The sequence below is a fragment of the Serinus canaria genome, chromosome W, assembly GCF_022539315.1.
Source record: "Serinus canaria isolate serCan28SL12 chromosome W, serCan2020, whole genome shotgun sequence".
Classification (NCBI taxonomy): domain Eukaryota; kingdom Metazoa; phylum Chordata; class Aves; order Passeriformes; family Fringillidae; genus Serinus; species Serinus canaria.
The window spans coordinates 8176407-8245927 of NC_066342.1; the positions used below are offsets into that span (position 1 = coordinate 8176407).

A 69521-nucleotide genomic window follows, 5' to 3' on the forward strand; every position below is an offset into this window, starting at 1 on the left:
TTTGAGTCTCACCCGTGCGGCTCTCTCAGGCGCTGCTGGACGGTTTGGTGGTCCGTCCTCTGGAACGGGGATGTACGCGTCACGAGGATGCCCCACGAGCATGTCCTGTAAACAGAAACTCACAACTCTCATCAGTCTCATTCTGCTCATGGTGAAGGTTGGGCTTGATTGACTTAAGCAGACACCATTTAATGTGCCCGTCCTTTTTAACAGCCGCATATCCCCACCCCGTGGGCACCAATTTCCAACCCTGTTCCCACTGCCCCAGTTCATTTTTGATCACCACCCGCGGGCCCTCCTCTAATGCTCGAGTGGCCCAGTGTTTCTGAGCTGGACTGTTTGTCTCATCCCCCCTAGGGAATTGATTTAATGCTAGCAGCGCAGTTGCCAGGATGAGCGCTTGGTCGCCCGAGGGAATGGCATTGGAGAAGCCTTCTGCCTTTGCTAGCACTTCCAGCTTAGTTTTCAGAGTCTGGTTTGCTCTTTCGACGATGGCTTGTCCGGTGCTGTTGTATGGGATGCCGTGCACCAAGGCGATGTTCCATTTCGAGGCGAATATCTGGACTACCTTTGAGATGAAGTTTGGGCCGTTGTCTGTTTTGATTTGCTTTGGAACTCCAAGCCATGCCATGGCTGTCAGCCAATGTTGGATGGTCGCTTTGGAGTCCGTCTTGAGATGCTGTGTGGCCACAATCATGCCGCTGTACGTATCTACAGTAACTGCGAGCCACACTCGGGGTTTCAAAAGCTGGCATTATGTAAAGTCTGTTTGCCACACTTCTGAGGCTTTGAGACCTCTGGGGTTGACGCCACTCGACCATAGTGGTGACTTCTGGCAATGTGGGCGCGTTGCGACGACGTGCTTTGCGTCTGCAGTAGAAATCCTGCACTTTCTCGCAAACGCTTTAGCTCCAATGTGAAGGGTTTTGTGCAACTGATGAGCTTCTTTCAGTGTCCATACGCCCTTCGCTGCGGCGTCAGCCTTGTCGTTGCCTATCTGGTAGAACCCTTTGATCGGCTGTTGACGTAGATGACTGATATGGTACCTTTCCGTGAATAGAGCGCTTCCTCCAGCATTGTTGCCACTGGGGACACTGACACACCTGGTCTGGACATGGCTAAGAAGAGTTTTGCCACAAATATGGAGTCAGTCACAATGTTAAGGTGTTCCTCTGGGAACAGTCCGCACGCTAGCGCCACAGCTGCTGCTTCAAGCTGTTGGACCAAAAGCGTGGGGTCGGTTGCCTTGACACATTGCCACTGTTCTCCTAGCTGCCACACTGCTGCTGCGGTGGAGGTCTGCGATGATGCATCCGTGAAGATGGTTGGCCCTGCCTGTGGTTGATCGACCACCTTTGGTGGGAGGTCGATATCGATGACCGTGAGCAGCCGAGTCCAAGGGGGTTTTTCTGCGTAGCGAATTTCTCCTCCAAAGCCTGTGAGGGCTATCGCTAGATATTCCGATATTGCTGTTGACTGTGCAGAGAGCTGTTTGCGGAGAGGCAAGCTTATCTTGGACGGCTCAATGCCTAGATGTCTTAGGGTGAGTTTCCTGCCTTTCATAATGAGATTGCTGAGGCACTCGACTCCCGGGGAAAAGGCTCGCGACGGTTTCCCCAAGACCACCCATAGTATCGGTTGGGCCTTGTCAGGGGGTCCTTGGGGTAAGGCTCCCACTCCCCCCTTTTTTGTAAAGTGGATATACAGGTCGACCGGAGCACTTGAATCCCATCTGGTGAGCATGCTCTCTGACATCTGGCTTTTGATGAAGTCGAGCGAGCTTACCGCTTCTGGTGTCAGGGTTTTCTGCTCCCATGGGTTCTTCCCTTTCAAGAGGTCATTTAGAGGATCCATGACCTCGGGAGGAATCAAGACGATTTTGCGGAACCACTGCAAGGACCCTACCAGCTGTTGCATGTCGTGGAGCGTCTTGATGTCCCGGCGGATTTTCATTTGGGGAGGAGTTACGTAGGAATTTGTGATTCCCACTCCTAGGAAGGTCACGCATGGTCCCTTTTTTATTTTTGCACTCGCTACCTCAAAGCCATTCGTCCTCAGGGTCTTGGAGACTGTTGACACCAGCTGGTCCACTTGTTTTGTGGATGGTGCTGCGATCAGGATGTCTTCCATGTACTGCACGATGGTTACAGTCAGATTGCTCTGCCGGACAGGCGCTAGCGCTCGATCCACAGTGATTTGGCAGATGGTAGGGGATTTGAGCATTCCCTGTGGAAGCATCCTCCATTGGAAGCGTAGGTTAGGCCGCTGGCTGTTCGGGAAGACAATGCAAAAGGCGAAACGCTCTTTGTCGTCTTCGTGCAGGGGGATAGAAAAGAAGCAGTCTTTGATGTCGAGCACTGCACAGGGTTATCCTCTCGGTATCATCGAGTTCATGGGCAGCGACGTTTGGACAGGGCCCATAGGCTGGATTCGCTTGTTCACTTCCCGCAGATCGTGCAGGAGACAGAAGCCTTCGCCAGACCACTTAGGTATCACGAAAATTGGAGTGTTCCATGGACTTGTGGATGGTTCTATATGATTCTTGTGTAATTCACGGCTAACTAACTCAATGAGGGCAGTCATTCGCGGCGTTGATAAGGGCCACTGTTCGACCCACACTGGGTCGGCTGATTTCCAAGTCAGCTTGATGGGCAATGGTGGGTATGCTACAGTGGCCCCTAGAATAAATTTGTCACCCTAACATCCAGCAGGGCAAGGGCATCTCTTCCCAGTAAGGGTGGACAGTCCGACATCACGTATGTAGGGAGGGTGACAGTTCTTCCTGGTCCTCTCTCGGTGCAGAGGGTTATTGCCACTGGTTGGGCGCTCTTGTGGGCTTGGGACAGCGCTCCAACTCCACCCACCATGGGGGCTGCTTCTAGCTTCCATGGTCGAGGCCAATGTATGCCTGGGATGACGGTGATGTCTGACCCTGTGTCCACCCCAGAAGGGAAGGCAGATGGCCGAGTCGTCGGAGCTGTTGTGGAGACGACACACTGCCCACACGATCAGTGGGTGCTTGCCCACCTTCGCGGCAAAGGCCACCCATGGGTCCCGTTCCCATGCTTTCATGGCCAAAGCCACCCAGGGACCTCTTCCCCAAGGGGCTGTTTGTGGTATTCCTGAGGTGCAGGGGGGTTTGGTTGCACCATTGGCTGGGTGGCAAAGTTGGACATTCCCTGAGGGGGTGGTGGTGGGCATGGGAACCCTGTGCCCCATTGAGGGTTGCTGTAGCTGGGCCGCTGCATGTTCCCAGTGGGAGGAGGCTGGATACAGCCCGGCTGCCCCCTCCCTCTCTCGTTTCCCTGATGCTTGGATCTGCATTCCTTAGCCAAATGCCCCTTCCTACCACATGCCCAGCATGGTCCCCTCGGTTTCCCCTGGCGTGGTGGAGCAGCTGCTGATAGGTGTCCTAACTGGGGGCAGTTTATTGCCACGTGCCCAGCCTGGCCACACTTAAAGCATGCCATGACACTCGTTATTGCAGTGTGAACTGCTGCTTGGATGGGAGCAAGGTGTTCTTCCTTTGCAACGTGCCTGATCATGCCAGTTATGTTAGACCCCTGTGGCAGTGATCTTAAAATGTCCTTGGTAGCTGAGTTACATTGTTGGCGTAGGCACTCTGCCAGCACTGGACCTTTGGCCTCTGAGGGTAATGTCGAGGAGTCCAAGGCTGCCTGCAGACAGTCCACGAATTGACTGAAACTTTCACTCTCACTCTGCTTTATTGTGGACCTAGGCGACCGTTTGGCTATTACTTTGGAGGTGACACGGATGGCTTCTCGGGCGGCACGAGTTGTTGTCATAACCTCATGTGCCCGTAAGCCCTCAGCCTGTGCCTAGGGGGTGATCATTGTAGGGTCTGTGCCCATTAGCCTCTGTATGCTGGAGCCGTGCAGTGGATGGTCTGCCCCTGTTACCAGGGCTAGCTGTTTAATACAGTTATCTTCCCATTCCTGCTTAAATATAATCATCCCTGCCCCGTCAAAAATCATTTGGCAAGTCTGTTTAATATCAAAAGGTAACATGTCGTCTCCCCTAAAAACACCATTGATAAGTGTTGAAACCATTGCAAATTAATCCCCCTATCTGCAATTGCTTTAATAATCGCCTGCACGTCTTTCGGGTTTACCAGGGAATAGGTCCTTTGGTTTCCGCCGGGTCCCCCCACCCGGACCGGAAAAACAGTTTCACGGACAGAGTCCATTCAGCGCATGCTATTTTTATCTTACGCCAGTCTGTAGGCGGAGTTCGATCTTTCTCCGGTATCCCCTTTACCCATGCAGGAGCGCTGTGTTTAGTTTCCTTATGTGCCGCTGCCCTTCTTCTGTTAAAACTCAAGTCTGAATCGGAACTCCCCGACTCCCTCTCCGATTCGGAGCTAGAGTCCGTGTCCCAGTCGGAAGGGGACTGCTCAGACACTTCCGGGCTGCTCTGCCTTTTTCTTGGGCTCCGGCCCCGCCCCTTCTTGCGGGGGTCGGACCATTCCCTCCCCCTGGGGTCCCCCCCGCCTCCTGCTGGGGGAGGTCCTTGCCCTATAAGGACCTAATGTGAGCTGAGCGCTCTGATTGGACATACGCTCCTGCGCGGGGGCCGCCCCGTCCCCCCGCTCGTCCGCGCATGCGTTGTTAAGCAGGCTGACTCCCCTTCCGCCCGTGGCGCCTTCATTTCCGCCCTGAACACACGTTTCACCGCCATTTTCGAATGCATATGGAGGTGGTGCATTTTTATCCTCCCCTTCGGGGTTCGGCGGTTTTGCCGCCACCCTCGCCTCCTCTGTGAGCCCCTGCCAAAACGACCATGCGTCCTCTCCTCCCTCTGATGGTAAGCCGATCTGCTCGGGGGGGTCCGGCGTTCGCGGCTTTTCGCCGCCGGTTTGTTCTAAGTCCTCCGCGGTCTGCGTCGCCACGCCCACTCCCAGCTGCGGCGCGGCCAGCAGCCGGGCTTTCGCAGCACGCCGGGTGTCCTGCTCATTCCTGGCTTTTTGCAGGGCTTGCACAACCCTGCCCCATGACTTAAGAGCTTTTCCCGAGCCACAGGACATGGTTTCCTCAGCGAGAACCTTAGTACAATGGTCCCATTTCTCCGAATGGAGTATATCCATGGGGCTATCTATTGCCCCCAATTTAATGAGTCTCGGAATAGCGAGACATAGATCCTTTAGCTTACAATCTATTCCCCACTGAACATGTATTTGAGTTACGACCTTCGCGATTGCTTCCATGTCCCTCGCTGGTCTGGGGGCGTCCCCCCCGCTGCACTAGTCCAGCTGTGCAGCAGCCGGTCCCTGTCCAAGCGATCCCCGACCCCGGGTGTTGGCTCCCGGGTTTCGGCACCAGAATGTTGCAGCTTTGGCGTGGTGGCCTGGTTCCGGGCAGCGGCACGGTGACCCAAATCTGACAGGGTCACTCGGTCCAAATGCTACAGACACCAACGGGGTGGATAGCAAAATGGCGTTTATTGTAGGGTCTCGGGGATACTTATGGCTTGGACAGCCTGTGTCACTTCCCTTACTCAGGTCCGGCTGGGAGCGGCCGGGTGGGGTGAGGGTCTGACTGCAGGATGAGGAGGGGGCTTCCTAATTACGCGTACAGCCTGAGATCTTCCGCACGATATATCCCTAATTCTCCCACACCACTGGATACCCAGAGGAAAACCAGGCCCATCTACACCACCACTGGACCTCCAGAGGAAAACTACACCCTTCCACAGGATCACTGCTTCAACAGAGCCATATCTGTCACTCCAGGAGGACTGCAGCCACCATCTAATAGGACCATGACCAACACCCTGACCAACAGGGTGTCAGGTCGTATTCTGACTCTTTCAGTGGTTTTTTTTTTTTTTTTGTTTGTACTATTTGCATATTTGCATTTTGCAGAAGGTGCCTGGGGAGACTCGAGGCTGATCACTGGGATTCTGGAGCCAAAGTTACAGAGAGTCTGAAGCCAACTATGCTCTCACAGAGAAGGAAATCTTGGCTGCCTCTGAAGGAGTCCAAGACGCCTCAGAGGTGATTGGCACCGAAGCACAACTCCTCCTGGCACCCGGACTACTGGTGCTGGGGTGGATGTTTAAAGAAAAGGTTCCTACTACTCACCATGCCACCAACGCTACATGGAGCAAATGGATTACCCTCATCACACAGCGCGCCCAGATTGGAAACCCAAATTGCCCTGGGATTTTGGAGATAATTACAAACTGGACAGAAGGTGAAAACTTTGGTCTTACTGATGAAGAGGAACAAAAGCAAGTGACACGTTCTGAGGAAGCTCCGCCATACAACCAACTATCAGGAGAGGAAACAAGCTACACTCTTTTCACTGACGGTTCCTGTCACATTGTAGGGATGAACCAGAAGTGGAAAGCAGCCGTATGGAGCCCCACACAACAAGTTGTGCAAGCTACCAAAGGAGAAGGTGGATCAAGTCAACTTGCTGAGCTCAAGGCCCTAGGCATTGCTGAAAGAGAGAAGTTGTCAAAGCTATACCTTTATACCGATTCTTGGATGGTAACCAATTCTCTGTCGGGCTGGCTGGAAAGGTGGAAAAAGCCCAACTGACAGTGCAGAGGAAAACCAGTCTGGGCTGCTAATGAGTGGGAAGACGTTGCCTTTCGGGTAGAGAAGTAACCTGTGAAAGTCCGTCACATAGATGTTCATGGCCCCAAGAGTCGAGATAAGGAGGAGCACAAAAACAATGAGCAGGTAGACCACGCTGCAAAGATAGAGGTGTCAAAGATAGACTTAGATTAGCAACATAAAGGGGAGTTGTTCCTAGCTCAATGGGCTCATGAAGCCTCAGGTCATCAGGGCAGATACGCCACCTATAAGTGGGCATGAGACGAAGGGTTGGATTTAACTATGGACAGTATTTTGCAGGTTATCCATGACTGTGAGACGTGTGCTGTGAACAATCAGGCCAAGCGAGTAAAGCCCCTATGGTATGGTGGGTGGTGGTCCAAATATAAGCATGGGGAGGCCTGGCAGATTGACTACATCACACTGCCCCAGACACACCAAGGCAAGCGCTATGTGCTGACCATGGTAGAAGCCACCACTGGATGGCTAGAGACCTACCCTGTGCCCCATGCTAATGCTCAGAACACCATCTTAGGCCTAGAAAAGCAAGTCCTGTGGAGACATGGCACCCCTGAGAGAATAGAGTCGGACAACGAGACCCATTTCAAGAATGGCCTTATCCACACCTGGGCCAGAGAACATGGTATTGAATGGATATATCATATTCCCTATCATGCACCAGCTGCTGGGAAAGTTGAATGGTGCAGTGGACTGAAGGCACTTGGCAGGGGAACCTTTAGAAATTGGGAAATTAACTTAACAAAAGCCACCTGGATGGTCAAAATCTGAGGGTCCATCAATTGAGCTGGTCCTGCCCAGTCTGAACCCTTGCACACAGTGGATGAAGTCCCTGTAGTACACATGAAAGGTATTTTAGGAAAGACTGTGTGGATTAGTCCTACCTCAGGCAAAGACAAACCCATCCGTGGGATTATTTTTGTTTACGGACCTGGTTACACTTTGTGGGTAATGCAGAAAGATGAAGAAGCCTGTTGTGTACCAGAGGGAAACCTAGTCTTAAGTAAGAACTGTAAGATTTCATTGTGTAGAGTTTATTGATTTGGGTATGATGCGGATGGTAATAGAATAAGGGGTGGGAAATGTCCTGGGCTGTAAGATATGTGTGTATTCTATTTGCCATCAGTTTGAGGCGGGGCAGTTGTCTTTTGTTAATTGGGCAAATTTCTTTATCTCTTCCGCAACCAATCCTCCCTCCGGAGAGATATCTTCTGCTAATGGGCCATTGAGTCTCACTGCATGACTGATAAAATTACATCATCTCCCATTGTAAGAAGCTCTGCCCAGAAGGAGGAGACAAGCATTCCTACCTGGATATAATCTGAGATTTGGAACACCACAGGCAGCCTTCTCCACTGGATTCCCAGAGGAGCATCTGTCTTCTTCACTGGATTCTCAGAGGAAGACCAGGCCCATCTACACCACCACTGGACCTCCAGAGGAAAACTACACCCTTCCACAGGATCACTGCTTCTACAGAACCACACTTGTCACTCCAGGAGGACTGCAGCCACCATCTCATAGGACTTCTACCAACACTCTGACCAACAGGGTGTCAGGTAGTATTCTGACTCTGTCAGTGGGTTTGGTTTTTTTTTTTGTTTGTACTATTGCATTTAGATTTTTAGTTTTCCTAGTAAAGAACTGTTATTCCTATTCCCATATCTTTGCCTGAGAGCCTTTTAATTTCAAAATTATAATAATTTGGAGGGATGGGGTTTACATTTTCCATTTCAGGGCAGCTCCTATCTTCCTTAAGCAGACACCTGTCTTTTCAAACCAAGACATACAGAAACAAGGATTTATTTGTTAAAGAGACACCATTAAGGCCCAAGATATTTGTCTTGACACTGAACGAAATGTTTGTTATTTTGAAATACATCCTTATGAAGCCTATAAACTGTATGGGTATATGTTGGAAGTTGATGTGTTTGTATGAGAGAATGTGCTGGTTTTGACTGAGACAGAATTAATTTTCTTCACAGCATCTAGTATGGGGCTATATTTTGGATTTGTACTGGAAACAGTGTTGATAATAGATGTTTTCCTTATTGCTGATCAGGGCTTACACAGAGCCAAAGCCTTTTCTGCTTCTTACACCACCCTCACTGTTGCCAGAATGATTTTTGCTTTCATATTCTCTATATTCTTCACACATATATTTGTAGCTCTGTAGCCTGTTATTGTATTCGTAATTGCCTGCTTGCCAACCCTGTGTGCAAGTACATTTCCCTGTATGTTTCCCTACCTTTTCGCTACCCTGATAGGCAGAAAGACAAAACACATTCTAGAGATCAAAGCCTCGGGTGGGGTACAGAGCTCCTATCCTATCTTGGTTCTTCCTGGGAATCAAGGATGAAAACAGCTTTTTGAGACACATTTTTCTAAACAACATTTAGTCCCTATCTAAAGGGGGGGTGGGATTCAGAGTGGGTTGAACCAGGGGGAATTACCTCATCACTTGTGCTCCTAATTGGTGATTTTTGTCAATTATGCTGATTTGTTAAACTTATAAAACTGTATTCACCCCATATGGGGGTGGGCATTTTGGGTATTTTTCATATCTGCCCCTCAGAGGCCTCTGATAAAGACCAGCCTTTATATTACCTCCTATATTAATATTATCTCAAAACTTTGTTGTTTTATTTGTAGGTTCTTTAAAGCATCACTACCAGTAGAGTAGGCTGGGGATGCACAGGAAGTTGGAAGGGGGCACAGCCATGACAGTTGATTCTGGTGGAACAAAGGAAAATTCCATATGGTATGATGTCATGATTATCATATAAAGCTGGGGGAAGAAGAAGGAAAGGGACACATCTGGAGTTACAGTATTTGACTTCCCAAGTCACCATTAGGCATGATGGAGTCCTGCTTTCTTGAAGTTGGCTGAACACCTGCCTGCCCATGGGAAGCAGTGAATGAATTCCTTGCTTTGCTTTGATGTGTGTGTGTCTTTTGCTTTGCCTGTTAAACCATCTCGACCCATGAGTTTTCTCCCTTTTATTTTTCTGATTCTCTCCTGTATCCCCCCAGGGGAGAGTGAGTAGCTGTGTGGTGCTTAGTTGCCAGCTGGGATTAAAGCAGGATAGAACCCTTTGTTATTTTCTATTTATAGACAATACCACTGTAGATATGCAAATATCTGTATTTTCAATTTTAGTGAAATTATGGGATGTCATTAGGCATTCAGCTCCTGTTACAACCTAACTATACATTGTATCAAGATTTATTACCTACCCCTATAGGAATCAATCTCACATTGGTAAGAAAACTGTGGCAGTAGGAAGACCTGTGTCAATTGCTAAAATGAGTTAAAAAAAAGAGGAGAAAGTACCATAATCATGGCACAGATGAGATACACCATGTCCTAGAAAGAGTGAAGATAGTGGAGGACATCACTGGTGGGAAACTCTACTTGGACGGTCACCAACAGCAACTGGAGCTTTGAATTTGATGTTACACCCAATTGTAGCCTTGTTAATCTTTGTAGTTTTGTGTTTACTGTTAACCCTTTGTTTATATATCAAATTACAGTGCTTATCTCAATGTGTAAAAGCTATGAGTACGCATGTTAATATTAAAGAATCAAAGAATCTAATATTCTAATCAATTTACCAGCCTATCAAAAAGGTGATGTCTTTGGCACCTTTTATTTATGGCACAGAGGCAAGAAACGACCATACCACCACTCTGGGAAGTAAAATGGATTGACTGTAGTCACAGGGTGGAGAATATGTTGGGCACACTCTTCCTGCTTAAACTAACTGAACTTTGGTGCGGGCAGGTGCTTAACAAGTAAGCCTATTCAAAGTTAATCCTGTTGTGTGAGGCTATCAGTAAACACTGCACCAAAACCACAAAACTCATTTAGCTGGGAACAGGGCTCATAAGTGCCTGAAACTGCATGAACACAGCACAAAATCTGACTATGAGTCAGCCTCTTGACGCTACCAATATGTGCAGCCATCCAGGTCTGTTGAGCTCTCTCTCCATAGCAGCTGGCTGCATAACAGCGATTTCCCCTCAAGTGGAGATGCCTCTCAAGGTTACCCCTCAAAGCTGAGAGATCCCCTACCTGACACCAGGCATCGGTGGGTTGCAAAGTGACATTTTTTGCATGCATGTAACATTTAGATCCATAGAGTAAGATTACACTCTGGTCTTTGTTTTCCACACTAACTTTAAGTGTAGTAGATCATAGAGCATTGACTGCTAATCCATCTGTACACATTAAATATCTTACATACCTACATTTACTGATTAGAACTCAACAAACTACTAGATCAGATTTGAGAGCTCTAAACTAGTCTTGTAACACCTTTCCACAGCAAAGGTATGTGAACAATGCAAGTTGTATGCCAGTGCTGGGTGTCAGAGATCTGCTATCTCATACCAAGACACAGCTAGTTATGCTAATGCACTATAATTCATTAGAAGGCTGTTATACAAGAGGGCAGACTTTGGCCTCTTCAGGAATCTGCTTGGTAGAGTACCATGGGATAAAGACCTGGAAGGAAGAGAAGCCCAAAAAAGCTGGTGTCCTGGTTCAGGGCAAATTTGGGAGAGAACTCCCCAAAGGGCTCCTCTAGGAAAGCAGATTCAATCGGCCCCTCCCCCCAACCGGTCCAGGAGAAAATACCTCCTTAGAGAAAAGTGGAAAAAACCTGTTTATTAAACAATAAAACTTGAACAATATTAAAAAATAAAACCCCTTGCTGCTCCAAAAGAGATGACAAACTTAGAAAGTCCCCTCTCCAGGTTGCAGCTCAGCTCACTCAGTCTCTTATCAGTCCCTCCGGCACTGGAAATACTGCGGCCCAGGCCCGGCCCGGTGGGCCACAGATGCGAGCTGCCAGTACTCTGCTGGGTGTTCAGTCTAGAGCAGGTTTAAACAGGTCTAAAGAAAAGGGAAAAAGGGGAAAAAAACCGCAGTCCAGGAAACTTCTTTGCCTCAGCTAGCTAAACTAACTAAAAGCAAAGAAGAGCTCTGTCCCTCTGTCTGTCCATCTGCAGACAACACAGTCCAGGAGCAGGAATGTGGAGGAGTGAGTGCAGTGTCTGAAAACAAACTGCGCACTTCTTCTCTCCCCCTTCACTCTCTGGAACAAGTATTAAAGGTGCAAAACCTATTATTCAGCATAAAGAGAACAAGACGATTGGGGATAAAAGCATCATATAGTCAACAGGTGGTATTGTCCACAAGGGTCCCAGGATGAGGGAAGAGATGAGAAAGTTGACTCCATGTATCAGAAAGCTTGATTTATTATTTTATGATAGATAATATATTAAAACTATACTAAAAGAATAGAGGAAAGGATTTCATCAGAAGGCTAAGCTAAGAATAGAATAGGAATCAATAACAAAGGTTTGTCTCTGACTGAGACAGTCTGGACAGGTGAACTGTGATTTGCCCTTAATTGGAAACAACCAGATGAGACCAATCACAGATTCCCCCTGTTGCATTCCACAGCAGCAGATAAGAATTGTTTACAGTTTGTTCCTGAGGCCTCTCAGCTTCTCAGGAGGGAAAAATCCTAAGGAAAGGATATTTCATAAAACATGTCGGTGACATCTCATCCTTTTTATTTTAAATAAATTAAAAAGATGTTTGCAATTTCATCTGCTGGGCCATGCAGAGGAAAGAACAAGCACCTGACAGGCTTATTTTTGCCAATCAAAACATCAATCGAGTTCTGGTGTGGAGCCATCAGGGAAATTCTTCACCTGCGAAACACCAAATTCCATCACATCACCAAAACAATCTTAAGATAGAAGAAAATGCAAAAACAGTGCAAAGAAAGTTCATTGCTTAAAGTCCAAACAGCTGAGTTTCAGGAAAAAGTTCAAACTGAAGATGTTCCTCTTTGACATCGCTGAAAGTCCCTTTTGGTCCTGAAACAGGCTTGCAAAATTTTGGCTTTTCAATGCTTTTTGAGCTGCTATCTCTTTCAACTCTTTTTATTTAAGTGGATTTTTTTTTTGTTTTGTGGTTGCTGTTGTTGTTTTGTTTTTTGTCTGAAAGAGCAGCAGCAGAGAGGAGCCACTGAGGCCCTGCGGGGGCCCTGGCCCATGTGGAAGGAACAGGGATCCCAGACCTGGCTCACAGAATGGCGGCCCAGGTCCTGACGGGGGAAGCAAAGCCCCCAAACCAAACAGGTGCTGGCGGGGCGGAGGCCCTGGCCCAGGAAACTGAGCCAAACGGCCCAGACCCGGCCCACGGAGTGAGCTCTGTGTTCTCACAACACGGCACCCTGCTGCCAATGCCTGGGCAGCACGAGTGACTGAACGCTTCATCCCCTCTGAACCGGTGCAGACCAGCAGCTGTGGAAGAGAAGCTTTCCCAGGGATCATCACCCCAGATCTGGGGGTGCTTTGTCCCCAGAGCAAGTGAGCGATTCTCACTTTCCACTGTTTCTCCTGCCTCTTCAACGCAAATGCAAAAGGTGTTCTCTCTTTCTGCCCCTCAGTACCACCCCCACCAGGCTGGGGACCAGATGCAGAAGGCTCAGGAGCCACCTCCCGAACGTCGCGGGGGGAGTCAGGCATTCCAACCCCCAGCGGGAACCTCCGAACCAAACCCCAATCGGCCCGCGAAAAACGCTGAGTTTGAAAGCAGGCAGACGGGCTGAGCCCGCAATCAGCTGTCGAACCACAACCCCCCCGCGGAGGAGCAGGCCTGCGTCCCCTTCCCCTGTCCCAGCTCCCCCCGCAGGGGCAGCCTCAGGACGGCCTGAAAAGCTCGGGAGGGAATCTGGGCTGGTCGCAGGCGCCGCGGCAGCCACCACGAGGGACGGCGGGGCCACGGGCAGTTCCGATGATGGTTCCGCTTGGTGGTTTTCAACCTCAGCCTCCTCCACCGGCGTGGCAGCCGAAGGCGAGGTCGCCGCGGTCGGAGCCCTCACGGGCTCTGCTGGAGGGCCGGACGCGGGAGGGACTGGCGCGGGCGGCGTGGGATCGACCGCTGCCGGCACCGCTGTGAACGCAATTGCCAGCTGCGATTCAGAAGGAGAAGGGACAGGGGCTGCAGGTCCCGACTCCGGGACGGGCTGCCGTCGATCATCGCTGCTGTCGAGTGTGTCACCTAGCAACTCGGGCGAAGCCGCGGGAGGCGGTGCTTCTGCCACGGGAAAGCCGACAAACTCTGCTGGAGGTGACGGGTCCGGTCCGGGCTGCTGCGGGGCCGCGGGAGGGGCTGCAGGGATTGGCGCCTCCCGTGGGGCGGGCTGGGGTGGGGCCCGCGGCTCTGGCTTGGGTGACAGAGCCAACTCTCCTCCCCCCTGAGAGCAACAACGGGAGGGAAGCGGTTCTGTCAGAGCATGCTCCAAAGGCGCAGAAAAAAACTTTTCTTCTGCCGCAGGCAAAGCTTCGCCCCCCCCCGCCACGCTTCAGGGGGGCTGGGAACCTGCCGGCCGTGGTTTTGCTCAAAGTCCACTCTTGCCAGCTCCAGCGAAAAACCTCTTAATATCGCAATCTTCTCGAATGAATATTCTTTCAATTTCAAAATTGGGAAGAGAGTTTTGAATGCTGGATAACTGTGAGGAGTTCTAAATCCCTTATGGTGCAAAGCATCCTTGAAAACCAATGCCATGCAATCCCATACGTAGGAATCAAGGGAATACAACAGATCAGGGAAAAAGCCATCGTATTTTGTCCATCTGAAAAACTCATAGAAATGTCTCTTCACCATAGGAACTCTATATTCATGACCCCATTTTTGCCAGCCGTCAATAATTATTTCATCTTCAAAAGAGACTGGAACCTCCGCCTCCGTAGGCACACTCTTCCACATCCTAGCCCACCTTGCACGAAGGGCAGCATCTTTAGGAAGGGAAGTGTAAACAGTACCTTGTGACAGTGTCCTCTGGGCTTCAGTAGGCTGCTTTGTGCTGCGAAGACTTCCGGACATCTTGTCTCTGAGACTTTTCAAAAGGTTCTCTCTGTGGCCAGCCTTGGCTGTGAACTCTGTCCAATTTCAGGATCTGCAGTTCTTCAGCTCCTGGCTAGAAGCCACTTCTGTGGTCACTTGTGTAGGTGACCATCAATGCCACACACTCGGGGTTTACCCAAATGTAGCAATGCTCCTCTGGGCTTACCAAATGAAAAATTCTTCTCCATTCAGGGTCCAATTGTGGTGATTTCTTCACTCGAGGCACCATCTGTCAGTTCTGACCTCGGTGTTCACCTTTTGTGGTGATGCTCCTTTTTTCACTTGGGGATCACCATTTGTGGTATTGTCCACAAGGGTCCCAGGATGAGGGAAGAGATGAGAAAGTTGACTCCATGTATCAGAAAGCTTGATTTATTATTTTATGATAGATAATATATTAAAACTATACTAAAAGAATAGAGGAAAGGATTTCATCAGATGGCTAAGCTAAGAATAGAATAGGAATCAATAAGAAAGGTTTGTCTCTGACCGAGACAGTCTGGACAGGTGAACTGTGATTTGCCCTTAATTGGAAACAACCAGATGAGACCAATCACAGATTCCCCCTGTTGCATTCCACAGCAGCAGAGAAGAATTGTTTACATTTTGTTCCTGAGGCCTCTCAGCTTCTCAGGAGGGAAAAATCCTAAGGAAAGGATATTTCATAAAACATGTCGGTGACAGTCTGGGAAGCTAGAAAAGGCTGGTGGGCTACTTTTCCACTGTGATGCTGATACAAGAAGCCAGGAAGCTTACTATGGGAAGATACATAGATGTTTATGTGCCACACATGGTAACCACTGTCTTAGAACAGAAGGGGGGCCATTGGCTATCTCCAAGCAGGATGATAAAATTCCAGGTAGTCCTGACTGAGCAGGATGATGTCACAATAAAAACAACTAACCTTTTGAATCCAGCTTTGTTCCTAGGTACCACAACTGAAGAAGGCCTATTAGAGCACGACTGTGTAGAGGTAATAGAGTAACCCTATTCAGCAAGAGAAGATTTGAAAGATGTCCCGGTAGAGCAGCCAGAGTGAGAGCTATTTACAGATGGGAGCAGCTTTGTGGAAAATGGAACCAGATACGCTGGATATGCGGTAACAACAGTCAGCACAGTAGTGGAGGCAAAAACATTACCACTAAATACATCTGCCCAGAAGGCAGAACTGGGCAGCCCGACAAGTTGCTTGGGAGGTGCAAACAACAATGGCATTGATACCTTTAAAGCTCAATGTATCCCAATTCAATTTGCCTCCAAAACCAAAATATTCAGTAGAAGATGAGAGACTGGCACGTTTACTAAATGCACAAAAGAATTCGGAAAGATGGCATGTGACTGCATAAGGACAAATAGTGGTACACCCCTTGATAATGAAAGAAATTCTACAAATTAAACATAATGAATGTCATTGGGGTGCAGAGGCATTGGTAAAATTGCTAAAGCAGAGTTTATTTTGGAACGGATGTTAGCAATGGTAAAATCAGTCATGTCAAAATGTGATATCTGCTTGAAAAACAACCCAGTGGCTAGGCGACAGGCACAGCTAGGAAGAATTCGGATAGGAATAGAGCCAGGAGACTATTGGCAGGTAGATTTTGTAGAACTGCCAAGAACTCGAGGACACAAATACCTGTTAGTAGAGGCTGACACCTTTTCTAGATGGCCAGAAGCCCTTCCTTGTCGCACAAACCAAGCAAAGGAAACAGTTAAGTGGTTACTACAGGAAATTATTCCCAGGTTTGGGGTACCCCTAGGGGTATCATCAGACAGGGGGCCCCATTTCATAGCTACAGTAGTAAAAGAGGTAAGTAGATTGCTGGGGAAAACTTGGGACCTCCACACACCGTGGAGACCCCAGTCAAGTGGACAGGTAGAGAGGATTAGGATAAAACCTAGGAGAGGGATGTCAGTCAGTCCTTATGAGATATTGTATGGGAAACCATATGAATCTCCTGAGCCTAACCCTCATGTACACATTACAAGAAAACAGGAAGTGTATAATTATGTTCTGTCTCTTGGGAAAACTTTAGCATGGCTCCAGAGCATCCTCGTGTGGAATAGACCAATAACTCTTGAGAATCCAGTTCATAACATACTTCCAGGAGATGAGGTGTACATTAAAAACTGGAACGAAGAACCGCTAATAGAGAAGTGGAGTGGACCCTATCAGGTACTGCTGACCACTTTTACAGCAGTGAAAGTAACCGGCGTGGACCCCTTGATTCACTATACCTGAGTGAACAAAGTCCATCCTGGAACACAGACTGTGTAAACTGTGGAACCAAGACTGCAGATAAGATGTCATTAATTACTTTGAGAATGCTATTAGTAATTGTGCTAATGTTATGGTCATTAATGTCTTTGGGATGTGGGATGCAAAAAGATCAACTAACCACTCTTCATTCTAGAATGAAGAGAGAGGCAGAAACCCAGGTGATAAAAATTTCTAATGCAGTTCGAGCTGAGAATATAATGATTGGATTACTGAAAGATTTTGCCAAAATACAAAACACCAGTAGAATAACTGCCTGTCTGCCAATACCTAAGGCAGCAGGAGATTCAGTAAATTGGGGAATCATAACATCAAAACTACCTGAAATACAAAAGAGCAAAACAATTGCATGCAAACAGGTACCCAAGTTGAGACAGGTGGTCAAGGAAACTTTGGACAAAGTAGGAACATGGATGAGACCTATTAGCCAGAAAGACTGTATTCTAAGTGATGGCATACTAGGAACCCCTATGGAGCAGTCGGGAGGCATCACACAAGGGCAATGCTATTTGCCTCACTGTAAAAAGATCATAGAAAATGTTACAGAAACTACTCTGGTATGGAAGTGTGAGGCCGAGGATCAGAAAGATCAGATAGAGCCTTGGGACAGTGCGTCGTCTGTGAGTATACTTCAAAAATTCCAATATATGGCAATCACCCCTTAGTGTATTAAGTGGAAAGGCTCCGAGAATGAAACAGGTCCAGCAGTAACATACACTGCCACTAGTAGCAGAACGTGGGCAGACAAAGTAAGTTGGTGGGCATGCAATAAAACTTATGACTGCACTTCTGATAATGCAGAGATAAAACAGATGCCACCCCTGGCAATAGCCCTACAGATTGGTTGTGCTTGTAGAGGGATCAAACATAAACAAGGCAAAATGCATTATAAAGTGATTATAGGATGTACCAGGAGTACAATTAAAAGTCCAGGACAATTTGTATGGGCAACAAGCGATGGTACCTGGACAACACATCTGCCTGTAGACGGGAAAGTAAAGGAAATTACTTTGGGCCTCCCAACCTTATGTCCAATTTGGAAAAAGTCCCCATTTAATGGAAAACATGAACTTCTGCAGATAAGAGCAAGACGAGAAGTTCTAGACAATGAAAATCCAGATGACACTTGGCAAGAACTCTCTAGTGGAGTGATATTTGGGTGGGCCCTAGAGTCTTTGCTTAGTCCTATAGTAAACTATCAGAATAGAGAGATGCTGTACAAACTTACAGGTCAGGTAGATAGACTAGCAAGAGGCACCCAGGAAGGATTTAGAGAATTAAATGTTCAATTACAAGCCACCACAAAAATGACTTTGCAAAATCGATTAGCCTTAGATTTGTTACTCCTGAAGGAGCATGGAGTATGTGGATTTTTAAAGGGACGAGTTGATCATTGCTGCGTTCACATCCCAAATGTAACTGCCGATGTAGGATATGACATCAATCAGTTGAAACAAATAGAGCATGAAGCACAAGAAAAGCAAAAGGATTTGACTACAAGCTGGTTAGGAAAAATCTTTTAAGGGTTAGGGTGGAGTGTGAGTTCATGGCTTAAATCTATCATTGAGAGTGTGATAATCTTTCTAATTGTATTCTTAGCAATTTGGTTAGTTTACAGCATCTTAACGAGACAAATACAGAAGAAAACATCCTGGAATCAGAAAATAATGAAATAAAGGCACTGACACGAGATCCACACCCACTATCTTCTGGTTCTCCAGTTTGTGATAGCATCCACGACAATGTTTACATCAACCCTGGATTTGAAGAACATCAAGCATAAATTTAGAAGTAAAGGACTGTATCAAGTGAAAACATTTACAACTATAGTGAAGTGAAAATGCTTTCAAAGGGGGGATAATGATAGTGGTGCCCTGGAAAAATTTTAAGATAAGACTCTGAAATGTTAAGCTTTGCGTTTCACCTGCGTAAGTAGTATGAAAAATGATATAATTTTTAGATGTGATGATTGTTTAGTAATTAAAAATAATTATTGTATAATCATAAAAAGAACCATGAGAAACTGTATGTTCCTAATCTAAGGAGGCTGTGCTTGGCCGAAATCTATGTATAAAATTGAACAGTACAAGTTTAATAATTAACATGAAAGTTATATAACGGTAGAATATAAAAACATGTTCATCCTGAACTTACGTCAGCGTCAGATTTGGGTTTGTACCCCTGACACCCAGACCTCTTCAATAAAAGCACCTGCATATAATAATTTCTGGTGATTATGTGTTCCTGAACACTAACAACCAGTGTTATCAATCTGGCCCCTTTCACAAAATGAAATATATTGTGGTTGTCTGTTATGTCTCCAAAAACACGTCTATAAGTGTACACAGTTGATTTGCTGTAATAGTGGATAATCTTTTGGCCAATGTCAGTATCTTAGCTGTGCTAATAAGTCAAACAGGCCTCATTACTGACAGAAGCATAATTGATAGATAACTTAAAAGTGTTAATGCTGCTGACACAAAGTATCAGATATGAAGGGTAAATGGACTGATATATTCAGACTAATGTTAACAAAGAATAATATCAATTTCAAGTTTGTTAACTTATTAATGGGGATTTCTAAGTACCTCAAAATGCACAGTTCTCTCAATACTCATGAGGTAGGTTTTGAAACCTGGTCTATATTTAAAAGCAAAAAGAAATCAACGTTCTATGAACTGTACACAGTGTGAATTGTGCATTATAATGAAGTGGTTTACAGAACTGCTGTATGTAATTATAAATCTAAGCTTTTCTGTTTCTGTAGTGGCTGTTTGTTCTTTCTAGTATATAGTTGACTAGTTACAGCCTTTGGCAAGTTCATAACTTCTGAAAAGTAGGTTGTTTGTTCCATTTTAATATAAAGGTGTAGAAGTAAAGTAAATAGTCTGTAGTCCGTATTGTTAAGTTTTCCTCTGAGAATGTAAAATTAGTAAAACTGAGAAATTGGTTTTCACTAAATTGTAACACATAGGAGTAAAGAAAATAGTTTATCCTTTTCTCCCTCTTGCCCCCAGTTAAACCTTCAGCCTTTTAACCACTCTGTTTGCCCTTATTTGTCATTAATTTCCAGCTACCTAGAGCGGTTAACACCCAGGCTGAGTGGAGCAGGAATATTGAGGATGGTAAGCAAGGCTGCTGATGCTGTCAACAAAATGACAATTAAGATGAATGAATCAGATGCAGTAAGACTTCATTTTTTTTTTTACTTAAATAATGAAAAAATCAAATTAATGAAGCTCAACAATTGCATTTTAAAGCTGTAGACATAGAAAATAAGATAGTAATCTGCTTTATTGGCTTGGATTCTTAGCTGTATCAATTGACCATCCTAGCAATAAATGAATAATTTGCTTCTTTAAAACAAGGAATGCTGTTGATAATCTAAATTATAATGCTAGACTTTTTCCTCTTTTGTCAATGGTTTGAAGAAAAACAGGAGCAATTTGAGAATCTGGATCAGCAACTTAGGAAACTTCATGCCAGTGTTGAAGCATTAGTCTGCCACAAAAAAGGTAGCTTGACTTTTACATGACTGCATGAGGCTAAGTGCTTAGAGCTTTAGAAAATGTTAACGACACAGGAACTTAGTATGTCAAAAGTCTTAACTAGCAAATAGTTTTGCAGTACATTTCAATGCAAAAGTCTTCTAACATTACCTTTTTGTTTAAACTACTCTAGCATTTCTGGTATATCCATATATCTGTTTTTAATCCTAATTTTATAAAAAATATATATCATAACTTCCACTGAACTTGAAAGTTTCTGTATTGATTATCATGGCTTTTTTTTCTTGCAGAGATTTAATAGCTTAACTAATAAGTGATATGCTACAGTAGACATTGATAAATGTATCTAGATTACATGGTGTCACCTGAAACCAAGGGGACAGACAGGTTTTTTCAGGGATCTTTGGCAGAATGATGACAGCACTAAGTCGTAGTTACAGTTGAAGATTTATTTTACTTAACAGGATTTTATGATTAGTATAGAATATAATTTATAAATCAGAATAGTACAAGATTTCTATAAGCAGAATCAGTGTAGTACAATTTTATAAAGTAGCATAGTGTTACCAAAAAAATCAGTAAAAATAAAAATGCCTTAACACCAATGAAGCATTAAGAATCAGACATTCTTTATTCGTCTGGATGCATGAAGGGATAGCTCCTCCTAAAGTCACGCATGCTGAGTACGGGAACGTTCCTGTTTAGATATTATATTTTACATACATATTCATTGATTTTCCCAAAATAAACATACATATGATAACTATTTCCCTGAAATCATTAACATATGTTCCCTCTCATTTACACATGAGTTCTTCTGTCTTTGAGGTCTCTTTGGTGGTCCTTGGTGGTCAGTGACCCCAAAGCCATACTTGACTACCCAGTGAACTGGTAAAAGCTGGCACAGGTGGTCTGGTTGCTTTCCAGTTCTTCTTACACAATGGACATTATGCAGTTCCACAGACCAGTGGGTTTTGAAGAATAAGCATTGCGTTATCTCACCAGGTATAGACAATTTTTCATCTGGCAACAGTAGTACAGAATTTTATAGTACCACTTAGCTTATGGTTTCTAATCACCTGGACCCTTTGAAGATCAGGTCACATCTTAATACTTGGCTTACTGTATCAACATAACAATCATAATCTAGATTTGAAAAACATATAAAAGAACCCTTGTCACTCAATCCTCAGAGGAAGCAGGTGCCAGTGGAGGCACCCCTGGCCACTGGGAGGTCACAGGTCTCACTGATGAGCAGCAATTCTGGTCCAAGTTCCCACTTAGAACTTGTAATTGCTCTGTTATGCTTCCCTGTTCTGTGAGGGAGTCACCAACAACACCTGGTTATCTGGGTGCCCAGGGCTTTCAAGGCCAGTAAGGAGGGCAGTAGTTAGCCTGGCACCCAGGAATCTTGAGGCCAGTAGGGTGGGAAAGAAGAAATCTGATTCATCTGCTTGGTTCACAGGACCTTCAGGGCCTGATAATGAGGAGAAAGGGGGCTAATATGTAACCAGGTTGGTCACAGAGAATGTCTGTTTGCCTTATAAAATGACATTAGTTATGCTAACCATATTACCAGGGGTCGGGGGCAGGGGCCACCAGTCACACCCCACCCCCAACACCATCACAAACAGGGAAGGACACCAGTGGTGGTGGCACCATCACCTCTTGCCCATGACCTGCAATTTAGTAATTGGGTCATAAAGAGGACTCCATGGCACTTGTTGTCTGAAGGCTGTTCATTTGAGGAGGGAGAAGACTATAAGACATTAATTTTTAGAAACCAAAATGCAGAAAGATTTAAAGCAAGATATAATACAAAATAGCATAATTCCAACAGCCATAGTAAGAGCTAATATTAACCGAACATGACAGGCCTATGGTCTGAGGTAAGGTAACCAAGACCACAGCCAAAACCAAGTAGTTCATAGACAAGAGTTGCTCGAGTTATTTGGTGAAAGGTATGAACTTGTCTTGATGCCATAAGTTTTAGCTCTCATATTTTTCAGATTCTGTACAGCATTAGTATACAACTCTGAACTTCATATAGAGTGTTAGCAAGTTCTCTTCACAGTTTAGTTAGACAAAACAATCCTTTTCCAGCCTGTGAACATAGGTCACCATTGCAGCCTCAGGCCCCAAAAGTATAAACAAAAGTGAATTGGGGGGGAGCAAACTAGGAGGATGTGACTTCATTACCTGAAGCTGTAATTGGACAATTAACCCCAATATGCAAATGGACCAAACTTATAAAAGTGTGAAAATTCGTGACCCATCATCCATCTAGGGTGTAGCCTCGGCTAGGCTCTTGTACTGCCCAAGGTTTCTTTTGAAGGCCTTTTTAATAAATACCTACTTTATCCTTTAATTCTGTCTAGCCTTTGCTCTCAGTAGCCTCTCAAGGCATCAGTCTTTGATTTATGTTTATATGATATTTGATTTGTTTAGATTAATCAGTATAAAAACAAATGGTGTTTGGCAATTCGCATACACCTCCTTGTGATGCTAGAAGATAGTCTATGGCTTAATGGTTTTGAATAGCTAATTGTGATATAGGTGTAAATAGGTGTTTTTACCAGGGGTTTAATCACAAAATGCTTATGGCATACAGGCTAATGGTTGTGTGAAGAGAGAATAGTTAAATTTTTGGTTTGAAATGTGCAGGAAGCAAGATGTGCAATGGTTCAAGTACTTTCTTCCCATTGTGGTGGAAGACTTTTATATGTGTTTCTGCTACAGAGCCAGAACTGTCCACATGCTAGAATGGTAGGCCACCAATTTGATTTCATAAGAATATTGAGGGAAATATTCCTCACACCATTGATAAGTCTCCTTTTCATTGTCAGGATGATGAAATTTGAGTAGGCAAGTGTGGTTTGTTCAAATAGTATGAAAAGGAATTTGCATATGTAGAGCCCGTAATGTTATGCCAGTTACAGGTGGTCCAATTGTTGTTAGTACTTAGTCACAAAGGCTTGTTTCTCCCACACTGTATTTATGTGTTTGGGCATTGTAATGCACCATGGGGTTTTATCATATGAATGTGCTTTAAAAGTTTGGGCTTTATAAGTTGTAGGGTGGGAAGTAAGTATACAAGTTTAGATTGATACCAAGATGTTTCAGGAACAGATTCAGCTAACCATGTGGAATTAGAATGTAAAGACTGAGAATGGTATCAACAATACCAAAAGTTTGATTCATTACCCATTTGAGAGATAATGTTCATTAACTGAATGACATGATTATTGTTCCAGTCAAGAACAGCATCACCCTGAGAAAAGCAACAGGCTGACAGCAGGGGTTTTAAAAGTTTTGTTGTTTGGAGACCTGAAAAATGAGCTCATTCCACTGGGCAGCTGGTGGGTGTCTGTCCATTATTTAGGAATCAGACAGCTTCATGTAGGGCTTTGCTTTGTTTTTCTGTATATAAATTTAGCTCTAGAGTTCATTTTAGTAGATCATTCCATCTCTCAACCACACCATTACTTTGGAGTCTGGAGGGCAGGTAGAATACTCAGGCGACTCCATTATGTTCACACCACTCTTGTGCAATTTTAAATGAGAGCCATTGTCAGACTGCACAGCAGAAAGCATGGGAGTGTCAGAAAACTGTCCATTAAGTCCTGCCACAGGAGTTAGACCATCAACTTTCCTGCATGGAAAAACATTCCCTGAGCCCAATATTATTTCAAGTTCAGTAAGGATGTAACATCACTTCTCAGGTATTTGAGGGAAAGGTTTGACATAATCAATTTGCCAAGTGGACATGGGGACTTATTTCCTGTCCCCTAACTATTTGATGCTGAAAAAGGTAACAAGCATTTTTTTCTTTATCAGTTGTTTGAAAAGCCTGTTTAGTTTTGCCCTGTATCCAGCTTTTGCCTCACGAAATATCCATACACATTATATTTAAGTTTCTTAGCAGCATTCACTACTGGGGGTGAGGGGGCGCAGGGATGACTATGGGTGAAAAAAGGAAGTTCCAATCATAACTTAACTATTGAGTAAGGAACCACTACTCTATTTAATCGATTCACCAATATTTTCTTATGTGTCAGAGGGATGACTTCAGGACATGATTCTGCTTTAACCATGAATGATTGTGCTCTAGTATCTCTGAGGAAAATAGTTTTTAATTTATCACTTACTATGGCCTCTTCCAGTTCAAATCCCTGGTCTAGTTTCCTCAACACTACTTTCTGATAGGAGACAAATAGAGATATTTTTGCGGTTTTAAGGAGTTTCCCTGTATGGAAGGAGCACTAGGCAAAGGTATGAATATCTTTTCCTCCTTTTCTATTTCTTTTGTTAGAAACTTTAGTTTTTGAGAGAAGTGTCCATAAGCTTAATATTTTAATCATCCCTGTAACAGTTTTGTCAATACTGCTTTCAATCAGATGTTTTTTTATTGTAAATTAAATAAATCAAAGTTTGATTTTTAGTACATGACAGACCATAAATGTACCCTTGTCACCGACATAGTTTATGAAAAATCCTTTACTTAGGAATTTTCCTCTCCTGAGAGCTGAGAAGCCTCAGGAACGGACTGTAAACAATTCTTATCTGCTGCTGTGGAATGCCACGGGAAAATCTGTGATTGGCCCCATCAGACTGTTTGCAATTAAGAGCCTATCACAATTCACCTGTTCGGCCCGTCTCGGGCTGAGAAGACTTCAGTTTACACATTCTTTTCTATTCTTAGCTTAGCTTTGTAGTGAAATCCTTCTCTTTATTCTTTTAGTATAGTTTTTATATCTTATATATCATATAATAATAAATCAAGCCTTCTGATGCATGGAGCCAACTGTCTCGTCTCTTCCCTCATCCTGGGACCCCAGAAAATCACTGTAACAAATGGTGACCTCCGAGTGACAAAAGGAGCACCACCACGAAAGGTGAACACCGAGGACAGAACTGACAGATGGTGCCTCGAGTGAAGAAATCACCACAATTGGACCCTGAGTGAAGAAGAATTCTTCATTTGGTAAGCCCAGAGGAGCATTGCTGCATTTGGGTAAACCCCGAGTGTTTAGCATTGATGGTCACCTACACCAGGGACCACAGGAGTGGCTTCTAGCCAGGAGCTGAAGAACTGAAGATCCTGAAATTGGGCAGAGTTCACAGCCAAGGCTGGCCACAGAGAGAACCTTTTGGAAAGTCTCCGAGACAAGATGTCCGGGTGTCTTCGTGGCACAGAGCAGCCTGCTGAAGCCCAGAGCACACTGTCGCAAGATACTGTTTACACTGCCCTTCCTGAAAATGCTGCCTTTCGTGTGACGCAGATTCGGTTATGGCAGAGGGTGCCTACGGAGACGGAGGTTCCATTCTCTCCCTCAGAGGAGAAAATTATTGACCTCTGGCGAAAATTGGGTGATGAGGACAGCATTCCTATGCTAACGACACATTTCTATGAGTTTTTCCGGTGGGCAAAACACCATGGTTTTTTCTCTGATGTGCTGTATGCCTTTGACTCATATGTTAGGAATGCATGGAATTCATTATCAGAGATCTTTTCTACCGGGGACTCGGTTTTCCTTCGATCTACCCGCATCTCAGAACTCTCTTCCCAGTTTTGAAACGGAAAGCTTTAGCATATCAGTGGATTGCAAATGCACGGGGTTTGTCTCCCTTCTCACTGGAGCTGGAAAAAGGCAAGCCTGTCCGAATCCGCTGCCTGGAAATCTCCAGCCCCCCTGAATCGGGGTGGGGGGGCGACGCTTTGCCTGCGGCAGAAGACAAGTTTTTTTCTGCGACCTTGGATCCCGCGCCGAGGGAACTGCTTGCGCCCCCTCGCTCCTCTCGGGGGGGAGGTGGGTTGGCTCTGTCACCTGAACCGGGGCCAAGGGCCCCGCCCCTGCCTGCCCCAGAGGAGGGGCCGGGACCCGCAGCCCCTCCCGCGGGCCCGCCTCCAGCGGGGGTCGGTCCCTCGCCTGCCGCTCCGGTGGAGGGGGCTGGGCTTGAGAGTCTTCCAGCGGAACCGTCATCGGACCCGACCGCGGCTGCCACCGCGGCGCCGGCGATCAGCCGGGACCCTCCCCCGAGCCTTTCGGGCTGTCCCGAGGCTGCCCCTGCAAGGGGGGCTGGGACGGGGGAAGGGGACTCAGGCTTGCCCCTCCGTGGGGGGGGGGTGTGGCTAGGCAGCTGATCGCAGGCTCAGCCCGTCTGCTTGCTTTTAATCTCGGTGTTTCTCGCGGGCTGACCCGGGTCTGGTTCGGGAGTTCCTGCTGGGGGTTGGAATGCCTGACTCCCCCTGCGCGCCCTTGCGGCGTGGGGGAGGGGGCTCCTGAGCCTTCTGCCTCCGGTCCCCAGCCCGCAAGGAGTGGTACCGAGGGGCAGACAGAGGGAGCGTCTTCTGCATTTGCGATGCAGAGGCAGGAGACACAGTGCAAAGTGAGCATCGCTCATCTGCTGTGGGGACAAAGCACCCCCAGACATGGGGTTTTGTTCCCTGGGAAAGCTTTTCTTCCCCAGCTGCTGGTCTGCACCGGTTTGGCGGGGATAAGGCGTTCGGTCACTCATGCTGCCCAGAGATCGGCAGCTGTGTGCCGGATTGAGAGAACACAGAGCCCGCTCCGTGGGCCGGGTTTGGGCCGTTTGGCTCGGTTCCCTGGGCCTGGGCCTCCCGGCCAGCGCGTGTTGGGTTTGGGGGCCTTCTTCCCTCCGCCTGGACCTGGCCCACCATTCTGTGAGCCAGGTCTGGGGTCCCTGTTCCCTCCACGGGGGCCAGGGCCCCCGCAAACGGTGGCTGGTGGACCAGCCTGTTTGGGGTCTCAGTGGACCACTCTCTGCTACTGCTCTTTAACAAAAAAAAAAAAAAAAAAAAAAAAAAAAACAAAAAAAAAAAAAACAACAACAACAAAAACCCAAAACAATTAAATAAAAAGAGTTGAAAGAGCTTGCAAGCCTGTTTCAGGACCAAAAGGGACTTTTCAGCACTGTCAAAGAAGAACATCTTCAGTTTGGACTTTTTCCTGAAACTCAGCTGTTTGGACTTGAAGCAATGAACTTCCCTTGTACTGTTTTTGCATTTTCTTCTATTTTAAGATTGTTTTGGTGATGTGATGGGAATTTGGTGTTTTGCAGGTGAAGGGTTTCCCTGATGGTTCCACACCAGCATTTGATTGATCTTTTGATTGCATTTTCTTTTTAATTTACTAAAATAAAAAGGGTGAGATGTCACTGACATAGTTTATGAAAAATCCTTTACTTAGGAATTTTCCTCTCCTGAGAGCTGAGAAGCCTCAGGAACGGACTGTAAACAATTCTTATCTGCTGCTGTGGAATGCCACGGGAAAATCTGTGATTGGCCCCGTCAGACTGTTTGCAATTAAGAGCCTATCACAATTCACCTGTTCGGCCCGTCTCGGGCTGAGAAGACTTCAGTTTACACACTCTTTTGTATTCTTAGCTTAGCTTTGTAGTGAAATCCTTCTCTTTATTCTTTTAGTATAGTTTTTATATCTTATATATCATATAATAATAAATCAAGCCTTCTGATGCATGGAGCCAACTGTCTCGTCTCTTCCCTCATCCTGGGACCCCAGAAAACCGCTGTAATATACCCTCTGACACAGATGCATTATAGTTAAGTATGTGGTCACTTTTTAACTCTGCCCTTTTAAAAGTACATGAAAATGTGTGGCCAATGTCAGTGAAGACTCCGAGGCAATCTGCATGGACAGATGTGCTCTGGAGCTCAGGATCGTGCCGAGGGAGGAATGTCACCCTGATTTTTTAAGATTTTCTAAGCCCTCTGATGTTGACATTTTTGAAGCGAACTTTCTCACACACTTTCTGTAAATAACTCATTTTTTTGCATTCTTTTATGGAGGAGGAGAAATTTGATGGCCTGTTGGTTTGTCCAGTGTCATTGGAGAGGTGGCACTGTCACCCTCCAATCCCACTGACACTTTTGGAAATCTATAAATGTTGGAGTCAGAAAATAAATTTCCCTTTTTTCTTCACCTTCAGAATAGCAGTGTGCGCTTGTGTTCTTTTGTATCCTACAGTGACAGCAGTAAGATGAGCTTTCCTACCCAGCAAGACCTTGATACCACAGCAGAGAGAGGTGCCCCAGCCCCTCATAGATAAGCCACTCCCAGGGAGCAAGAGTGACCAGGAGTGTGGAAGTTCATGAAGCAGGCAGGACGAGCAGGAAGGGTGCTGAGGCATTGCCAGCTCAGTTAGCTCAGTTAGCGGTCATCACCCTCACAAAGAGAGCTCAGGTATGGTGTACACTCAGACAAAAGTTGTTTCCTTTGTGCACACCAGAAAGGATGTGGCAACTCAGACAGAATGCCCATGAAAGCGTGCAGGGGTCCATATCTCAGGTTGCAGTGGGTGCCAGAGCCTGGTGCTGCTCTCAGAGGGCAGCAGAAAGAACAGCTGTGTGAGGTGCAATCAGGTCAACAATATACTTAGCCCAGTGGCCGAACTGAGAGGTGAAGTAAAAAGACTAAGAAGTATTAGGGACTCTGAAGAAGGGATTGACTGGGGAAGCCTCACTCTAGTAAGCCTCAGACAAACAGACCTGACATCCACTTCAAAAGAATCAATGAATCCCCTACCCTCTTACCACTAGGCAGATGGAGGGGACCTTAGAGACAGAGGGGAATAGAAATGGGTTTCTGCTCCAGGTGGTAGACAAATCCCCTCCCAACCTACCTCACTTCCCCAAGTGCCCTTACACAATAAATATGAGGCCCTGGAATTTGAGGACCAGGGAAATGAGGAAGTAGATGAAGGTCCATTCAGCTTGAAGACGTCACTTAGGGCAGGGGAGCAAAACCTCTGGCATCATGACCTCCACAGTCAAGAAAAAAACTAAGGTAGTAGTCATCAATGACTCCTTTTTAAAAGGAATTTAGGGCCTGATATGTCAACTGGACCCAACCCATAGGGAGATGTGCTGCCCCCCTAGGGTCTGGATAAGAGATATCACCTAGAAACTTCAGAGTCTGGTACAGCCCACTGACTATTACTCACTACTGGTTTTCCAGGTGGGTACTGACCAAGTCACAACAAGAAGGCTGTGGACAATCAAGAGGGACCTCAGGGCCTTGGGAAAACCGGTCAAGGGATCTGGAGCACAAGTTGTGTTCTCTTCTGTCCTGCCATTTGCAGGGAATGGTGGGGCAAGAAATGGGAAAATCATGCAGATGAATACCTGGCTTCGAGACTGGTGTTACCAGCAGAATTTTGGGGGTTTTGATAATGGGTCAGTTTATATGACACTGAGCCTGCTGGCAACAAATGATGTCCACCTGTCTCAAATAGATAAAAGGATCCTGACTCAGGAGTTAGCAGGGATTGTTGAGAGAGCTTTAAACTAGATTTGAAGGGCAACAGGGACATAGCCAGGCTCGACAGGGATAAGGTGTGGGAAGGGGAGAACTATGGTGCTCACCCAAGTAGCAAAAGAACGCTTAAGAGGGGATGCATCCAGCAAGTGCAAGCAGCCAAAGATGTAATCACAAGACAGGACTATGGGGAATTCCTTGCACCCTACTGGGATATTGACACAAAATCCCACTTCTATAAAGTGCCTGTACACCTATGCACACAGTATGTGGAACAAACAGGGGGAACTAGAGATCTGTGTGCAGTCACAGGGCTTTGATCTCATTGCAATTAGAGACGTGGTAGGATAGCTCACATGACTGGACTGTTGTCATGAAGGGTGTATTAGGTTTGCATGGCCTGGTTTTGGTAGCAGGGGGGGCTACAGGAGTGGCTTCTATGAGAACCTGCTAAAAGCTTCCTCCATGTCCAGCAGAGTCAATTCCTGGTGGGTCCAAAGATGGACGTGCGGCTGGTAAAGGCTGGGCCAATTAGAAATGGTGGTAAACCCCTCTGTGATAATACATTTAAGAAGAAAGGAATAAAAGTTATTGCACAGTTGTAATTGCAGCCAGAGAAGAGCAGGGTGAGAACATGTGCAAAGAACAACTATGCAAACACCAAGGTCAGTGAAGAAGGAGGGGACAGAAGTGCTCCAGGCACTGGAGCTGAGATTCCTCTGCAGGCTGTGGTGATGACCATGGTGAAGCAGGCTGTCCCCCTGCGGCCCATGGAGGTCCACAGGGAAGCAGATGTCCACCCGCAGCCCGTGGAGGACCCCCAAGCCAGAGTGGGTGGATGCTTGGGAGGAGACTGTGATCCTGTGGGAGACTTGTAGAGAGAGGGGGCCTGTTGTATTGCACTAAATAGTTTATTTAGTTGTTGTTGCACTGGTGGCGGGTTCCCCCTCCCTCATCACATGGTTTCCCCCTCACACATCCCCCCCCTGTTACACACACCTGGTCTGTCCCTCAGGTGCTTCGCCCCTCCCCAGTGGTATCCCATTGGCTCCGGTTCTCTCTCCCCCGCCCCTCACCCCCTAGGGTATAAAACCTCCTGTGTGAGAGCTCCAACCCCTCTTTTGTACCTGGGTGACCCATCACCTGTGTCCTGCCCCAAGCCAATAAACAGGATACTTGCACCCACGTGGAGAAGAGCGCCTCTCGTCTTTAGCCTTTGTCTATGCAGATCCGTGTGGGCTAGAGTCTTAAGCTAGCCGGATTGGACTCATATAAGGCCCAGGAAAAACACGGATTACCGCAGGGCCCAGCTCCCATGCTGGAGCAGCCTGCCCTTGAAGGACTGCACCCCATGGAAGTGATTTGCAGAAGGAAAAAACTCCACAACTTTTACAAAGTTGTAAAGCCAGTATGTTTATTACAGCGCTGGACACATGTGGGGATCGTTCCCCATAAAGGACACGCGCACCCTTGAGAACTCTTGATCCTTTTTTATCTCCCTTACTGGTACATATACATAGAATTTCACAATAGGTCCATTCATAATCATTTTACTGGTTTGCCCTTTAACTTACAGCTAGTTTTTTTATCAGAAAGTACAGAAAGAACTCCTGGGTCATCTTGCCCTGTCTCCCGCAGCCTCAGTTTTGGTTTTCATCTGTTTCAAAGTTCAAGAGGTCCCTCTTATCTCTCTCGCATTTTTCCTTCAGCTGAGGCAGGTTTTTTAAACAGCACATTTCACCTAAATCTGAAATGGATTTCCACCCTGGTAAATTTCCACTCTGTTTCATAAGAGTGACCCACGCTGGAGCAGTTTGAGGGGGACTGCTGCCCATGGGATGGACTCATGTCAGAGAAGTTCACAGAGAACTGTCTCCCATGGGAGGGACCCCACGGTGGAGCAGGAGAATGACTCCTTTCCTTGAGAAGTGGGAGAAGCTTTGGGTGATGGACTGACCATAACCCCCATTCCCTGTCTCCTTGCACCACTGGGATAGGAGGTAGAGCTGTGAAGGAGGGAGGGGTGGGGGAAGGTGTTTTTAAGGGTCTTATTTTACTTCTCATTATCCTGCTCTGATTTTGTTAGTAATAAATTCAAGTTGTATCTCCAAGTTGAGCCTGTTTTGCCTGTGACAGTATTTGGTGAGTGATCTCTCCCAGTCCTTATCTCAAGTCATGAACTCTTCATTATATTTTCTCTCCTCTGTCCAGATGCAGAGGGGAGTGACAGAACAGCTTTGGTAGGTGCCTGGCATCTTGTCAGCATCAACCCACTAGAAAGAGTGACACTGTTTAGGAATGACAGACCAGGAAGGTGCAGTGGTATAGTTGTCCTTTATGTGAGGCAACATATTGTGTATTGAGCTCTGTCTTGGGGTGGATGACAAGCGAGTTGAGAACTTATAGATTAGGATAAAAGGGCAGACTAGTAAGGGTGACATTGTCATGGGTGTTTGCTATAGGCCACCTGATCAGGAAGAAGAAGGAGATGAGGCCTTCTACAGGCAGGGGAAAGCAGCCTCACAGTCAAAGGCCCTGGTTCTTGTGGGGGACTTTACCTGCCCTGACATCTCCTGGAGAAGTAACACAGTGAAGCACAAAGAGTCCGGGAGGTTCCTGAAAACCACTGATGACAACTTCCTGTCAGAGGTAGTGGAGGATTCCACAATGAATGGTGTATTGCTTGACTTCATACCAACAAAAAGGGAAAGCCTTGTTGGAGAGTGTGGAGGACAACTTCTTGTTGCAGCTGGTGAGTGAGCCCACCAGGGGAGGGACTGCGCTAGACATAGTGTTCGCAAGTAAAGATGGGCTAGTCGGAGATGTGGTTGAAGGCCATCTGGGGCACAGTGATCTTGAAATTATAGAGTTTTCAATATTTGGTGAAATAAGGAGGGGCATCAATAAAACTTCCACACTGGACCTCCAGAGGGCAGATTTCGGCCTATTTAGGAGACTTATTCAGAGAGTTCCTTAGGAAGCAGCCCTTAAAAACAAAGGAGTCCAGGAAGGGTGGACTTGCTTCAAAACAGAGATCTTGAGGGCCCAGGAACAGACTGTCCCTGTGTGCTGAAAGATGAGTCAATGAGGCAAATGTCCAGCCTGGACGGGCAAGGAACTTTTGAAGGAACTAAGGAATAAAAAGAGAATGTGTCATCTTATAAGGAGGGTCAGGTATCTCAGGAAATATTTAAAGGGGTTGCTAGGGCATGTAGAAAAAAAAATTAGGGAGGCCAAAGCTCAGTTTGAACTTAATTTGACAACTTTTGTAAAGGATAATAAAACCTGTTTTTACAAATATATTAATAGCAAAAGGGAGGGTATGAACAACCTCGGTTCTCTAGTGGATCCAGGAGTGTGGTATTGTTCACAAGGGTCCCAGGATAAGGGAAGAGACGAGAAAGTTGACTCCATGTATCAGAAGGCTTGATTTATTATTTTATGATAGATAATATATTAAAACTATACTAAAAGAATAGAAGAAAGGATTTCATTAGAAGGCTAAGCTAAGAATAGAAAAGGAATGAATAACAAAGGCTTGTCTCTGACCGAGACAGTCTGGACAGGTGAACTGTGATTGGCCCTTAATTGGAAACAACCAGATGAGACCAATCACAGATTCCCTCTGTTGCATTCCACAGCAGCAGATAAGAATTGTTTACCGTTTGTTCCTGAGGCCTCTCAGTTTCTCAGGAGGGAAAAATCCTAAGGAAAGGATTTTTCATAAAACATGTCGGTGACACAGGAGGGAATTTAGTGACTACAGATGAGGAGAAGGCAGAAGTGCTTAACACCTTCTTTGCCTCACTCTTTAGTGGGAAGATGACTTGTCCTCAGGACAACTGTCTTGGGCTGGTTCATGGTGTCAGGGAGCAGAATGGTCCCCCTGTTATCCAGGAGGAAGCAGTCAGAGAACTCCTGAGCTGCTTGGATGTTCATAAATCCATGGGACCTGATGAGATCCATCCCGGGGTGATGAGGGAGCTGGCAGATGAGCTTGTGAAGCTGCTCTCTGTCATTTACCAAAAGTCCTGGCTCACTGGTGAGGTTCCAGATGACTGGAAGCTGGCCAGTGTGACACCCATTTGCAAGAAGGGTAGGAAGGAGGATCCTGGAAATTATAGGCCCATCAGTCTGACCTCAGTACCTGGTAAGATAATGGAACAGTTTATATTGAGTGTCATCACGTGGCACCTACAGGATGGTCAGGGTATCAGACCTGGCCAGCATGGGTTTAGGAGGAGTGGGTCATGTTTGACCAACCTGATCTCCTTTTCTGACCAGGTGACCCACCTAGTGGATGCAGGAAAGGCTGTGGATGTTGTCTGTTTGGACTTCAGCAAAGACTTTGACACTTTCTTCCACAGTAAACTCCTGGAAAAGCTGGCAGCCCACGGCTTGGAAAGGAGCATTCTTTGCTGGGTGAAGAGCTGGCTGGATGGCCGGGCCCAGAGAGTGGTGGTGAATGGTGCTGCATCCAGTTGGCAGCCAGTCACTAGCGGTATCCCTCAGGGATCTGTGCTGGGGCCAGTTCTGTTTAAAATTTTTATTGATGGCATGGATGAGGGTATTGATTCTACCATTAGTAAATTTGCAGATGACACTAAGCTGGGAGTGTGTGTCGATCTGTTGAAAGGTAGAGGGCTCTGCAGAGAGACCTGGAATGGTTGGATAGATAGGCAGAGTCCTATAAGATGAAGTTTAACAAGTCCAAGTGCCGAGTCCTGCATTTTGGCCACAATAACCCCCTGCAATGTGATAGGCTGGGGACAGTGTGGCTGGACAGTGCCCTGGCAGAAAGGGACCTGGGGGTACTGGTCGACAGCCGACTGAACATGAGCCAGCAGTGTGCCCTGGTGGCCAAGAAGGCCAACGGCATCCTGGCCTATATCAGGAATATTGGCAATGGAGAGAGACACGGACAACTGACTGTTGATCATAATTTGATTTTATTGTGGACTATACATGCTTATATACCATTCTAGGAAGGCTAGTAATTTTTTACTACAATAAATGGGTTAATCATCACACACACTTATACATTTTTGCAACATCTCTACTTGCAGAAATTGATTCAATCTTCTTCCCTGTCTCCAGTCTGATCTAATCCTCTTGCAATCTTCAAAGCTCAGTTTGTTTTGCCAAGGCAACCTGATTATCAAATCTCTTACGCTAATCAGGTCCAAAGTACAACGAGGAATAGTGTGGCCAGCAGGATGAGGGAAGTCATTCTTCCCCTGTACTTGGCACTGGTGAGGCTGCACCTTGAGTACTGTGTCCAGTTCTGGGCACTTCAGTTTAGGAAGGATGTTGAGACACTTGAATGCATCCAAAAGAGGGCAACAAGGCTGGTGAGGGGCTTGGAACACAAGCCATTTGAGGAATGGCTTAGGAACCTGGGGTTGTTTAGCCTGGAGAAAAGGAGACACTGAGGTGACCTAATCACTCCCTACAACTACCTGAAAGGTGGTTGTAGTCAGGTGGGAGTCAGTCTCTTTCTCCAGGCAACAACTGACAACAAGAGGACACAGTCTTAAGCTGCACCAAGGGAAATATAGGTTGGATGTTAGGGAAAAGTTTTTTACAGAAGGAGTGATAAAGTACTCGAATTGTCTGCCCGAGGAGGTGGTGGAGTCACCATCCCTGGATGTGTTTAAAAAAAGACTGGATGTGGCACTCAGTGCCATGGTTTAGTTGAGGTGTTAGGGGATGGGTTGGATTCAATGATTTTGAAGGTCTCTTCCAACCTAGTGATTCTGTGATTTTGAGATGTGAAGGTTGGGTGCAGCCTTGGCTGCAGTGACTGTGACATTGTGGAGTTCAGTATCTGGTGAGGAAGAAGCAAGACAGCAAGTAAGATTGCAACTATGGACTTCAGGAGAGCTAACTTTAGGCACTTCAGGGATCTTCTTGAAAGAATCCCATGAGAACAGATGTGGCAGCAGCTCCCTGGTCACAGAGAGCAACAGACAACTTTCCCAGGCATCGTTCTGGGAAAGGCTGTGAGAAGCTCAGGGAGAAGAATTATAAACAATTCTTATCTTGATGCACCTGGTGTTGTGATCAATCGGAATGTGTTATGGAGATATGTTTACCAAAAGGATGGCTTCTTAATTAGCCAATGGTGATAGTGTTTTAATTAAAGGACCAATCAGGTCCACCTGTAGCGAACTAGGGTATAAAAAAGCAACGGGTTTCTTAATAAAGTGGATTAGCCTTTTGTGAATGTCTTGAGAGTCTATGTCACCTATTACCTGGTCCTGACCTGTTGCACTGACAAACAGACCCTGCAGGAAAGAGAGAGCTGCTTTAAACACCATTTCATCCAGGCTCAAGAATAGTGTATCCCAATGAGCAAGAAATCAGGTATAAAGGGACAAGAGATGTGTCATGATCCAGTTATTAAAGTTCTTAGAAATGGCTCTGCCCAAATTAGGGTGCAAACAAGACCATATGCCAATGTCAGTAGTATAGGTTTTATTTATTTGATAGTAAATATGTGAGAGACAGAGAAAAGAGAGGGGAAATAAGAGAAAGAAATAGAGAATAGGTGGGAGAGAAAGAAAGGAACAGCTACAGACCTAAGGAAAATATCACCACTCCGTGGATCCCAACAATGTTCCATTGAGCCTCTTCAGCTGGTCTTCTTGGTGGTGAAGGTCCCTCCAAAAAGCATAGAATCTGATGGGTTAATATACTCTCAGACTAGGTACCTCTCGGCGGGGGGGGGGGGAGGAGGGCCAGGTTGCCATTGTCTCTTACAACAGACTGGGTTTGTTGTATCACATGCAGTCCTGTAGTGCAAGGCTTCAGGAATGACTCTGGGGGGCACTTTGGGGGGCGGGGTCTTTGATGGATTATGACAACCCTTCAGCTGCCTCTCACGTGAATGTCCCATGGATGTGGCCTGTGGGGTTGGGGGTTCCACAGCTGGACCAGTTTGTGTAAGAGAGGATGGGTGTTCATTGCCTCTAACCAGAGGTTATACCCAAAACCTCCTCCCCCACCTCGTTTCGGGGGGAGTAAACATGGCTTCTGTGGTCTTCCCCGTCCCAAATTTAGCCAGGGAAGAATCTCTGCAGCATTTGGCTTTCTTGTGGATGCATTCTTCTCCCTCAGCCATGTTTGTTTTTCCCTAGGCTGGGATGATTGAACAAGTGTTATTTAGTTGGCTTAATGTACAGTCCAAAGTTCCAGTCAGGTATCTTCAGGGAGGCTTCTTTGGTTGCAGCTTCTTTATACAGTATTTGTTATAATGGGCAAAACTCTTATATCAAAGTTTGAGGCATTAACTATTTCTGTCTCTGACAACATGCATGGATTAACAAGGAGCTCCTGTCAATACTCAAGCACAAGTGGGAAATACACAGGAGATGGAAGCAGGGACAGGTCACTTGGAGTGATTATAGAGAGGTTGTTAGAGTAAGTTAAAATGAGACAAGGAAGGCCAACACCCGTCTGGAATGAAATCTGCCTAATGATGTCAAGGACTTCAAGACTGGTTTCTTCAAATACATCAATAACAAAAGGAAAACAAAGGATAATATGGAGGCGGGACCCTGGTAACAGAGGACACAGAGAAGGCAGAGTTTCTGAATGCCTTCTTTGCATTGACCTTCACTGACAAAGCCAGCCCTCAGGAATATCTGACTCAGGAGAACATGGTTAAGGAATCTTGGAAGGAAGACTTTCCCTTGGTCAAGGAGGATTGGGTCCGAGAACACCTAGGCAAATTTGACATCCACAAGTGCATGGGCTCTGACAGGATGCATCCAAGAGTGCTGAGTGAGCTGGTAGACATCATAGCTAGGCCTCTCACAATCATCTTTGGAAGTTTGTGGTGATCAGGAGAGGTGCTTGAGGACTGGAAGAAAGAAAATGTCACTCCAGTCTTTAAAAAGGGCAAGAAGGAGAACCCGGGGAACTATCATCCAGTCAGCCTCACATCAATTCCTTGAAAAGGGATGGAGTGCCTTGTTGTCGTTATAGAGCATGACAGCACAAAGTACAACAACTCCATCAGAAGGGTGCAAGAGAGATTTATTATAGCAACATGTTGCTTTTATACTTTTTCAAGATATTTACATTCACTCAACATACACATTCACTGCCTATTGGTTACAAGAAAGAAACAGAGTTCTCAGTGGGTGACCAAGGAGCCACCTCATTCTGTGAGTCAGCTAGAGTCTGTATCTCTTAGCTTTCTCTCCTTCATCACGTCTCCATGGTGACAACCTTTGTGTCTTCCTCAGGGGAGATATGGGGCTTCCCTTTATCTTTAGGAGGCCCTTGCTAGCTCACAAGAACAGCACAGAATGTCTTTCCTACACCTTGTTGCAATTAGAGGAGACAGAGGGATGACACAACTTCGGGGTTTGTGCAGCAGAGAGAGCTTTCATGGCTTACACAGCTCTTATATACCCTATTTGAAAGACTCTGCATTCGACTGATTGGCTATGATTGGTTACCACCCAGCTCACTGACCAATAGCTGCCTGCTTACATCTATTGTCAGGGATTAGCTAGTCTGCTCTCTGTGGCCAAACCAGTCCAGCTGTATCACCATCATAGTGCCTCATTCAGGAGGCAATCTCTCTCCACACTCATGACAAGAATGTGAATCCATGCTGATTACTTCTGATCACCAAATGTAAATCATGCTTGGCCAGCCTGATTGCCTTCTATGATGCTATGACTACCTGGATGGATAAGGGCAGGGCAGAGGACATTGTCTATCTTGAGTTCAGCAAGGCTTTCAACACTGTCTTTCGTGACTTCCTCAAAGACAAACTCAGGAAGCCTTAACTGGATTGAAAACTGGCTGAATGGCAAACCCTAGAGGATTGTAATCAGTGGCACAGGGTCTAATTGGAGGCCTGTCACTAGTGGTGTCCCCCAGGGTTCAGTACTGGACCCAGTACTGTTTAACTTATGCATCAGTGACTTGGATGAAGGGGTAGATGCCTCCTCAGCAAGTTCACGGACAACACAAAACTGGGAGGAGTGACCGATACCCCAGAGAGCTGTGCAGCCCTTCAGAAGGACCTCAATAGGTTGGAGAGATGAGCAGAGAGGAACTGTCTGAAATCCAACAAAGACAAGTGCAGGCTAAGAATAACCCCATGCACTAGTACAGACTGGGGATTGACTTGCTGGAAAGCAGTTCTGCCAAGAAGGACCAGGGGATGAGACAGAAACTTTAAGGAATTTAGGTATTTTAGAGGAGCTGAGGTTTTAGTTAGAGATAAGCTTTATTAGAGTTAATCAAAATAAATGGGTAGGCCTTGATGAAGTTAAGAGTTAGTAGTTAACTAATAATTGATTGCTTGTCAATATAATGTTTGGTTAGCTGGGTTTCTAATGAAGACTATAAAACTGATAAATAGCTTTTAGGAACATAAGACAGTTGTAGGCCTCCTCTGTTCTGAAACCAATTGAAGATGGGGAATGGGAGTTCTACCAAGGGTTTATTTGTCATATTTGCATTGAAAAGGTAGAAAGGTTAGAACGAAGAAGACTTCATTTACTTCCTCATTTTGGGACCCCTTCCCATGAAAGAGACCACCGACCCATTTCGAGGAACAAGCTACGCATGCTTAATAGCTTTTGAACTAATTACCATACGAAGCAAGGAATGGGATGTACCAAAGTTATGAATATGCATTTGAATTTTAGGTATTCAATACTTGTATAGATAAAAGGACTCTGTAATCACCTGTAAATTGCGGTGTGTATTTGGGAGCTATCCCGCACACTGCCCAGCGTTGCAATAAACATACACTTTCTAACTTTAAACTGTTAGAGAGTTTTTGTCCGTCACAGTTGGATATTGGTACTAGATCAATATCCATAATTTTAATAAATCAGGGGTTCCTGGTCAACAACTGTCCATGAGCCAGCAGTGTGCCCTTGTGGCCAAGGAGACCAATGGCATTCTGGGATGCCTTAGGAAAAGCATTTTCAGCAAGTCTAGGGAGGTGACTTTGCCCCTCTACTCAGCCCTGATGAGGTCACACCTAGAGTGCTCTGTCCAGTTCTGGGCTCCTCAGTACAAGAGAGACATGGAGCTCCTGGAGTGGGTCTAGTGAAGGGTGACAAACATAAGGGACCAGGGTGTCTTTCTTTATGTGTCAGGAAATTACTGGATGTGACATTTAGTGCTATGGTCTATTTGAAAAGGTCATGATCAGTCAAAGTTTGGACTCACAGAATGAGATAATCAGTTAGGTTATGGAAAAGACCTCTGAGATCATCTAGTTCAACCTCTGCCCAAACAACACCATGTCAACTAAACCATGGCACTAAGTGCCATGTCCAGTTGTTTCTTGAACACCTCCAAGGATGGTGACTCCACCACCTCCCTGGGCAGCCTGTTCTAATGCTTGACAACCCTTTCCGTGAAGAAATTCCACCTAATGTCCAGCCTGAACCTCCTCTGGCACAGCTTGAAGCTATGTCCTCTTGTCCTGTCACTAGTTACCTGGGAGAAGAGGCCAATCCCCAACTGTCTGCAACCTCCTTTCAGGTAGTTGTAGAGAGCAATAAGGTCTCACTTGAGCCTCCTTATCTCCAAGCTAAACAACCCCAGCTCCCTCAGCCATTCCTTGTAGGACTTGTGTTCTAGACCCTTCACCATATCTGTTGCCCTTCTCTGAACATGCTGCAGGACCTCAATGTCTTTCCTGAATTGAGGGGCCCAGAACTGGACACAGTACTCAGTGCTGAGTACAGAGGGACAATTGTGGAGATTCTCAGTTCAGTCGAAGAGAATTCTCCCAGGCTTCAGGCCTGGGAAACGTAGAGAGGAAGAATGGAAACAATTATTATCTCTCTTTCTGTTCATGTTGTTTATAGATATGTACCTTCAGAGTGTGCTATTCATAGTTCACCAATAGTGTGAAAGGTTTTTACTTTGAGACCAATCAGATTTCACCTTAGCAATCCTGGTTATAAAAGGGCGCTACCTCTTAATAAAGTACCTCTCTTTTTTGCCTTCTGAACCATGGAGTCATTTCATCTGTCCCTGACTCAACAGCGTCAGACAATCACTGCCCTTGTCCTGCTGGCCACACTATTTCTGATACAAGCCAGGATTCCCTTGGTCTTCTTGGCCACCCAGACACATTGCCATCTCATGTTCAGCCAGCTGTCGACCAGCACCCCTGGGTCTTTTTCCGCTGGGCTGCTTTCTAGCCACTCTGTTCCCAGCCTGTAGCGCTGCCTGGGGTTGTTGTGGAGGAAGCATAGGACCCAGCACTTGGTCTTGTTGAAACTCATACTGTTGGTCTTGGCCTATTGATTCAGCCTGTCCAGATCCCTCTGCAGAGCCTTCCTACTCTCAAGCAGATCAACACTCTCATCCAACTTGGTGTCATCTTTGAATTTACTGAGGGTACACGTGATCCCCTGTAGTGGTTTTGGTTCACTAATTTGAGATTTTGCCAATTTTGAGATTTCCAGGCCAATACACCAAAGAGTGTGGTGGGTTTCAGTGCTGACCAATCACCAGTGCACTCACTTCCTGCTGTGAGGTAGGATTAGGAGAAAGGCAAAACAGGCTCAAAACTTTAAAAGGGTATAAAAACAAATTTATTAACATTAACTAAAAGAGTGATAAGAATCAGAACAAAACCTTCAGAACACTTCTCGTCCCAAAACCTTTTCTTTACCACTGACAATGTAAAAAAACAAAACCTAAAATTTCAGCCAGTTTACCACCTCTAGAATAGTCTTTCTTCAGTTCACTTAGGAAGAGAAATCCCTCTTGGTAATGTTATGGAGACTTCTCCACAAGAAAAAACAGTTCTCTCATGGCTCTCAATTTTCCAGGAATAGCAGCCGCCTAGGGAAATCTGCAATTATGAATTCCCTCCCATTTTCCACAAGTTCTTCCCACAGGTGTGTTTATGGGCCATGTCAACTTATGGGATACTGTTTTAAAGATGAGCTGTTCAAAGGCAAATGTTCTTTTTACCTATCTCTAGTCATCTTCATCTCTGAGAACAGAGATCTTCTTCTTTGCCTGGAGACACAGGATCTCATCACTCTTCTCTCTTTCTTTGTTCAAACTTCTCATGGGATTGAAACAGAGTGGAAATTTACCAGGGTGGAAATCCATTTTGGACATAGGTGAAATGTACTGGTTTGAATTATTAAGTCTGTAGCTTGCTTGTGCCCAATGAAATAAACAGGGCAGGAGAAATCTCTCCTTTTTGATGCCTTTATTAAAAGTGATAAGCTCAAGGTTGGGAGGCCCGACGGATCCGCGGGTCCGCCATCACAGCTCCCTGGAGTAACTCGGAGGAGGAGGCAAATGCAGCTTTGTCCACCAGGGGGCAGAGCTGGGGGGTCTGGCCTCAGGAGAGCAGGTGGGGGTATACACCCCCGAGATCCCAAGTTTGAGTTGGCAGTCTCGGGTCCTGCCTCCAACCAACATCTTCTTAAGTTGTGGTGAGGGGCCATTAAGGTTTTCAGAGTCTCTGCTGGCTTCTCACCTCACCCCTGATGTCTAGAGACCACTTTGATCTCTAAATTCCATATTGGCTCGCTGGTTTAGGGGTTTATTAATTGTGTTTGGAATGGGGGCTTGCCCCATTTCATTTTGGCTCTAAACTTATCTGCATCTCAACTCCTGGTTCCCTCCCCTCTACTGTCTGGGGGGGGATGCCATCCTCCCACCTGGCCCCAAGCAGGGTGATGCTGATACAATAGAGTGAATTCTCAACCATAGATGGCAAACGACCTGATACTTAACAGGTGATTACAACAAGCAGCTAACAAAAGCACTCCTCTGCCAGAACTGGTTAAACTTGTAATTCTACAACTTTTGGAAAAAAAAAAATGGGTAACCCTTTTTTTGTTCATAACACCCAAGACTGCCTGTTCTCCCAAAAAAAAACCTATGTTCTACAAAACCTGCCTCAGCCGAAGAAAAAATGGGAGAGATAAGAGGGACCCCTTAAACTTTGAAACAGACAAAAACCAAAGCTGAGGCTGCGGGAGAAAGGGCAAGATGACCCAGGAGTTCTTTCTGTACTTTCTGATAAAAAAACTAGCTGCAAATTAAAGGGCACACCAGTAAAATGAATATGTATGGACCTATTGTGAAATTCTATGCATATGTACCAGTAAGGGGGATAAAAAAGGATCAACAGTTCTCAGGGGTGTGCATGTCCTTTATGAGGAACGATCCCCACATGTGTCCAAAGCTGTAATGAACTTTTACAAAGTTGTAGAGTTTATTTTTTCTTTCCGCAAATCATTTTTGAGAGCCAGACAGGAGACTGTTTCTGTCCTCTCAGGGGCAGAGGGGAGTATGGACCTCCGAGGTGTGCCCCGGGATTTTCCCTGGAGGAGCTCCCTCCATCTCAGCTACCTCCTGCAGAGACAGACAAGAATTGCTGGTGTGCAGATAAACAGTATGTATATCAGAGGACCCCGGGGGAGATAGGGCTGCTGATAAGTCACTCAGAGACATCTGAGCACACAGCCTTGTCCCTGTGCTTGCAGGCAGCCATTGGCTGAGAGCACAGTTGGCGGCAGAAGTCCCCGGTTGATAGAGCTATTTGGGCAATGGGTTCACTGTTCGATAGAGTGGCCGCTAGCGACTCTGGGGGTGAGTCGAGTGAACCTGATCTTTGTATGCTTCTGGTGTCTGGACATGTGTTTGTAATCGCGTGAATGTGTAGTGTATAAAAGAGAGCGAGTAAGTCTACCCACGGCCTGTGGGGGGGGGAGTTCTACCTGCGTCTGAAGCCGCTGGGTGAGGAGGCCTGGGGCACTGGGTGGGGCAGGCTGTGGGGACAGGGAGTGCCCCGCAGAGAAGTGGAACAAGTGGAGAAATGCGGGTGAGGACATTTATTGTGTTTAAAGGTAGTGATTTGCGTAGATTGGGCACATTTTAACCGTAGCTAGACGAACTCAGGGGGTTCATCTGCCCTAGTAGTTTGGACTTGATCCCTAGAATTTTACTGTGTTCTGTAATTTTGATTCTTTCCAGAGTGTGTGATGACCAGAGGAAGCTGATGTGGGTAGAAGCTGAAGTGTTGTATGCTGTATTATGTTGAGAAAAATGGGCACTGTCGTGGTTTGAGAGGAAATGAAGTTTTTTGTGATGGTGTGGGCAAGCCAATCGGTGTTCAGATTTAATATTGGCACCTGGTTTGTCCACTGAGGGCATGGATACGCCTCTGAGAACACAGGGGGTTAAAAGCTGTGAACTCCCAGGGGAATTTCCTCTTTGATTTCCGCTTTGGGACTGAGCAGACCCCCCTGCCCAGCTCCTTTGGCTGGGCGGGGGGGGGGAAGGGAGCCATGTGGCCGGAGAGAGAGGTAGGCCAGGCCTGGGCTGAAGGGTGGAGGAGAACATTGCAAGGGCTTCGGACAGCCATCCTCCATTCCCCCCCCCCCCCCTCCCCGGAGAGAGGGAGAGAGACAGAGCCGGTGCCTGTGATAGTGGGCCGGCGTGAAGGAGAAGGGTGGGGGGGTGCCCAGCAGGGCAGCCAGGCGTGGGAGTTGATGAAGTAAACTGACAGAGAACCTGGGACTTTTAACCCTTCTGAGGAAGATGAGAACCTTGCAAATGCTGATTCCTCCTGAAGTTGATCAGACTGAGAGATGTTGAGAAGAATTCTAGGTGGGAGGAGATGATGGAGTGGCCTTTGGCTGGACTTTTCTTGTATAGCCACAGCAGAACCATTGGTGTTCCCGTGACACAGAGACTGCATTCTAGGGGGAGGCGATGGCTCAGAGCCAGGAGAGTGCGGCGATGTGGAGGTGTGTGAACAGAGACGACGGGTGAGGAGGGTGGTGGTGGTGCCCTCCATCTTCGAAGATGAGGAAGAAGAAGAAGAAGATCTCTGTTCAAGAGACCCCTCGGCCCCAGGGGGTGAAATTTGGGGGGGACAAGTGTCCCAAAAGGAGAAGGGCTGTGCTCACTTTGGAACTGGACAAAGTATCCTTAAAAAGAAAAACCCTAGAAGCAGCTCTGATCCATGTGCAGTGGTGAGAGCACTGGACATGGAAGGAATGTGGTGCAAGAGGGACTCCTCTCTCCTCGAGGAACTGAGAATTGGTTATCTAAAGGGTGGTAATGGAGTTGGAAATTTGGTGGGGGGAGGAGGAAGAATTTGGAAGGTTTTCATCTTGTGTTCTATGTGTCTTGTGTGTTTTCCTTTGTAGGTTTAGGTTAATAAAGTTTTTTCCCTTTTAACCTCAAGTTGGAGCCTGCTTTGCTCTGTCTCTGATCGCATCTCGCAGTGGATGCCAGGGAAGGAGGTATTCTCATGGGGGCGCTGGCATTGCGCCAGGCTCAAACGATGACAGGCACTTTGAGATACGCCCTTTCCTGGTGAGTTTGTGTAGTCCTTCCCCTGCATTGTAGTAATTTGATTTTTGAGATTCTATGGTTGTGTTTGTGGAGATTTTAGGATTTTGTTTGCAACAAGTGTAGCATTTTATGCAGAAGAACTACAGTATGGTGATTTATGTTTAACTGTGGTAAAATGAATTAAAGGAATTCCAGGAATTCCCCTCCCACAGCAACTTAAGCCCTGACTCTCATGAATTTGAGATAGGAGGTAGGGGGAGGGGGGAGGTGGTGTCTGTGTTTGTGGGCATGTCAGAGTTTTTGCTGTAACAAGCACAGCCTTTTGCAAGGCAGAAAAGTGTCAGTGGGAACAATGCTTGAATTAGATTATGGGGGAAGAGAACTGGAAAAGACTGAGAATTAGTAAAACAGAGTTTAGGTGGAGGAGATCAAGACAGGCACTTTGTCATTTGTATTATTCTAAGGAAACAAAGGCTACTCAGAGAGCTATAAGGATTTTAGTGGCAACCAGTCACGAGTAACAAAGAAGTAACAGGATGTTTAAATTATTAGAGAGTTTCAAGTAATTTAAGAAACCCAACAGAAATAATTAAAGCTGACTGTGCTTAGCCTATTTTATACCTCAAGACTTTAAATTAAGGCAAAGAGTTAGGATGGGGTAGAAAGACAGGAACTAAGAAAATGGAGTTTTTAGTAGACACGGGGGCAACATACTCAGTGTTAAATAAAGCCTCGATACCTATATCAGATTATTATATTATGGTAAGGGGGAAACTGGCCAATCTGAAAAGCATACTTTGCAAACCATCGAAATATTCATAAGTTTTTGTATATGCCCAACTCTCCAAAGGCCATGTTGGGTAAGAACTTGTTGGAGCAGCTGGAAGCAAAGATCACATTTAAAGATGGGGAAATTATTGTGGAGGTAAAGGATCGACAATATGTAGGCATACTTGACCTAATTTTAAGAATTAGTGAAACTGAAATTGAAAATAAGGATGAAATTAACAAGAAAATAATAGATTCGGTGTTTCCTGGGGTATGGGCCTCTAACGTACCAGGGCGAGCAGAGAAGGCTCCTCCTGTGCAAGTTAAAGAAAACAACCAGTTAGGGTCAGGCAGTAAAAGCCTGATCTGCACCCAGTGGTGGCAAACCCATATACCTTGCTAACATGTTTGACACCTGAACTAACCTAGATTACCGTTTTAGATCTGAAAGATGCCTTCTTTTGCCTCCCTATCCACGAAACCAGCCAGAAAATTTTTGCGTTTGAATGGGAAAGTCCTAAAAGCAGGCGCAAAACACAGCTCACATAGATTGTGTTGCCTCAAGGTCCTCAAGGCTGCAAAATTCCCCTACTCTGTTTAGGGAAAAACTTTCAAAAGATCTAGAGTCCTGAGAAGCTCCACAAGAAGAAGGAAGGCTACTGCAGTATGTAGATAATCTTCTAGGAGCCACTTGGACGAGGGAATCATGTGTGCCTAGACGGTAAACCTTTTGAATTTCTTAAGGCTCCAAGGATACAGAGTATCAAAGAAAAAAGCACAGGTAGTGAAACAGAAGGTAATCTACCAAAAGTACATAGTCAGTACTAGGCAACGGACTTTAGGGCAGGCTTGCAAGGAAGCCATGTGCCAAACCCCGAAACCCCAGACAACAAAGGAACTCCGAACCTTCTTAAGCATGGCAGGGTAGTGCTGGCTGTGGGTTTATAATTACGGACTGCTCGTCAGACCCCTCTATGCTCTATTACCAATGGAAATAAAGATCTCCAGTGGACAAAGGAAGCCACATGGGCCTTTCACCAGCTGAAGAGTGCCCTCATGTCAGCTCCAGCTTTGGGACTTCCGGATGCAAATAAGCCATTCTTTCTATTTTCCCATGAAAAACAGAGAATTGCCCTAGGAATATTAGCTCAGGACTTGGGTCCCTATTAGAAAGCAGTTGCTTACTTTTCCAAGCAACTACATGCAACGGCCAAAAGATAGCCAGGTTGCCTCAGAACTGTAGCAGCAGTTCTGCTAAGTATACAAGAAGCACACAAGTTTACTCTGGGACAGAAAATGACTGTGCTAGTGTCCCACACAGTGTCCGCAGTACTGGAGGTAAATGGCAGCCACTGGCTTTTACCACAGAGGTTCCTGAAATACCAGGCCATCATTGTAGAACAAGATGATGTAGAGATAGTGGTGACTAATACTGTCAACCCAGCTTCCTTTCTCAGTAGAAATCAAGGAGAAGAAGTAAACCACTGTCTTGGTTCAGGGTAAATTTTGCAGAGAACTCCTAAAGGGGCTCCTCTAGGAAAGCAGATTCAATCGGCCCCTCCCCCCAACCGGTCCGGAAGAAAATACCTCCTTGGAGAAAAGTGGAAAAAAACTGTTTATTAAACAATAAAACCCCTTGCTGCTCCAAAAGAGATGACAAACTCAAAAAGTACCCTCCCCAGGTTGCAGCTCAGCTCACTCAGTCTCTTATCAGTCGCTCTGGTGCTGGAAATGCCGCAGCCCAGGCCCGGCCTGGTGGGCCACAGATGTGAGCTGCCAGTGCTCTTCTGGGTGTTCAGTCCAGAGTAGGTTTAAACAGGTCTAAAGAAAAGGGGAAAAGGAAAAACCCTACAGTCTAGGGAACTTCTTTGCCTCAGATGGCTTAACTAAAAGCAAAGGAGAGCTCTGTCTCACTGTCTGTCTATCTGCAGACAACCCAGTCTAGGAGCAGGAATGTGGAGGAGTGAGTGCAGTGTCTGAAAAGAGACTGCGAGCTTCTTCTCTCCCCCCTTCACTCTCTGGAACAAGTCTTAAAGGTGCAAAACTTATTATTCAGCATAAACAGAACAAGACAACTGGGGGTAAAAGCATCATATAGTCAACCTAGGACAACCACGATTGCCTGGAGGCCATTGAAGCTACTTACACCAGTCACCCATACTTAAAGGACACTCCTCTAGATGATGCAGATACCTAGTTCACTGACAGGAGTAGCTACATTGCCAGTGGAAAGCAACATGCTGAATACGCAGTCACTACTTGCAGAGAGGTAATAGAATCCAGACCCTAAACAACAGGTACCTCTGTGCAGAAGGCCGAGATAGTTTCACTGACACATGCTTTGGAAATGGCAAAAGGCAAGAGAATAAACATCTATACAGACTTGAGATATGCAACTCAGAGTCATGCATGCACATGGAGCCATCTGGAGAGAGAGGGGACAGCTAACCTCACAAAGAAAGAACATCAAACATTCACAAGAGATAATCCAGCTGCTAGAAGCAGTTCAGCTGCCTGAAAAGTTTGAAATTATGCATATTAAGGCACACCAGAGAGTGAGCTCAGAATTAAAAGAAGGAAATGAGCTTGTGGATGGAGAGGCAAAGGAAGCAGTGAAAGGTGAAGTAACTATTGAAAGAGCTCTAATTCCAGATGGACAAATTTCCCTTGAAGGTAAGCCAAAAAAGATAGAAAACTAATCAAAGATCAGAAAGGGACATATAACCAAGAAGGGTGGGCTACCATTGAAGGGAAGCTGGTAATCCCTTCCCATTTGTTGTAGTCACTAGTAAGGGAGGAACACCAGAAAACACACTAGAGAATAGATGCCCTGAACACCTATTTGAAGGAAAGAATCGTTGCCAAGTATTTATATGCCACTATTACTCAAGTGACCTAACAGTGTGATCTTTGCCTCCAGACTAACCCCAAAAATACCCCCAGACCAAAACTAGGTCAGATTGGGAGGGGCCATGGGCCTAGACAACAGTGGCAAATTAACTTTTCAGAACTCCCAAGGAAAGGTGGGGGAGTATCAGTATTTATTAGTATTGACAGATACATTTTCAGGGTGGCCAGAAGCAATCCCCACCAGAACTCCCAAAGCTTGAGAAGTGACCAGGGTATTATTACAAGAAATAATACCACGCTTCGGAGTTCCAGCCACAGTGTCCTCGGGTAGAGGATCACATTTTATTTCAAGAATAGTGCAACAGATTAGTAGCCACCTGGGCATAGATTAGGAACTTCATACTCAATACCACCCCCAATCAAGCAGCCAAGTAGAGAAAATGAATAATTTGCTTAAGCAGCAAATTGTAAGACTGGGGCAGGAAATTAATCTACCCTGGCCCCAAGCTCTTCCACTGGCACTGTTGCAAATTCGAACTAAACCTAGAGCTAAAGAAAAGCTGAGTCCCTTTGAAATGCTTTATGGAAGACCATAAAGAATACAAAAGGGAATGTCCACCCACATTGGGAAAGTAACTCTGGTCCCTATCATGTGGCTTTAAGTAAACAACTCAGAAAATTAAAACACATGGTCTGAAACTCGAGCAGAGAGTTAGGTGGACCAGTACATAACAGACAGCCTAGGAATTATGTATATGTTAAGTTTCTTACAGAAAAGACTTTGTAACCTCAGTGGGAGGGACCATTCCAGGTGCTTCTCACCACCTTCACTGCAATCAAGATCAAGGAGCAGAATGCCTGGATCCACTACTCTCGAATGAAGAAAGTCCTAGAAGCCCCTTAGAAAGTGACACCAAGATACAATGAACTAAGAGTAAAACTTAGGCCAAATGAGTATATTGTAGCCAGGGGTAGTTTGTAATTTCATGCGCAGAATTGTTTTGTGTTTAATTATAATTGGAATCTTAGAATTAGAGAGCACCTCTATCCAAACTAATACTAAATGGCCTTGGTCCCAAGCTTTTAATCAGTATACTGGATCCATGGGAGAACCTACTGAAATAAAGGTTTTAAACCTATCCACTGTAGTAATCCACGGGAATCAAGTATATGAGAAGCAGGAGTAGCAAGAATGGAAACTGTGGATACTTCAAGGGATCAGAGGAGAAGAAATCAGGGTAGAATGCCAGGTGGTCAGTAGAACCTCTCATGAGAGACCAAATCAAATTAGTGTCTCAACCTCTTCTGTATACAGGTACCAGGAGGTTGTGATAGTCCAAATAAATCAAATTTTTAGTGTAATTTCACATAATTACAGCCTATAGAAGTGACTTGTCTTTGGGCTCATAATGCTATTGGGATCTCATTTAAATTTAAAATAAATGCTATAATTGCTAATGCAAATTAACATCTCAGAAACCCAACCAGCCTGCTCCTCTTTCCTAAGGACATCCTTTGAAAGCTGGACAACGTAGTTACAAAGACAAGTCTACTTCAGGAGCAGAATAAGAAAGGATCTAACAGATATTAGAGACAAGATTGAGAGTTTTAAATGAAATTAATGCAGAATAACTGATGAACACGCTGGCTACTGCATCAGGTAGCCTATCAAAATTAAAACAGCCCTTACAGTCATCTCTTTTAGCATTAGGAACTAGCCAGTGGCAAATTTCAAAAGTACTGCCAAAGTAGGAGAAGGCCAAGGACCAAGATCACAAGTTAATAGTAGAAGCGCTTAGTATGATTCAAGATAATGTGTCTTTAGCTTTTAGTTGTATACAAGCACAGTTATGGATGCTGGCAACAGCAGCTTTGATCATACAGGAAGGGGGTGAAGGTAATTTTCCAGCTAAAATTCAAGAGATTGTCTGGGATAATGTGGTTGGTTGTGAAAGAAAGTTTCAATCATAGTGGACTATGGTAAATTTTACCTATGATCCCACTTCTAATGGAGCCACTGCCTTTGTGCTTACTATACGTAATGCCACTGTTTATATTATTTGTCCTGGTTTAGGACAAATTTGGGAGAACACCTCCAAAAGGGGCCCCTCCAGAAAGCAAACCCACATGGCCCCTCCCCCCAACTGGTTCGGGAAGGATTTCTTCAGAGAGAAGTGGAAAGAACCTGTTTATTTAACAGGCAAAGCACTCCCCAGCACACAAAATGAACAATAACGGATGACAAAACTCATTCACTGCTCTGAAGAGATGACAAATTCAGAAAGTGTCTCTGATGTGTGGTTGCTCTGTTATCAGTCCCTCCTGACGCTGGGAAAGGCTGCATAGTAGGCCCTGGCAGGCTGCAAAGTGCAAGCTCTCGGTGTTTCCCCAGTCCCAGTCCAGAGCAGGTTTGAATGGTTCCAAGAAAAGGGAAAGAAAAACAGTCCAGGGAAAACTCGGACTGCCTCAGCTAGCTAAACTAACTAAAAAGCAAAAGGAGCGCTCTGTTCTGCTCCATCATTGCCTAGACAACAACAGTGTTCCAGCAGATTGTGAGGGAGTGAGTCCAGTCCCTGATAACAAACTCTGTGCTTCTTCTTCTCCCTGCCTTCGCTCTCAGCCAGTCTTGAAGGCACAGAAAATAATATCCGGCATAAACAGAACACACGATTGGGGATACAAACATCATAATGTCACCCTAGGACAGTTATCCACCCCATCATCACAGTAAGATTAAATAATGAAAAAACAGTGCTCTACCCCTCAGAACATAGAGTGTGGGCACAAAAGGTGAATGAGAAGTACCAAACAGTAAGCTTAGAATCTTGTGTTACTAAGGAACAACTAGGAATAGCGCTCAAGATATGTGTCTCAACACCGAACAAAGTATTTGCCACTTCGAGATTCATCCAGTCACTAATCAGAAAACTGCATTTTTATATATCCAAGTAAAAGTTGTGTATGCTTAAAAGACCTCCTTATCAAATGTACATAGTAAAGCATTAAGAGACACTTATTAGCGTAGGGATTTACATTAAGTAAAAGAATTTACTTATTTTCTAGGAAAGGAGGCAATAAAACAGAGGGGAAACTTACCAGGGTGGAAATCCATTTCAGATATAGGTGAAATGTGCTGTTTTGAATTATTAAATCTGTACCTTGCTTGTGCCCAGGACTGCCTGTTCTCGCAAAAAAACCTATGTTCGAAAAATCCTGCCTTAGCCGATGGAAAAATGCGAGAGAGATAAAAGTATAATATGTGATGTAAAGTAATTCATGCTTGGTTAGAAAATGTATAAAAAAAATTGTAAAATAAATTAAACACGTAACAAAAATCCAGCGGACAGCCCAGAGACAGATTACCATGTTAGCATTCAGGAACACATAATCACGAGAAATGATTATATGCAGGTGCTTTTATTGAAGAGCTCTGGGTGTCAGGGGTACAAACCCAAATCTGACTCCGACATAGGTTCGGGATGGATACGCTTTTATATTCTATCGTTATATAACTTTCATGTTAATTATTAAACGTACATTGTTCTATAGTATACATAAATTTCAGCCAAGCATGGCCACCTTAGACTAGGAACCTACAGTTTCTCATTGTTCTTCTTATGATTATACAATAATTATTTTAATTGCTAAACAATCATTTCAGCTAGCAATTATACTACTTACGCAGGTAAAACACAAGGCTTAACATTTTAGAGTTTATCTTAGCATTTTCCAGGGCGCCACTATCAACCACACCAAAGTTGCAAAACTCCTGGTGGCAGCAGGAAAGAATGCCTCGTTAACAAGTAAAAGGACATGGCTGGTGTGGAGATGAGCTTCTCCCGGGAACCAGCTGGGAACACCCAAGGAGGATCAGCACTTGATAAGTATCATCAATCAAGATAACCGAAGTCTTCAAGAACATACATCTGAATACACGACTTCTCCTGATATGATCAGCACCCGCCACCACCAACAAAACAGCAATTGTCCAGCCCTGTACAGTAAAAAGAAACTTCATACATATGCGAGGTGACAAAAGAAATTGGGGCACCTCGGCCTCAGGCAGAAAAAACTGTATAAAACAGCCCTGCCGGCGACTGCATTTGTGAACAGAGGGAGGTCCAATGCGATAGAGGTCAGATCTAGGTTCACCCAGCGCCGACCCTGGGCTCGATGCTGTCTCTTTGACTGTGCCTATCGAGGACCGCATTTCCAGTCGCGAAAATAAAATCTTTTGCATTTATTAATTTGGTTTTTTCGCTGATAATTTATAACAAGAGGGACCCCTTGAACTTTGAAACAGACGAAAACCAAAGCTGAGGCTGCGGGAGAAAGGGCAAGATGACCCAGGAGTTCTTTCTGTACTTTCTGATAAAAACACTAGCTGCAAGTTTAACGGGAAACCAGTAAAATGAATATGTATGAACCTATTGTGAAATTCTATGCATATGTACCAGTAAGGGGGATAAAAAAGGATCAACAGTTCTCAGGGGTGTGCATGTCCTTTATGAGGAACGATCCCCACGTGTCCAGAGCTCTAATAAACATACTGGCTTTACAACTTTTACAAAGTTGTGGAGTTTTTTTTCTTTCCGCAAATCAGGATCACAGCTACTTTAACATCTGCTTGCTTAGCATGGAGGCCTTTACTCGATACCTACAATTTGAACACTTTCATCTCCCCATACCTTCATGCGTTATAGGGAAAAAGTCTTTTTCTCCATATCTATACAAGAGGATTTCAGCCCCAAGATCAAGGTATCTCCTCATCCCTCCTATCTGGTACTTGAATCTTTCTTCACTGACCTCAATGTCTTCATGTTGCTTCTTTACATGCCTGCTCTTGTCCTTTTTCTCTCACTCAAGGGAGGATTGAAGCACTGAAAGATTTAATATCTGCAGATGGTCACCTGACCATGGCTGAGCTGGGCAGCTTGCAGCAGGAATTGTGGCTGGGAGGAGTGGCTCAGATATACTCAGCCAGGCCAGAACTCAGCAGCAGCACGCCGGGGGAAGGGGGGGGGGGGTTGGGGGTGGTGGCTTCTCCTTCCCCCTGCATGGTGGTTGCAGGCAAACTTCCATGGTAGCAAAATCTTGGCCGAACTGGCCCAGCACAGGGCTGCTTCTGGGGGCTAGCAGACTTGGCTTGGCCCCGGACTAGTGGCAAGATGTTAGAAATCACAGCCGTGGTCCAGCCCAGCTCAGCCTGGCACTCCCTCCCCAGCCCAGCAGCCGATGGGGGGCTGGCGGGCCCCCCGGGGGAAAAGGGACCGGCGTTGCCCAGCTGTTGCCCTGATTTTGTAAAACTTTGTAAAGCCTTCTGATGTTTATATTCTCTCAACAAACTTTCTCACATACAATTCTGTAAATAACCTATGTTTTGCATTCTTTCATGGAGGTGGAGAGAATTGATGGACCCTTGGTCTGTCCAGTGGCATTGGAGAGGTGGCACTGTCACCCTCCAATCCACTGTCACCTTTGGAAAACTATAAATGTTGGAGTCAGAAAATAAAGGCCCCCTTTTTTTTGTTCCCCTCGAGAGCAGCAGTGTCTGTGTCATCATTTCGTGCCTTATCTCAACATCTGGTGAACCCCTTCTTGTGAATTGGAGACCTCGAGTGTCGTGCGGCCTTGCTGGGTGAGGTTGTATCCTTCCCCCACCCTTGTTTGCTTGGCGTTGCCTGCTGCTCTTGTGAGAGATGGCAGCCTCTGTGAGTTCCTCGGATGTTTCTGTTCTTTTAGACCTCTGGAAAGTTCTCCTCGACCAGAGGAAAGTTTCCCTTTCCGGGAGTGAGTTTGAGAGTCTGTTTCTGTGGGCCAGAGAGCAAGGGTTTTTTTCGGACTCTTTGGAGGCGCTCTCTAGGGAGGCGTGGTCTCGCGTGGGGGATCGTCTCATGGTTGCTGTCCTTGACGATTGTTCCATGGATGTGAGATCGCTGATGGTGCACTGGCAGAAGCTGAGTGACGTTTGGCGGGGGTCTCCTGGTTATAGCTCTCGGGGTTCGCTAGGGACCCCTTCTGTCTCGGATGTGGAGGAGGGGGAGTCTGATCTTCTGTATGACGCAGGACCCTCTCCCCCACCCCGAGAGGGAGAGCTGGGGGGCGGCTCCGCCTCGGACGGCGATGTCTGTTCCCCCGGGGTGGATTGGGCTCCTGGCCAGCTGGTCCCGAGCCCGGCGGGGGGTGCCCCGCGGGCGTCTGGGGGCTCGGTGGAGCCGGGGGGCCGCCCTCGCCCCGCCCCGCCCCGCACGGCCGGCGGGACGTGGGGGGACCCTCCCTCCCTGTGTGCCTTCCCGGCACTTGGGGACGGCGGGCAGTCACGGGCCCCGCTACTGCCTCTGTTTGACTCTGATTCCGTGATGATTCTGTGTCGGCACTGTGGCGTCTCCACCAAGTACCCCCTGGCTGCGGTAAGGACGGCTTCGCCTCCCCCTGGGTCCGGCTTCTCGGAGGGGGAGGCGGTTTCTCCCGTCCCTGGGCAAGTGCAGTCTGTGGCCGCAGCCCGGGGCGGGCTGTCCGTCGCTCCTCCGGCGGGCCCGGCCCCCGCGGCTGGGCAGCCCGCCCTGCCCCGCCCGGCGGAGGTGGTACCGGCTGCCGCCTCTCGCGGCACGGGTCCGGCGCTCATCGGGGCTTTGCCCGCCCCCTTTGTGCCGGCCCGCTCTGACGTGACTCCATGGGCCGTGCCCCTCTCGGCACCCGGCCCCGCCCCCGTGTCGGGGGAGGGGGGCCTCACGCCAGTTTCGCGATCCGTGCAGGCGCCCGCGCCTGCCCCCCCCGCGGAGCCCTCTGCCGGGGCTGCGGCGCGGCAGGGCGCTGAGGTGTTTCAATTTAGCGCGTCTACCGACGCTGCCGGCGGGAGGCCAGTGACTCCTCGGGGCCGTGGTCACTCCTCGGCTTTGTAGACGCTTCCTTCATGTCAGGTGACGGTGCGTCCGAAGGAACCTCGCAGTTTCTGGCGGGAAGTTATAGCTAAGACTGACGAGATGTGTGATCCTGCATCCCCACGGCAGCTGCGGGATCGAGGGGGAGTCTCCTCTGGCTCTGCTGATGCTGCAGGAGATGCAGAGCCTGGCGCTGTCGGGCTGACTCCCAGCCCAGCATCTGCTTTTGTCCCTGTGATGCCCACAGGACAGGATGTGGCAGGTGCTGCAGCTTCGTCAGAGAGTCTCCAGGCCTTCCCTGTGATCAGGGGTGTTACTCACAACACCCATCAACCTATTTTGTTTAAGGTGGAGCAGGAACTTTGCGATGCGGTTGTTAAGCATGGTCTGGGGTCTGTGGAAGTTATGCACATTCTCCGGAGAATTACCGCGGACGTTCTGACACCTCACGACATCCGCAAGCTGGGCCATGCTCTTTTTAACCCTGTGCAATTTGTGGTTTTTGACGCCAAGTGGACTCGCCTGGCAGCTGAAGCGGTGCGGCAGAATGCTGCGCTGGGGGCGCAGGACCCTCGGCGTGTGGTTGTCGCTGACATGCTGTTGGGCACGGGGCATTTTAGTGATGTTCAGGGGCAGGTTGTCTATGATCCTCTTGTGCTTCAACAGGCCCACAAGCTGGGCGTGGCGGCACTGGTTCAGGCTGTGGAGGTGGCTGCTCCGCAGGCGCCGTATGAGACCATTCGCCAAAGGGCTGATGAGCCGTTCATGGACTATGCAACGCGGCTGTCTGCAGCTCTGGAGAGGCAGGTGTCTGATGCTATGACAAGGGATCGCCTCCTTTCGAACATGTTAAAACTTAACAGCAATGAGGCTTGTAGGAGGGTCATAGCGGCTCTGCCTGCGTCTGCTACTATTGCAGACATAGCAGAGGCCTGTTCGAATTTCAACCTTGTAAGGCCAAAGTTGGGTGCCGTGGCTACTGCTGTGCAGCCAGTCTGGGCAGCGCCGCAGAGCCACTGGCCGCAGCAGGGGAATGCGCGGAATGGCAAGAAGAGGGGGAAGAAGGCGCAAAAGGCCAAATATCCCATGTTTTTATGTGGTCGGTGTGGACGGCCTGGTCACATGTCCAATGCTTGCAAGGCGACGGCTCATGTTAATGGCCAGGCTTTGCCGGGTTCAGGAAACTGGAAGCGGAGCGCCCCGGAGAGATGCGCTCTGACACAAGTCTCTCTCCAGACCCTGGAGCCGATGGAGGTCTGCTCTGCCGGCTTGCGGCCAGCACCCGCGGATCAGCAGGTGCGGATGTCTGCACCGCAGCAACTGTTGTCTTAGAATCTTGTCGGATACACAAGATTCCCCTGGATGCTTTTGGTCCCTTGGGTGGAGGCATGAGTGCTCTCCTGATGGGGAGGTCTAGCGCCACCATTCAGGGCATCATTGTGCACCTGGGGCTCATTGATGCAGACTCCACAGGGCAGATTTGTGCCATGGTTTCCACACCCACCCCCCCTGTCACAATCCCAAAAGGGACGCGCATTGCTCAACTTGTGCCTTTTAAGTCCTCTGTTCGCAGGACGGCTGACCGGTCACGTGGTGTGGGCGGCTTTGGATCCACTGGGTCGCCTCAAGTTCACTGGACCACCGTCCTGTCCAGGGACCGTGCCGAGATGCTGTGCACCCTGTCCAACCCTGGTGCGACGCCGTCGGACATCCGCCTCCGCGGACTTCTTGACAGTGGGGCTGATGTCACGATTCTCTCCCTTTCTGCCTGGCCCCCGGAGTGGCCCCTGGATCCGGTGGAGACGCCTGTCACAGGACTGGGAGGGACGGCGCAATGTTTCGTGAGCCAGCGGCCCGTGCTGGTCGCAAACCCGGAGGGACAGACGGCCTGGGTTAGGCCTCATGTTACCTCTACCCCTGCTAACCTCTGGGGGAGGGATGTTCTGTCCGCCTGGGGGGTGCGCATCAGGACGGGTTTTTGATGGGGGCCACTGCGACGAAGGGCGCAGACTGTTCTACGCCTCCTATACGGTGGCTAGTCGACAAACCTGTTTGGGAGAACCAGTGGCCCCTCCCTCATGAAAAATTGGTCGCCCTTTGAAATCTGGTGCAGGAGCAGTTGGACCAGGGTCATCTGGAGCCTTCTACCAGTCCCTGGAACACTCCTGTCTTCTGCATCAAAAAGAAATCTGGGAAATGGAGGTTGTTGCAAGACCTCCGAAAGGTCAATGCCGTGATAGAAAGCATGGGAACGTTGCAGGTGGGCATGCCATCGCCTACCATGCTTCCCGCGGACTGGCCGATCCTCATTGTGGATCTGAAGGATTGTTTCTTTACAATTCCTTTGCATCCCAATGACAGGCAGAAATTTGCCTTCACGGTGCCAGCAATTAACAACGCTGAGCGTGCATAGAGATATCAATGGAGGACGCTGCCCCAGGGCATGCGCAATTCCCCAGCCATATGCCAATGGTATGTGGCCCAGGCCTTGTCTGGAGTTCGCAAGCAGTTTCCTGATGCACGTCTGTATCATTATATGGACGACATTTTGGTGGCTGCGTCCACCCAGGATGAGCTGCTGAGGATTCAGCCTCGGTTGCTGGATGCTTTGCATGCTCATGGGCTGCAAGTGGCTCCAGAAAACGTTCAACAACAACCACCTTGGAAGTATTTGGGTGTCAAAATTATGGAACAGACAATTTGTCACCAAGAGGTGCAATTTGTGCATTCTGTGACGACACTGAATGATGCTCAGAAATTGGTAGGTGTCATCACTTGGTTGCGTCCATATTTGGGACTGACCAATGCACAGCTGTCTCCGCTGTATGATTTGTTGAAAGGAGACAATGATCTAAAGTCACCTCGCACATTGACCCCTGAGGCGCAAAAGGCGCTGGAGGTGGTTCAGCAAGCTGTTTTGGCTTGCCAAGTTCATCGCATTGATCCCTCCGTTGATGTCACTGTGTTCATCACCACTCCAGATTCGCATCCCACAGGTATCATTGGCCAGTGGAGTGACAAATGGTCCGATTCCTTGCACATCTTGGAATGGGTCTTCCTGCCCCATCAGCCGCAGAAGACGGCGACTGCATTGTTTGAGCTAATCGCTCGCTTGATAATCAAATGCCGGCAGCAGTGTTTGCAATTGATGGGTGCGGATCCCGCAAAGATTGTACTCCCGGTGCAACGGGAGGATTTTGACTGGAGCTTTGCAAACAGTGTGTCCCTGCAGAGTGCTCTGGAAAACTTTTCAGGGCAGATCACTTATCATCTGCCCAGCCATAAGCTGTTGCATGTGGCAAAATTCACACGAATGTCTTTGCGGCCCAAAAATAGTCAGGAACCCGTGCAAGGACCCACGTCTTCACTGACGGTTCCGGGAGGACCGGAAAGGCCATTGTTACCTGGAAGGATGGATCTGAGTGGCAGGTTCTGGAAGGCCATGAGGATGGATCAGCCCAATTGGTTGAACTGAGGGCTGCTGTCATGGCATTTGAGAAATTTTCCCAGGAGCCTTTCAACTTGGTCACGGATTCCGCCTATGTGGCCGACATCGCGCAGCGATTGGGTCATTCGGTTTTGAAGGAGGTCAGTAATCCTGCCTTGTTTCATTTGCTGAAGACCTTGTGGCATGCCATTCAGGCTCGGGTTCATTCCTTCTATGTTCTGCATGTGAGGAGTCACACCTCTTTGCCAGGCTTTATAGTGGAAGGAAACGCGAGGGCTGACAAGTTGGCTAACCCAGCGTGGGTAGCACCTCAGCCTGATGCACTCGCGCAGGCCAAGGCATCACATGGGTTTTTCCACCAAAACGCACATACCCTGCAGAAGCAGTTTCAGCTGACGCCAACTGAGGCTCGTGACGTTGTTGAGTCGTGTGACGACTGCCACGCGCTTGCTCCGCCTTTGCCGGCAGGGGTAAACCCCAGAGGCCTTAGGGCCTTGGAGCTTTGGCAGACCGATGTCACCCAGATTGCCGAGTTTGGCCGGCTCAAGTATGTGCATGTCACGGTGGACACGTTCTCCTCTGCGATGTGGGCTTCTGCTCACACTGGAGAAAAGGCCTGTGATGTCATTGCCCGCTGGAGGCAGGCCTTTGCCATTCTGGGCATGCCTTCTGCTGTGAAGACCGACAATGGTCCTGCTTACGCATCACAGAAGGTGCGGCAGTTCCTGCAGTTGTGGGGTGTCTCACACAAGTTTGGTATCCCTCATTCTCCAACCGGTCAAGCTATTGTAGAACGCGCTCATGGTACTCTGAAGCGGGTTCTTCAAAAACAAAAACGGGGAATGCAGGGTGAAACCCCGCACAGTCGGTTGGCGAAAGCTTTGTACACAATCAATCATCTCACTGTGCCGCAGAACTCAAATAATCCTGTCATTTTGAACCATCATCTCTCGTTGCAGGCTGCGGATGAGGCACTTCAGCCTCGAGCGAAGGTTCAGGTGCGGAATTTAGTCACCAAACAGTGGGAAGGTCCCTATGACCTTATCGCTTCGGGGCGCGGGTATGCTTGTGTATCCACAGATACTGGGGTACGCTGGGTACCTTCGAAGTGTGTTCGCCCTGACCTGCGACCGCAGAGACAGAATCCGGCCGACGGGCAACATGGAGACCGTGACCAACCTGAAAGGCATCAAGCGGGTGACTCATCGAGTGATGACTCGGATGCAGACGACGCGAGTGATCGCTCTGATGACTCCTCCGCAAATGGACACTGAACATTGTTCATGTTTGTTTTTCACATTGTTCATTTTCTTTTTTGTTTTTTCTTTTTTAGACAGAAAAGGGTGAGATGTTGCCCTGATTTTGTAAAACTTTGTAAAGCCTTCTGATGTTTATATTCTCTCAACAAACTTTCTCACATACAATTATGTAAATAACCTATGTTTTGCATTCTTTCATGGAGGTGGAGAGAATTGATGGACCCTTGGTCTGTCCAGTGGCATTGGAGAGGTGGCACTGTCACCCTCCAATCCACTGTCACCTTTGGAAAACTATAAATGTTGGAGTCAGAAAATAAAAGTCCCCTTTTTTTTGTTCCCCTCAAGAGCAGCAGTGTCTGTGTCATCATTTCGTGCCTTATCTCAACACCCAGCCTGTCTGAGACAGGGGGCTGGGGCATGTTACCTCTTTGCCAGCTGGGAGAGAAAGAGGAAGTTCCCAGGTTTCTTTCATCTTTAACATGTGTTTTTCACAGAGGCATGTACAACTTTCTCGTGGCTAAAAGCTTTGCATCACTTCCATAAATGTCTCCCATGCACAACCAGAACATGCCCCCATCCAGATCATCAATAAAGACATTGTTTGATCTGGATGCGGCACCATTCACCACCATTCTCTGAGCCTGGACATCCACCCAGTTCATAACGCAGGGAAGAGTGCACCTGTCCAAGCCATGGGCTGCCAGATTTTCTAGGAAAATGCCATGGACGAGAGTATCAAAGGCTTTGCTGAAATCCAGATAGACTACATACACAGCCTTTCCCTCATTCACCAGGCTGGTCACCTGGTCATAAAAGGAGATCAGGTTGGTCAGGCAGGACCTGCCTTTCCTAAACCCATACTGGCTGGGCTGAATCCCCTGGTTGTCCTATATGTGCCATGTGATTGCGCTCAACATGATCTACTCCATAACCTTCCTGAGCACCAAGGTCAGACTGACAGGCCTGTAGTTTCCCAGATCCTCCTGGCCCTTCTTGTGGATGGGTGTCACATTGGCCAATTTCCAGTCATCTGGGACCTCCCCAGTTAACCAGGACTGATGATAAATGATGGAGAGCGGCTTGGCGAGCTCTTTCTGCCAGCTCCATCAGCACCCTGGGATGAATCCCATCTGGTCCTATAGACTTGTGAGTGTCTAAGCGGCACAGCAGGTAAGTAACTACTTCCTCCTGGGTTGCAGGGGGTCTATTTTGCTCCCACTTCCTGTCTACCAGCTCAGGGCACTTGTTGACCTGAGGATAACCAGTCTTACTGTTCAGGACTGAGGCAAAGAAGGCATTAAGTACCTCACCCTTGGTGACAATATTCCCCCTACACACATCCAATAAAGAATGGAGGTTTTCCTTGGCTCCTTTTTGTTGTTTATGTATTTATAAAAACACTTTTTGTTATATTTCACATCAGTGGTCGGATTGAGATCTAGTTGAGTTTTCGCCTTTCTAATTTTCTTTCTACACAACTTAACGACATCCTTGTACTCTTCATGAGTTGCCTGCTTCTTTTTCCAACGGTGGTACATCCTCTTTTTCCCTCTGAATTCCTGAGAAAGTTTCCTATTCAGCCAGGCCTATCTTCTTTCCCAACAGCTCATCTTTCAGCACATAGGGATGGCCTGCTCTTGTGCCATCAAGATTTCTTCCTTAAAGTGACATGTTGGTGTTTGTATGTCTGAGACTTTACACACAACAGACCTCCCATGCTTCATCAGCCAAACAGCCTGGTTTATTGTTTCCCACCACCTTTTATAGGCAATGCAAAAACTGTCAGTGCTACACAGCCATTGATCTAATCTCCATGCCTCCCAGACTCTCAACCAGTCAAATGCTTGCATTTTAGGAGAGTTGTTATTGGTTGGAACCTTTGTCAGTCAGACCAGAGGCTGGTTCGTGGAGCTGGGCTGGATTACTTATTTATAACTGGATTAATGCTAACCACAGATCAGCTTACACTGCAACATTAAAGTATGTCCAGCCTTTCTGGACACCTTTGTTTTTAAGGTCTTTTTCCCAGGGGACTTTCTTAACCAGTGTCCTGAGTAGGGCAAAGTCTGCCCTCCAGAAGTCCAAGGCAAAGCTTTTGTTGACCCCCTTCCTTACTTCATTGAGCATTGAAAATTATAATTTCATGGTCCCTGTGCCCAAGACAGGCTCTGACCACCCCATCTTCCAAGAGCCCTTCTCAGTTCCTAAGCAGCAGGTCTAGTGGGCCATGACTCCTAGTAGGCTAACTCACCACCTGTGTCAGGAATAAGAGTAGATTATCTCAGAGATTTTTTTTCTAACCTAAATGATTCTGTGATTCTTATGATAGGCTGAAAGGTGGGTGTCAAGAAGATGGAGCCAGGCTCTTCTTGGTGATGCCAAGCAATAGGACAAGAGTTGGAGAGCAGAAACTGATGGACAGGAAGTTCCACCTGAATATGAAAAAGAACTTCTTTACTGTGCAGGTGATGGGGCACTGGAAAAGATTGTCCAGAGAAGTTGTGGAGTCTCCCTCACTGCAGATATTCAAGAACGATCTGGATGCAATTCTGTGCAACGTGCTCTAGGATGACCCTGCTTGAGCAGGGAGGTTGGACCAGATGACCCACTGTTATCCCTTCCAACCTTACCCATTCTGTGATTCTGTGTCTTAAGTTGCTTTCTCATACCTCTACCAGGAATTATTCTCTGTAGAGGCAGATGTGTCTCTATCCCTCTGGGAGCCTCTCAGGAACCCCTGGCCAGGCCCGAGTTGGCAGACAGCGGGGGGCAACCCCGACACGGCTGACTGACCGACTGCGGGGAGACACTCTCTTGTGCCCCGAGGGTGCTGAGGGCAGCTAGGCTAGTCGCCTCTGCAGCAGAAGAGACACTAGAGACATCAGTGGAAGATAAATGGCCGACTTTTAGCAGGGGTTAATCCAAGGTTTTATTCAGGAGCCAGGGGAGCTCCTACACCTTAGGGGGCCTCCTGCTGAGAGCCCCGGGAGATGTTCCAAGGTTACATTTAAAGAGAGGTGGAAACCAAAAGTAGATGACATTTTACCAACCAAAAAAATGACCCTAAGGGATGGGTACTGGGGGATAGACATTTAGGACAGCGTATAGGGCAAGTCTTGGGGGGCTGACCCCTAGCCTCTAGCTAATCACTTGATGTCTTGGATCGAAGCTTCTAGATGAAGGGGATGGGATGCTGAGTGATTGACGGAGAGCCAGGGTGGGGATTTGGGGATGATCTCCTCAAGGGAGAGGAATTACATAGGTAAAGGGAAGGGGGTACAGTCTGAGATAAACTATTTGGGAAAACTACGGGGATACAAAAACCAAACTACTTCAAAGTATTGCAAAGTATAAAAGCACACTACAACAAGATGTCTCTGATATCAGATCTCTTCAAGGTTAAAAAGTATTTTAAGAAGTAATGAAAATGGGAATGTATCTGATTACTGCTGATTTGACACCTTATCTTAGATTTCAAGTAATGATTTTTTTTTTTGAGTGGCATTTAAATTGTGATAGTTTCAAATATCTGAAGACACTTCTACAGATATGATGTTCTGATGATTCAGTAAAAGTGGCACAGTTATAAACAAACCTATGCTTTTAATCCTTAACTAAGTTGGATTACAATGAGATTTTGTTCAAAGGTTCTTCGAAAGAGTTGGCATTGTACACAACCTGAGGTTTGATAACACAGTTCCCTAAGTGTTTGTTAATGAATAAGCACAAAACATCAGCTTTATGGATGCCAGGCACAAAGTCACATGCCTTTTTTTAAAGGCATATCTAAATATGGCAATTTATTACAGTATAAACAGTCTTGCTAAGTATACTTCAGTCAGTGGAACAGTATAATGGAAGCAAATTCTACTCTGGTGTTGATGTTGTCATAGAATAATTTTCTTCCTCTTCTCCCCCCTCCCCCAGCTGCATGGAACAACTTCACTACAGACCAGTTAAGATTATCTTGAATTTGCTGTATAGGAGACTTGACTTTTGGTTTGTGTGAGGCAGAGTGGAAATTTTCCAGAGTAGAAATCCATTTTGATTTAAGTAAAATGTACATCTATGAGTTAAGTCTGTAGCTTGCTGTTTAGTCTGACTGCCTATTCTCACAAAGGGCCTGTTCTTGGAGGGGCTGCTTCAGCCAAAGACAAGAGATAAGGGGGGAAGGGAGAGGCAGACAGAACAAGGCAACCTGACCCAGGAGTTCTTTCTGATAAAGAAGAATTAGTGGCAAGCGTCATGGGAAATCAGTAAAATGAATATGTATGAACCTATTGTGAAATTGCATGCACATGTCTTTGAGAAGGAGATAAAAGAAAATCTAGAATTCCCAGAGGTAAGCATGTCATTTTAGGAGAATGTAAAGCGCTGTAATAAACATACCGGCTTTACAACTTTCACAAAAGTTGTGGAGTCTGTTTGTTTACACAAATCATGTGAGTTTGGCCTTTTTCTGAACTTAGCAATTGGATAATACTGAAGTGACACTTTTTTCCACGTGTTTTGCAAAACTCAATAGGTATCACATAACAGGCTCAGCAAATCATTTACTCGTTTTGGAGAGTTTTGTGTTCACTATGTTCTCCTAAATGGTTTTTCATCGTGATGTCCTTGTGTATTTTATCATGAGCTTTGGGAAATATAATTTATATTTTTCAGTTGATAAACTTACAGTTGCTGTAGGACAGAGGTCTGCTTGCTTGATTGATCTATCTTGAAGAGTAACATAATAATTTAGCTTCATTGTATTGGATGTCACTCCTGTATTTCAGAGCTTTCAGCCAACACAGCTGCCTTTGCTAAAAGCACCATTGTGTTAGGTAATTCTGAGGACTGCACTGCTCTATCTAGAACTTTTTCTCAGCTTGCAGAGGTTGAGGAGAAGATAGATCAGTTGCATCAAAACCAATTTTTTTCTGATTTTTATGTCTTCTCAGAACTACTTGGTGACTACGTTCGTCTTATTGCTGCAGTATAAGTAGGTGCTGCTAGGAAAAATGTATAATTTTTGTGTTTAGTGTCACACTTTGCAGTTTGTATATTTAAGGTAAATGACCAGGTTGGATGGGGCTTTGAGCAACCTGATCTAGTGGAAGGTGTCTCTGCCCATAGCAGGCAGATTGGAACTAGATGATCTTTAAGGTGCCTTCCAACCCAAACCATTCTATGATTCTATGAACATTTGTATGCATTTGCACACTTCCTTATGCAGTTAAGACTTCCTGAGTTTTTGTTTGAAACTCCAATCAAGTAAAGTGAATAAATCCATGATCAGTTATTCCCATGTTAAAAACTGTTGTAACAAAAAATGGGCATGGATTAATAAGATCCAGACAAAATCTAAATGGTGACTATCTTCTAATTAGAATAATGTTAATACCATACTAGTTAGCATGCTGTACATGTTTCTTTCAAGTGACTGATTTTTACACTATGCTCATAAAATGTTTTCAAGAACATAATTTGTCTATATTATATAACCAATAGTTTCAGCAAATAAGCAACAAATATTGCTTGAAGATTTACATCTCATTAAAGAGCATTCAATTTTGGTGTACAGTATAATTGAATTTTGACATGGGGAGGGGTTGCATTGGGTTTATGTGGCAAGGTTTTGGTAGCAGGGGACTGCAGGGGTGACCTCTGTGAGAAGTGATCAGGCACAGCTGGTTCCAGACAGCTCCCCAATGGACCCACCAGTGGTCAAAATAAAGCAAACCAGCAAAGCTGGTGGTACCTTTGTGAAAACATATTTAAGAAAGATCAAATTACTGTTTAGCAGTGTGTGTGAGAAGGAAGTGTAAGAAAAAATCCTGCACCCACCAAGGTCAAAGAAGGAGAGGAAGGAGGTGCTTGCAGGTATTTCCCAGCAGCCTGTGGAGAGGACCACTCCTGAGCAAGTGGATATGCCCTGAAGAAAGCTTGAGTGCTAGAAAACCCACATGGGAGTAGGCTCCTGACAGAATCTGTAGCCTGTGGAGAGGAGCCCACACAGGAGCTCAGAACTGCAACCTGGGGGAGGGACTCATACTGGAACAGGGGAAATGTATGAGGAGGAAGAAGTGTCAGAGAAGAACTGTTGTGAACTGACTGCACCTCTTTATCCTTCCTGTGCTGCTCAGGCAGGGGGAGGTAGATGAGTCAGGAATGAAGGAGTGAAGTTGAGCTTGGGAAGAAGGAGGGAGGGGAGAAGTGTTTTAGTTTTTGCCTTTGTTTCTCATCATTCTATTCTGGTTTTAATTGTCAATAAAATAATCTTTCCCAAGTTGAGTCAGTTTTGCCGGTGATGGTAATTGGTAAGTGATCTCCCTGTCTTTATACTGACTTGTGAGCTTCTTTTCATCTCATTTTCTCCCCCTGTCCTGTTGAGGAGAGGGAATGAGAAAGCAGCTGTGGGTAAGAGTCTGGCAGCCAGCAAGCCAAGTGTCAAGCCAGTGATGTCTTAGAATTTTATCCAGAAACAACTTTGAAAGCATCAAACTGTCAGGAAAATATTTTTAAATTTTATATAAATTCACTTGCATTATGTATATAGTTGTAGTCTATCAAATACATAATATATAAAAACTTTATAGTTTGATTCTTCTACTTCTATCCATTGTTAACAAAAATGTACTGCCAATTATGCATAGAGTAAATGAAAAGGTTTGCTAGAATCTGTATTTAGAGAAGCATTTGGGTATTATAGCATTTTACAGTGGTTGCTTTGGTAGTATTGTGATGGAACAAGGAAAAAATAGTTTGGAGCATCAAGGTGTCTGCTCTAAAGAGACTTCTTGAATGCCCTCTGTTATTTTTAGATGGTATTTAGCTGTGCAAAGATGATGTCAAATTAAATCTAAGACACAATGAAGTTTCTTTTGAGTACACTTGTTCCAGTTTTATCCAGAAATAACTTTTTCTAACAGGAATTTTGACAGCTTGAACAGCTGCAATTGCTTAATAAATGCCCATACTTACAGGGAGTGTTTGATCATCAGATGAAATCCTGGCAGAAATGGCAAGATGCTCAGGTCACTTTACAAAAAAAAGGTGAAACTGAAGCAAAGCTCCAACTTGCCAACAGACCTGATAAACTGCAGCAGGCTAAAGATTATATAAAAAAGTAATGTTGTCAAGTATAAATATTATTCTGTCAGCCAGACTTTTTTTATTGATTCATTCCCCTTTACTGTCCCATTTTATACATTTTTTTTTTTTTTTACAAATCACGTATTAGCGATTTTCCATATTTACTGACATTGTTAAATGGAATTTATTTAAATATGAGATGGATATAATTGTTACCCATTCTGAGATATGTAAGGCAGTCAAATACTGTCTCCAAAGAGTCAGGGAGATGGGAAGAGGAGAACATGAACAAGTTTAAAAATGCTTTTAACTGTTGCAGATGACTTGGATAGTCAGAAGAACATTTCTTGGTTTCTAAAGCTAAAATCTAGCTAAAAGGACTAAAGGAGAACTGTTCTTATATTTTGCTTACATATATATTTAATTTTTAAAAAAATATACATATAATTTCAGTAAAAATAAAAAATGCGGAAGTTTCATAGATTGTACTTTTTTTAACATGCTTCACTAAGGAAATTGAAGAGGTAGGACAGCTTAATTATTTAACATTATTGTATTCTAGTCATGAACCACTACTTTCTCATTAAATAATGGAGAACATAATTGCAGATTTCAATCTCTTATGTACTTTCTTTTGTTTGGTTGCCTCATTTGTCACTCACTCAAGTTGCTTTGTTCTTTATGCACTTCAATATATTTTACATACAGTGTTGAAGTTTCTCATTAACATGGCTTTCTTATTTTCTTTAAAAAGGACCTTGTTGACTAGGAAAAAAAAAAGTCACTTTTTTGTGATCACATTCTTGCTGGTTGGCTCTCTTGATGTCATCCATCCACCATGCAGAAGTGAGCTGGAACTCATTGGCAAAATCAGTTCCTGACTGTTTGGAGCAGTAGGAAATCCTAAATGACCCTTTCTCATCCTTAATATAAAAAGAATAATGATTTTGTTCTTGAAGGATTTTTTTTTCCTACTTTATTGTGTGTTTAGAGAAGCTTGTTAAGTAAACTTGAAATTTGAGTATGCTGGCAGAAAATTATTGTTTCCACTGAAATATATTCAGAGTTGCTGAATTCTTTAATAGTAGTCCTTTTGACAGAGATATTTAAAAGTGGAAGCCTATCCAGCTTGAGCTTCATGTGTGACTCAGTTCCTTTGTTCAGATAAAAGGTAAAAGAGTAGTCCTCAAAACAGCATATAAAACAAGAGGGTGATTTCTCCTTGTCAGAAACTGTAAGATGGCAAAATCACTGAAGTCTTGGGCACCTCTAAGATGCTGTAATACAAAGGAACAAGTTATTTCAAAGCAGTCCTAATCTCTCTTTCCTAGACTGAATTTTATATAGTTTTAGTTATTAGCTAACTCTCTAGGCTGTGCACATATTAATGTTTCCCTGAAGCACATCCTGTTATGACATTGCATAGCTCCATAAGTGTACATCTGGAAAGACATTAAGAGAATTTTGAATAAATGCAGACTAAATACATAAATATCTCAAGATATTTATTTGAATAGATGTTCATTACATATCACAACAGTAAGATAACACTGCACCACAAAATGCTCTTGTGATTAAATAGCACCACTAGATTGCTAGCAGGAATACATTATATTGGTGCATGTTGCTTCTTGGCTGAATTTTTTCAGAGGAAGATAGCTGTTACCAGATCTATTAGCTCCCATAATTCAGTTAGTATATTGAGATTAACAGATACAGTTGCATTTTTAAAATTTCTGTTATCATGCATATGTCTGAAGTGTCAGGGTGATAGCTTTTTTCATAATATACTGTCATGGTTTGACTCTGGCGCAATGCCAGTGCTCTCATGAAAATACTTTCTTTTTAGTGTTTCCTGAGAGATGTGATCAGAAATAGAGCAAAGCATGGCTCTAGTTTAGAAATAACAAGGAAAAATTTTATTAACTTACAATTATAAAAGAAATATACAGAACTTACGATGAAAACTTTCTAAAAACATTCTTCCTCCCCCCACTAAATTTCTAATACATCTACTCTTCAGATCACCAATTCTCAGTCTAGCACTACTCTTCAGATAATCAATTCTCAGTTTCATTAAGGAGAGAAAAATTTTTCTTGTACTATAGGCTTCTCCTGGAAATACAGTTGAAACTTCTTGTGTTTTTGTCACACGTGGCACCGCCCAGAGATTATTTTGCCATCGTAACAATTTTCTTTTTATGCCCAGTGCTCTCACTACTGCGCATAGACCAGAGTTGCTTTTAGAGTTTTCTTTTTTAAAGAGTGCTTTGTTTAGTTTTAAAAAGAGCACAGTCTTTCAC

General features: G+C 45.9%; 1 protein-coding gene across 1 annotated transcript; it reads left to right on the forward strand.

The window, feature by feature from the left end:
* Positions 1 to 30348: 30348 nt before the first annotated feature.
* Positions 30349 to 55455, forward strand: LOC127060956 (uncharacterized). The gene is given in 7 exon segments (XM_050986299.1): positions 30349 to 30438; positions 32883 to 32973; positions 33357 to 34247; positions 34250 to 34495; positions 34796 to 34860; positions 35433 to 35461; positions 54375 to 55455. Coding segments are annotated over 7 exon segments (2493 nt in total).
* Positions 55456 to 69521: the final 14066 nt, after the last annotated feature.